The 60721-nt window shown below is 34.4% G+C and overlaps 1 protein-coding gene and 1 long non-coding RNA gene across 2 annotated transcripts; both read left to right on the top strand.

The window, feature by feature from the left end:
- Positions 1-11013: 11013 nt before the first annotated feature.
- On the top strand, positions 11014-12186 carry LOC148939619 (uncharacterized). Its single transcript, XM_089107004.1, has 2 exons — positions 11014-11380; positions 11890-12186. The coding sequence occupies exons 1-2, from the start codon at positions 11251-11253 to the stop codon at positions 12078-12080; spliced, it is 321 nt and encodes a 106-aa protein (XP_088963130.1). The 5' UTR covers positions 11014-11250; the 3' UTR covers positions 12081-12186.
- A 21866-nt stretch (positions 12187-34052) lies between these two features.
- On the top strand, positions 34053-39314 carry LOC148939618 (uncharacterized). The gene is made up of 2 exons (XR_016143554.1): positions 34053-34330; positions 39031-39314. It is a non-coding gene; the product is annotated as an uncharacterized LOC148939618 (long non-coding RNA).
- The last annotated feature ends 21407 nt before the right edge of the window (positions 39315-60721 follow it).

Below are 60721 nucleotides of genomic sequence, written 5' to 3'. Positions count from 1 at the left end.
AAGTTTACACAGATAGCTTGAGATGGCTCAGTAAAGGGATCATATTCATGAGCAGAGGTTTGCATTCGGTATGTGTAACCCTTGTGTAACTAAACTCCTTGCACATCTGACCCCAAGTGCAATTGAACCTCAATGTGATTTAGGTCCAATGCAATTGAGCCTCTTTACAAATGAACGCTCATACAACTGAAACCCCCATTTAATTGAACCCTTGTCAAGCATAATCCCCATTTAACTGAACCTTTACGCAGCTGAACCCCTATAAAACTTAACCCTTGAGCAAATCAATCCTCTTTCAACCTTATTCAGAACTTTTCATGCCCAGGGTCCAAACTCACTTGAAAGTCATGGTTGCAGCAATCTGTACCCTAGTATAGAGAAAGCCCATAGTAGCCAAAATCTTAAGGACACATCTCACAAGAAAACCTACCATTAATGCTGATTCAGGAATAATGACTATTATTCAAACTAGGCCTAATAGTAAAAGTTTATTTCTGAAAAAAATTCTTAGAAGTTTTAAAAAGAGCCAAAAACACTAATAAGTCTCCCTTTTTCCCTTTTATTTCTCCAGTACTGATACAGTACTGGAATATTTGAGAGAGTTGTTTAACGTTAGGCCTATTCGAAATCTGATATTCTCATTTACATGCTTTTAGCAATTTCCTCATGACAGCACCATCATAGAATGCCTTATGGCACCAAAATCCAATTTTAACATCATTTTAGGAGTGTAAAGGCTGGAAACCATAAAAGTTCTACAACTGAAATCTCCATGATCATAAACCCTTATACTAGGCTAGTGTTTAAAATATCCTTCTTGAATACTTCCCTTCCCAATCACTTTTGCAAGTGAAAAGCTTTGAAAAAAGAACTGCCAAGAAAAAAAATTCATCCATATGCAAAGGTGGTTTGTTAATGATAGAAGATATTTATTTTTATTTCAACACTAAAATTAAATACAAATATAAATTCTTAGAAATTACTAAAAAGTGCTTGATCACTGAACATGTCTTTTTCTTTATCTTATCCTCCAGCACTAGCCAGTCACTGGAACATCTTAGGGGCACTAAAATGGATAACCTTCTGTGGTTCTCAGAATTAGCATTTTATTTCCCCCACCCCATAAAGGTGTGCATTTATTAACTGGTGACTGGCTTATGTTATATAGCAAATTTCACCCAAAATTTCCATGGAAAAATTTTGGATGATATGTCCCTTCCCACTAATATTTCTTTATGTTTGTTTGTGATTCTGTCACCTTCATGTTGTCTGATTTACATTATATTCTTGTCGTGTCATTATACTTGTAACCCCCATAATATCAACTGGTTACACATTATAGTTTGTGGTAATACTTTAATAATATGTGCCTTCTAACTGACTTTTCTTTATGTTTGTTTATGATCCTTTCACCATCATGCAGCTTGGCTTCTATAATGTTTTTGTCATGTCAGCACACTTGCAGCTCATATAATTTTCACTGGTCCCATATTGCATTTTGGGCAAATACTATGAATCATACATGTTACCCCACTGTTGTTTATTTATTTTTTTATGTTTGTTTGTGATCCTATCACCTTTATGCAGGCTGATTTCTTTCATATTTTTGTCATTTCAGCATAATTGCAGCTCATATAATCTTGACTGGTTACACATTATACTTGGGGCCAATATTTTGATGAATATGTGCCATGCCACTATTATTTCCTTATCTGGGTTGGTGATCCTATCGCCTTCCTGTAGCCTGAATTCTATCATATTTTTCTCATGTCAGCACATATGCAACTCACATAATTTTGACTGGTCCCATATTATACTTTTGGCCAATATTTTGAATAATATATGCCATCTCATTGATATTTCTTTATCTTATTTTTTGATGCTATCACCTTTGTGTACCCTGAATTCCGTCATCTTTTTGTCATGTCAGCATATATGCAGCTCTTATAATTTGTTACTACCCATATTATACTTCGGGCGATTATTTGGAATAATATGTGTCATTCCGTTGATATTTATTTATATTTGTCTGTGATCCTATGACATTCAGGTAGGATGACTACTATTATATTTTTTTTTTTCATGTCAGCATAGTTGCAGCTTACATAATTTACTGGTCCCACATTATAAATTGGGCCAATACTTCAAATAAAATGAGTCATTCTACTGGTATCTCTTTATACCTTTAGTGATGGTCTTACCTTCATGGAGGCTAATTTCTATTATTTTTTGTCAGTCCAGCACACTTGCAGCTCATGTAATAGCAACTGGTGTCACATTATACTTTTGTTCAATACTTTGGATAATTTGTGCCATCCCACTTATATTTCTATGTATACATTTATTATGTGTGATAATTATGAGTGATTTCTCTTTTCTTTTGAATTCTTCTATTCTTAATTCGGTTATATTTGATCAACCAAGTAGGGCTGGTAAACAAGAGACTCACACGCTTGACCCTCTCCTTGAATCTATGGTTAATTCTAGTTGCAATTATCATACTACTATCGATTACTGTGATAAAATTATACCCTTACTGTCTTTAAATAGTAGCTTCAATGTATTTTGTTTCAATGTGCGTGGGATAAGAGATAAGTGGGATTGCCTGAAATCGTATTTGTGGTCTGATAATTCTTGCCCTTTTGATGTAATAGGTGTAACAGAAACATGATTATCTGATGGTGAAAATTTTACAGCCTATGATATGCATGGTTATGTTGCTATCCATAACCCCAGAATGGTAACAAAGTGCTCAGGGGTTATTTCTTTATTTATAAAGTCTGATATTGAGTTTAGAAGAAGGTCTGACCTTGAATCCTTGTTTACATCAGTAGTGTCCAATAGTTGGACAGTTTAATCTCTAGTTATTGATCTGAAAAGCCAGTTTGCATGTGACACTGTTTGTTTGTTTTATAAGCCCCCTCCTTTTCCAACACTGTGCTCTGTGATTTGCTTGATCAACTTTCTTGTGTGGGGTCTTTCTCTAAAAAATGTATTTGTGTTTTGGGAGATTTTAATTGTAATATGTTAAATATTGGATCAAGTGATGAATGTGACCATCTCTTTGATGTGCTTTCTTCTGCTGGTCTACTTCTTTCAATTTTTTTTCCTTCTCGTGTTGACCCTACTAGAAATTCTGCCACTTTAATAGACAATATTTTCATTTCTCATTCTTCTAATTTGAAGTTAACTTCTGGTCTTGTTTTCACTGATCTTTCTGATCACTTCCCTATTTATGTTTCACTTTTTGTGCCTCAAACTAAGATTGCTGTGGATGAGCGGGATGAGTCTTCTTTTAGAACTTCCACTGATAAAGACATTTCTAATTTAATACATAGTCTTCAGAGTAATGATTGGTCTAGTGTTCTTGAAGCTAATGATGTTGATTGTGCAACGAATTTATTTTTGTGTTGTATGGGAGCTCTGTTGGATAAGCATTTTCCTCTTAGAAAGAGGCCAAGGACTTCCATGCCCAAATGTCCATGGATGTCTAGAGGTCTGATCAATGCTACACATATGAAGGCGTCTCTGTTCAAGGTTGTATTTAAAAGTAAGACACAGGATGATCTTTTGAAGTATAAACTTTATAAAAATGTACTTACTTCTTCAGTACGTGCTGCCAAAAAGCTATATTTTTCGCGTCGAATTGATGAGTGTAAGGGGAATTTGCGAAAGGTTTGAACTGTAGTTAATGAAGCTCTTTCTCACAAGAAACTCATACAGTCTCCCCCTTGTTGCTACAGGAAAGCTGATGGATCTTTCGTGGACAAAAATTCTTCAGCAAGCGCCTTCAATTCATATTTCACCTCACTTCCTTCAGTTCCTAATCCACCCTACAGCAGAGTAAGTATGTTTTCCCTTAGCAGAAAAGTCATTTTTCCTTTTCCCATGCAGTGATACCGACATTTCTAACATTATTTCTCAGCTTTCAAGTAGCCGTTCAGTTGATGGTTTTGGTTTGAGCTGTAATGTTCTTAAAAAAATTGGTCAGTTTGTTTCTAACCCCATCTCACACATAACTAACCTCTCTATTTCTTCTGGTGTTTTTCCTCATTTAAGGTTGCTAATGTTGTACCTTTGTTTAAAAAAGGTGATTCATCTCTAATTTCAAACTATATACCTGTTTCTCTCCTTCCTGTAATCTCTATGGTTGTTGAAAAAGTAGTGTATTGTACACTCTCTTCATTTGTATTTATTACTAATACGACTTCAGGAAATTCTCTCATAACTAACCATCAGTATGGCTTTTGTCCCAGTTTTTCTACCTTGCATGCACTTTCAGATGCAACAGAGTTTGTGCGTGTTAATATTGACAAGGGCTTGTGTGTTTTTGGTCTATTTCTTGACTTTTCAAAGGCATTTGATATGGTCGTTCACTCTGTTCTTTTGTCTAAATTATCTTCATTTGGAGTGCATGGAGTCCCACTTGAATGGTTTAGGTCTTACCTCTCAGGGAGATCTCATTATGTTTCGGTTAATGGTACTTCTTCCTCTTCCTTGCCTTTTGTGAAAGGTGTCCCACAGGGCTCTGTGCTTGGACCACTTTTGTTTTTAATTTATATTAATGATCTTGTTGATGGTCTTCATCCCCTTGTGCACCCTATTCTTTTTGCTGATGACAGTAACTTTTTCATTGCTGCAGTAGACCTGCCATCAGCCACTTCCCTAGCTCAAGGTCTTCTTGATAAAGTAAATTATTGGTGCTTGTCAAATGGTATGACTCTCAACAGCCAAAAAAGTGCCATTGTACACTTTAGAACCCCTTATCGTATGAGAGACGCAAGGGAGCCAACCATCCTGACTTATGGGAATGATATTATACTGCAAGCTACTATAGTGAAATTTCTTGGTGTATATCTTGACTATTTTCTTTCTTTTAAACCCCATATAACTCATACTCGTTCCCTTGTCCTCCGCCAATCTTCAATGTTATACAGGGTTAACTCATTTCTTCCCCCAGCTGTTATGCTTTCTCTTTATTATGCTTTTATTTTTCCTTGCCTTTCTTATTGCTGTTCTGTCTGGGGTAGTACTAATAAATCTCTTCTCTGCTCACTTCAAAGAGCCCAAAATAGGGCAGTGAAGGCTACTTTTCTTCTACCTCGTTTTTACCCTTCCTCTGATCTTTATAATGATACTGCAATAGCTCCGCTGGATTGTATTGTGGGTAAAAGTTACCTTTATTTAGCACATTCTGTTTTTCTAGGTACACTTCCACCATCTCTGCAGCAGTTTTTCTTTCTGTCGGGCTCAGGTAGGTACTCTTCTTTTTTAGGTCGCTCTTATCGCAGGTTCATTCTACCTAAGCGATCATCGACAGCAGGTCAGAGGTCTCCTGTTTATCGATCTATTTTGCCATGGAACTCCATCCCTCCTGATGTCCCTCTATCTCTTTCTGCAAAGGCACTTTCTCACTGGGTATTTCCAGTATAGTATTTCCCCCTTTTTTTTTCTTCTTTTTTTTTGCATTCCATCCAAATTTATATGTCTTTTTTTTCATTCAATATATTATTCTGATGTTTTTTTTTTTTTTTTTTTATATATATATATATTTAATCCTAATTTTAAATCTCTTTTTGGTTTATATATATTTTTTTTCAGTTATTTGTGAAGTTTCCTGTTAATTCTCATATTTTCATAAATGTCTCTTGATCCATTTTTTTTTTTTTTTTAAGTATGTTTTTTTTCTGTTTTTTTTATGTGCTTTATAATAGTGTATTATTTGTTTTGTTGTCCCTTTAAAAGCTGAGCTTCTTGGGCGTGTATAAAATTTAAGTTTGTAATTGTTTTGTTTTTAGTATCAATAAATTGATTGATTGATTGATTGAAAAAGAATTGATTCACTACCAGGTATGATGATTGCTATCATCACAATATTCTTTTACATTTTTCTTATCAATACCTCTCTATTTTTCTTCAAAATGTTCTGACTTTCATGGATTCCTAGACTAGAGACTGCATCTTATTAAAATTTTAGTCCAATCAGAGTAAAAGCTATTCCTAATCTTAGAACTGAGGCCCAAATTCAACAACCCTCCCTCCTCCTCATTCAAGATTAAAATAAATAATTGTAGTTTAGGGTTGATGTATCTGTTCAGATAGAATCTGTTTTTCAAATCCTGTGACCTACTTACAATTTAACATTTTGATTTTTAAATCTTTTTTTGTTTCATTCTATAAAGGCAGTGAGCCAAGCGCATGTCTTCACTTTTAAAAAGCATTAGCCTTAATTCCAAGTTTTTGATTTGGACAGCTTGAGAAGTTTATGCAGAGAATTGAATATATTATGTCCAGCAAGGCTAAGCAAAACACATAAGCCAAGTTAAAGGCCAAGATTGGTGTGCTGCCTGTTCTACAGAATTGGATTACAGGTCCTCTGCCATAGAGTGTGACATTTGTGAGATGTGGCTTTGTGGTGATTGTCTGGACCTGTCCCCTAGAGAATATAAATTATTATGCAAGATGATGCAATCACTTACTTGTTCCTGGTCATGTCCAACCTCCAAAGTTAACCCCCCCCTCCCCTTCCTCCCTTTAGTGAGCAGGTTATGATGGCAAAGCTAGCTTCTGAAATGTTTCAGGGAATATCTTTAACTTACATGATCCTCAGTGTCTTTAAGGAAACATCCCTGTTATGGCACTCTCTAGATGGCTGTCAGTTGGTTTGTCAATTCTTGTTTCTCTGATACTTGACTATCTGAAATTCTGCAATTCAAACTGTGGGTAAGGGTCTCCCCAGAGTGTATGGCCTGCAGAGCCCCCACACAACATCAACTTTGGAGGAGTGTGCAGAGATGGTAGACAGTTTTAAGTCAATAAAGTCAGATATTTAAGAGTTGTGTATGTACACGTTGTCTTTCCAGAATTGGTCAAGTCTATTTTTGAATGCATTTAAGGTGTCTGCTTTCACAAAAGTTTCTGGGAGACTGTTCCAGTCATCTACAGCTCTTACACAGCAGGAATTGGCTCTTGATTTATTTAGGGCATTGAGTTTGAATACTTTTACCAAGTGACCTTGTGTAGTCTGGGTTTTGGGGAGCTGAAAGTAATTTTTGAAGTTGAGTTTTTCCAATTTGTTTTTCATTTTGTGCATCTGGATTTAGTCTCCCCTTTTTCTTCTGTACTCGAGTGTGGGAAGTTACGGTTTCTGTAACCTCTCTTCATAACTCATCTCTTTGAAGCCTAGAAGAAGCTCTGTGGCTTTTCTTTGAACTTTTTCTATCTCGGCTGAGTCTGTTTTATAGTGAGGCCCCCATATGATATTACCATAGTCAATAGTAGGTCTTACTAACCTTTTGTACAGCTTTACAAAGGTCCACCTAATGAGACCAGTGAGTTGAGAAGCTTTTGAAGCTATTTTATTTGTGTGGTTAGGAAATTTAAGCTTAGAGTCAATAATAATTCTGAGGTCTTTTTCTGATTCCACTGTCTCTAATGGTACCCTTGCACCTGTTCTACTTTTTATAGTTAACTGTGGGGCCGTTTCTTTTCTCTTGCCAATCTGTATGACTTTTGTTCTGCTTGTGTTGACGTTTAGCCCAAGGTTTTTAGGATTTCTGTCAGTTTGTCAACGTCTTCTTGAATGATGACTTTGTCTGTGTGTGATGCCATTTTTCTGTAGAGTTTTTGTGTCATCTGCAAAAGTCTTGGTAGAACTTGAGATACTGCTGTTAATCTTGTTGACAAATAGTATGAACAGAAGGGGCCCAAGAACCTTAGCTTAAATGACTCCACTTGTCACTCTGGCTGGTTTGGAAATTGTCTCACCAACCCTGACTCTTTGCGTTTGGTTTTTCAGGAAAGACTCAACCCAATTTAGTAGCTGCGGATGGAGGCCAAAATCTGTGACAAGATGTGGATGGTAGATGCTCTCAAATGCTTTTTCAACATCAAACAATAATGCCAGGATATTGTGGCCTTCTTCAAGAGGTTGGGTCCATTTGTTCAGTGTGTCTAATAGTTGTGGGGTACAACTTTTGTTTGGAAGGAACCTGTACTGATCTGGGTTTATCAGTTTGTTCTCTAGGACATGGTGCAGTATGTAGTCTCTAATACACCCTTCCATTATTTTACAGACCAGTGACGTGAGACGTACTGGTTTGTAATTTTCTGTATTTGCCCTTTCCCCTTTCTTATGAATGGGCACAACAATTGCTTCATGCCAGATTTTTGGCAGCTCCCATTTGTCTATAGATGTCTGGAAAATCTCATAATTTGAGATAACCATTTTGTTCAGCATAGTTGAAAGGTCCAGTAATTAAGTGTTTGTGAATGAATCCCCCCCAGGGTTTTTATGGAAGCAGTGATGGATATTTTCGAAGATCACACTGCCTTTCCATGGCGTACAAATACCAGTTAAAATAAGGATAAATCTATTAATAGACTGTGTAAAAACAATAAAAAAATTCAGATATTTCGGTCACATATACAGTGCCTGTCATCAGTGGAAATACTGAAATACTGCAGAAATACTGTCATCAGTATTTCTGCTGATTATCGTAACTGTATATGTAACCAAAATATCGGAATATTTTTTGTCATGTTTTTTCACTGTCTGTAAAAAAGGATTCATCCATATTTAACTATTATTTGTATGATACCAGTGGTCATATAAACCTCGGAGGGGGCTCATTTGATTGGAAATCAGAAGTTCTAGTGCCTTTTATAAGAGTCAAAAGGTAAGGAAGGGCGAATTGCCCCCCCCCCCCACTCTTCTCGGCTTCTTTTCCTCAAATATCTCTGACATAAATTTGAGATGGCAATTCTGTTCATCATAGTCCAAAGATCATATAAAAAAAGCCCTTGGGGTTGAAATAGCCCCTGAGAGTCTTGTGAAAGGCTTTTAAGTTATGCCGCGGGGGCTTATAAGGTTTATATGGAATCAGTAGTCGTATAAGCTATGGCTGGAGCTCATTTTATTGGAAATTGGAAGTTATAGTGCCCTTTTTAAGAGTCAGAAGTGGTCGGAGGGCAACAAGCTCCCTCCCTGCCCATCATTTCCCAATAGATAATCAAATCAAAATTTTGAGACATCTAGTTTCTTCAGCATTGTTGAAAGGTCCAGTAATTGTGCCTTTGGGAATGTCAGCCCCCCCCCCCCACATACACACATAACCCTGAGGAGAGGACGGTTAGGCAATTCGTTAATTGTTTAGATGTCGTATATGTCCAATCGGAAGAATATCGTGTATGGTGTCACCTCCTGGGTACCTATCTGATCATGACAAAAAAATTGATTCATTAATTTATTGAACATCAGAGTTATAGCAGGGCCTCTCATATAGGGAATAGATTTTGTTCGTTTTTAAGTTCTTACTTTCAGTTGAAAAAAACTTTTTTTTTTTTAATTTGACAACACATTTAGTTTTTTTGCCTAAGCTGGACCAAGATCTTTTTGTAAGGTTTATTGTGATTTTTAAAACCTGTAAATGAAAATAAATTAATCTATGAAACAAAATAAAATATTTTCTGATGAAAGTAAAGAGCGAAGTTGAGACTTAAACCAACAGAAGTTATTGCTTTGCAGTTTATGCAACATATATCTGGAAAACTGCGTCGTAATATTTCATTATATTTATAGTCTTCTAGATAACTAGCGCTTTACTGAAAACACAAAACTATTGCAGCATAGAAGGATAAGGAGCAGAAAAATACTTAAGCAGCCGGCAAAAAATAATAGACTAATTTATGAGGTTTTCAAGAGTCTTTTACCGGCCATAAATTTGCAATTTTTAATTTTTCCAAAAATCACAATCAAGGTAGTAAAGCGCGAGTTAAAAAGGTATACATATTTGGCCTTTACTTTCCACAAAGACGAAGGGCATTCAGGTGAGCCTTTCAGAGAATGTTGAAAGGAGTGTTGAACTAATTCAAAACACATTACGCGTATACAGGTTGTCAAAAGGGTTTAATTTAGGAATCCCTGAATAAATTAATTTGCAACTGTCATAAAATGATAAGGAAGATGATCAATTGATTAAAAAGGCAATATTTGCGAGCTACTGCTACTACTACGAATGCCACCACTACTACCACATAAACTACTGCTTTTGTAGCGAGTACTACCAAAGTTGAGGATATTGAAATGAGCATCTGAAGAAACGTTGAGGGGAAATTGAACTAAGTAAAAATATACTCTGTTTACAAAGATTTGTGATGCAGGCATTGTAGCAATATTTTGCAACGGCTTACCGTATCGAGATGAAACTTCTTGGGCATCATGAGTCGGATGTTCAACTTGCCAAAAGGTAACATGTAAGTCTAGTACCGCTATTAATACTTTTGCGACTAGTGTTACTATTACTAATAGAACACTATTACTACTACCGATACTCCGTAGATACTAATACTATTTAGCGTACGCCGATGAAGGTGAAAGTTTAACAGAATATTGAGGGAGTATCAACTAAATAAAAACACACTTTGTGCTTGCAAAATGTCGAAAGGGTTTATCTCAATAATGAGTTTGGGTGTTAAATCCGAGCTCTCAGAAAATGCTTAATGGGGAAGATCAATTGACCACACATAATATGTGCATGCTACTACTTACACTATTGCAACCATTTGTAAGGCTAAGAGTATTAAGATGAAAAGGGCACCAAAAGTGATATCAAAAGGGCCCATGGGCAATATTTTGGAACTGCTTTTTAAATTTTGGATGGCTTATTCTGGACCGTCAATAATTAATCAATATGATATTAGAAAAACGAATCATGGGCCCTAACAATCATGTCTTGTGGCTGCTGAGCGGTGCATTGCTGATTGGATTTTTATTGTCTAAAATATATTACAATTCATGTACACGTTACTGAAAATTTCTACTCTAATCAAATGACTAATCTAAAATTCATGTGCTCCCTATTGTTTGGCTTTAAACAACAGAAGATAGTCCTTTTAAAAATTGAATCTAAAAGCTCTTGAACCTGTGATTTAAAATTTAATTAATCGCATGTTCAGCTTCTGATATTTTATTTTTTTAAGAGAGGAGCATTTTGAGTTGTTGGAACGATAAAATTTGTAGCGTAAATGGAAAAGCAATTAGTGAATTTTTTTTTTACAGTGCTTATATTATTGCACTTAACTCTTTTTTTGCCTTTATTTGTTTGACCATTATTATTTATTTTTTCCAACCTTTATTATTTTTGGTAAGTAACTGAAGTATGCTATTATTGCTTTTCTATTTCTTTCTGTCACTATATTATTTTTGTTGTAGGAGTTGCAGATACTTCATCAATTCAGACCGAAACACCCATGGAAATGGCAGATTGTGCTCTACTACCTGAACATCGAAGTCTACCTGTAGATCTTTCACCCAGGAACTCCACTTTAGAGTCTGAGTCGGGTCCTGAGGAGGGGGATAATGAGGATGAGGATGGCACAGGTATGATTCAACTTAGAATGTTGTAGAATCAGCTTGAACCTGGAATAGTCATATTTGAAAACGTTTTTCCTTTTCTAACAAAACAGGAAAAATTTTATGAAGCTTTAAAGCATTATTTCAAAAGTCCCCTGTTAATGCTAAATTTCTCTATCAAATCATCAGGAAACACCTAAAAGGAACTAAAACTTTAAGCAGAACAATTGCGAGGTCAACGTTTTAACTTTGGCCTCGTTGTAAATTGTCCTTGGTGATTATAAATCTGTTATCTCCAATTATTTTTATTTATAAAAGTTAATTAGCAATTGTTTGGATACGAAATTTTTGAATAACATTCTGACTTTTGAACTTAGTGTAGTAATATTCAAACTATCAAGGTCAGGGGTTAGTCATATTGTTATGTCTCATTTTCCAACTTCGTTCACTTTTTGTTTTTTCTGTGTATATTATATAAAATACTTATTATACGTTTATTGTTTTTGTATGTTCATTATTTATTTTTATTATTATAGAAGCTCAAGACACTTCACCAAATGATACCGAAACGCTCGCGGAAATTTACAATCCTATTCTGTCGGCTGAACCTCAAAATCTGTCTTTCTGTATTTCACCCGGATCTTCCACTTTACTATCTGAGTCAGGCTCCCCAGAAATAGATGGTGAAGGTATGTCTGAAACTAAAATTGTTTTGAGATTAATTTGAACAAGAAAAGATGTTCATAGTTATTCACTTTTTTAAAGAATTTGAATAGCATTACCAAACGCCTACATTAATGCTTTGTTTGAGTTTAAAATTCTATGAAAATGAATTAAAATAATTTAGATGTAAAGTACAAATAAATGTGAAAAAAAAAATGTTTCTCGTGAGATTCATTTAAGGTCCATTTTACCTTATTAAGCTACTAAAACGCTGCAGTAGCGCGTTGCAGGGAAGGTGTAGTTGTTATTTTTTTCCATTTTTCCAATTTAAAGCTATTTTCCATGATAATCTAGCACTACTGGGTCAATATTTTCTCATTTCTTTTTTAGTGTCTGGTTTTTATCATTTAAAATTTTATCTGATTTTTAAATCATATATTATAAATAGTGATATCCATGTCTGTATCTCAACTTTAATTTTCATAAATCTGTCTGTAATATTTACTTCACTTTTATTAGTAGAAAACTTTCGCGTATTGGCAGAGGTGGGGACAGGGTGCAAGAGTCTCACTTCCAGAATCTATTTCTAAGTCAATACTCAAAACATATTTATTTTTTATTTTAATCGTATCATTTTTTTTATTTTTTTTTCGAATATTCATTATTCTTTTTGTCACTTATTTAAAAATACTTCTGAAAAATAATATATTGATTTTGATGTATGATGTAACAGACAGGGAGAAATATTGTCTTTGGGAGTTTACTGTAAATTTTTAATATTACTTTATAGTTGCTATTAAGCTGTGCTTGGATCCTACTCGTCATCAAATATGTTACTATTACGGTCGTGTTTTAATTTTTAAAAAGAGTTTTATTCTTTAAAAAAATTTCATTTAATTTAAAAAATAAAATGTTTTTCCCAAAATAGCACAAAAAAATATAGGAGTTTTAAAATAAAGATTAATTAAAAATATACATCAAAGAAAAACCGTTTGTAAACAAAAATCTGAAATATTGATTTAGTACAAAATTAAGTTAGTTCAGAAATCAGAATAAAAAGTGGAAATTTGTTTACATGTGTATCTTCCCAGAACTTCAATTTTATTTTCTGCTGCTAAAGAGTGTGGTGCTTCACTGGATATTAGAATTGTTCCGCGAAATTGTTATTATAAGTAAACATACTAAAAACAAATTTTGATTTATTAAATTCGCAATGCTTAGATATATCTATTTTAAAAGCCTAAGTTAAAGAATGTCTGTTAATTTTCAAAAATAAAATAGGGATAGTAAAAATGAACTTAATTTTTTAAACATTTCCAAATCTGTATGCTGATGTGTTTTTTTTCTCACTATAAACACAACACTTGTGTAATGCTTTTTTTCCCCTTATAGTTGCTTTATTTCTGGGTTTTTTTATTTCTGTTTGGGGTAGTCATTTTTTTTTATTGTATGGCTAATCTGGTGTCTCGTGCACTGTTCTGATTAAGCTACTCTACAGCAACTCTCAGGCACAAAACAGATCCTGATTGTGAGAAAGCTGACAAAGACGGTTATAGAAGAATTAAAAGCAGGCATCTGGCGTTGCAGCTCTTGTGGAACAGTAGAGAAATCGTTATTGATGCTAGATCTTAAAATATAAACGGGCTGTGAATAGCTTTTTTCAATATACTTCGATCTCTGTACAGTAGTTGGTCACGATTACAGAGATTTTGTTGTTCACAGTCTTGATCATCGACGGGGGAAGAGAAGAAGATGTCCAATTTGTTTACAAGAATGTATTAGTGATATGAGGAAACATCTTTTTTTAGAAGGGCACTTTTCACCAAGCATCTCCGAACTAGATTTGAAGTTTGATGTACCAGTAGCTGCCTTGCAGAATCCATCTACCCGCTCTATCTTTATTTTTATTGAATCATATACTGAATCAAAATACTTAAATAATCATACAACATGTGTTACTAGTCACTTGATCAGGACAAGTCAGAGAAAATTGAAAAGACTTCAGATAAGACATAAAGGAAAAAATTCTCATAAATGTGGTGTATGCCAGAAGATATTTTCCAAAATGGGTCATATCAATGCACACCAAATACTACAAACAGGTGATAGACAATCTAACTGTAATGTGTGCACGCAAACTTTTTCCCATAATGGAAATATCAATCATCAACCGAAACTACTGAAAATATAGAGAACATATAACTGTGATGTGTGCCATCAGAGCTTTTAAATACATTATCAAATATATGAAAACAGACGAAAAACTTAAGGAGAAGGATACAAGACTGTTGGTTTGTTAATTTCGTTATATTCTACATCATTTGCTGTGACAAAGAAAAGATTAAGTAATTAGGGTTTATCACAATAGTAATTTTATGAGATACATAATTTAAGGTCTAAATCTGTTACTTTGTAGACGAACCGACGAATAAATCAGTGAGTACTAAAAATTAAATGGTAGGAGAACCGGAAGATCTAGTCAATAATGTGTCAACACACAGCTCCAAGGAAAATATATCAACCTTAGAGCCAATAGAAATGTGATGTTATACAAAATTTCATTTGTGAATCATGTGATTAGTAGAAGAGAAGAAGACCCCATTATGCTTTAATTCCCTCGAAATTCAGGGAGTTCCAGACCTGATTTCCTGAATAATTGACTAGGTAGAGCCAACGAATTCCACGTTCGGGTAAACGGCCATATAACAAATAGGTGTGCAAAACGTTCTTTTGCATTGGGTTACCACTCGAAGCTCACCAGAGACTCCATACAGGGAAGACAAACAAAATAATATTTTCCGGAAGAGCTGTTCTCATTTCAGGGTGATTTGAATGAAGCACCAAAGAATACATACCGGTGAAAGACCATATAAATGTGATGCTTGCCAGAAGAGCTTTTCTACATCAGGGAATTAGAATGAGCACCAAAGAGTACATACGGGTGAGACACCATATAAATGTGATATGTGCCAGAAGAGCTTTTCTGATCAGAGCAATTTCGTTAGAGATCAGAGCAAACACATGAACAATTTAGTTTCACCAGGACCATAGAGATATAAAGTATTTAAGAGAGCATTTTCGTGTTCATTTAATTTACGTTTGAATAATTATCAGACCGTTCAAGGAAAAGAATGAGTCTTTATAAAAAAAAATTATGTGTGTAAAGGTTGTTTTTTTTTTTATAAAAAAAAGTTTTTTTTTAAATATTATTTTGTCAATTTGGTTGACATTTTCATTATTCACTTTAATATAATTTTAGTTTTGATCAAAATCTCGGTAAAAATCAATCTACAAAAAAGCAACGAAAACAAAACCCAAATCTCAAGTACATTATATAAGAATAATAGCCTATAATCTACTTTAATAAATATTTGTAGGAATGTATGAAAATAAATATTTTGAAAAGACATTTTAATAATTATATTTGTTTCGGTACTGAATTATTGAGTCAAGACCACGTGTCCGTAAAAGATTTCAAATACTCAAAATCATGTGATTAAATTAAAGTATTCAAATTAAATTCACAGCCATTTAGTACCTTGATTTAAAACTCAAATGCAATCATTTTTAGAGGACAAAATGTAGAAGGTTTGGCTTGCTCTGTTGTGCTTTTAAGTGATCTCTCATAGATATCCCCCTTTATATTTCTTAAAATACCTGTTTCGAGGTATTTTCATTGGAAAATGGTTTGTTATTTTCATTGAAAATATAACGACAAACAAGCTCACAAGCCAAGATCAGATAATGTTTAATAACGATAAAAGTTTCAAAAGGTTCTATAAGAAAAATAAGTAAAAAGTACTTTCTTCTAATTAAAAAGATTTTCAGTTTAAAGTCAATAGTTGAAAGACTAATCTGTTCAGAATTGTTGTTGGTGTGAAAAATTTACTGTGGCTGTTTCAAGGGACCCTTATTGAGGAAATCCTTTGTTTTTAAGTATTAATCAACATATATATTGATTCCCCTGACTGTACAACTGGGTAATTTGATTTTAATTCCATTTAAATTGTACTATTTCGGTTTTCACGCTTGCAATATAATTTTTTCTATATTATTTAGTGTTTTGTATGATTTATGTGTTCAATATTTCAATGATTTGAAATTTAGTGTTTATTTTTTTGTATCTTGTATTCACTTAGTCATATACGACTGAGTTGAGTAATTTCTGGCATTTTCTTATTTAATTAAATTGGTTATTTTCTTTTTTATTAAAATAGTTTTTTGGCTAAAAGATGTTTTTGAATTTTGTTTATGAATTTTCTAACTGCTCCAAAAAAAAATCCAGCTTTGTTGACTAACCATGGTAGAAAGATGGCAAGAGCACTGCAAATTTATCCCTGACAATTCCCTGCCCTTGTCTCTATGTCCCTTGGTTCCTGCCCCTGTACGACCAGGAATTTGGAACTGAACCGTTGAATTCTTTTGAATCCAATAGTTTGCTTCATTTTGACGCGTTGATTCAATATTTTTTGCTTAAGTGAAGCTACGTTGTCTTCATTCATAAAGCGTGTTCTTCCTTGTCTGCTCTTTATTTTTCTCGTTTAAAATTATATTTTTCTTTAAATTGTCGTTTTTTCTTTTCTCCGCTTTTTTGCATGTTATAAGTTTTCAAAAATATGCCTATCTAACCGTATTTTCTTTTTTATTTTCAATTTTGAAATTAAGCATTTTCCTCCAAGCTGTTTACATTGTAGAAAGAACAGGGACGTCAAGTGGTTGCAGTATATCTGTAGTGTTTGATGGAAAGTATACACATCGACTATTGCTTTCTCAGCAGACTATCAAAACCGACAACAAAGTATAAAAGTAAAATGCCACTACCCACAAAAATTTCCCCTCCTGTTATTTATTTCAGGTGTATGCGTGCAATTTAGTAACAACTCTTTAACCACGTTACTCTGAAACCACCTTGATGCACAGCAACCGTACTCCGCTCAGGTAGTTTTTTCGATCTGCATTGAGATCTATGCTATAGACTGTATACAACAGAAATAGTGGAAGTAGTTCGTCTTTTGCATTTCAACTTATCATTAGTGATATTGCTCCCTCTGTTTCATTCATTATTCTGGAGGTGTATTATTCTGGATGAAGATTATATGGTGTATTTTTATACAGATTTTTTAGATTATATATGTGTTTATATTTCATATTTTTTCAAAAAAATAAAATTTATCGAAGTTATTATTTTCCTCTCATAAATGAATTATGTATTTTTTTATAATTACAAAGAATAATAGAAAAAAGGGGTCACCGGTTAAATGCACTAACGAAATGGTACACAAAAAGTTTGCAAAACTGTTCATACAGCATTTGCTCGTCTATAGTTTGTTCTGATGCCTTGGTAAGTGTTGTGCGATGTAGACCATTTTACTATGTCGCTTACATATTAAATTACAATCTGTGACCCAGGAATTTTGATAGTAGCCTCGGTTAAGTTTCTGCAAAATTTTGTATTATGTTCGCATTATGTTCAAATTGATTTTTGATTGTAGATTCGATATTTTAAAGGATCCCCCTATTTTGTCTATTAGAAGCAAACACACTTCGACTGGAGCAATAAAAATACAGATTTTTAGTCAAGACTATTTTTGAAATAGTCAAGCACATATGAAACACAGTAATCTGTCCCAGATCAAACCATGCCTTTAAAGGTTGTTGTTGATCTGTGGTGTTGTTGCAACAAGCCTTATTAGTGCTCCCTCTGTTTCATTTACTATTCTGGAGGTGCTATTTGCACCTCTTTTCATAATGCGTGTCCATTTCTCGGAGTTGTTTGTTAAATTAGTTTTATCGTAATAGTAAATATTCAATAAAGGCACATCCTGAATAGTCACTGCTAAATTATTGCACTACTCATTCTACATTTGAAATGAAACAAAAGTTCATTTTTTAGAATTTCATTACCGTACTCAGTCGAAGCTTTGAACGATGCCGTTCTAGGATGGAATTGATAGTCTTGTCCAGGTATGATTCAAGACAACTTATAACGATCAGTTTCAGCTCGAAGTTATCAATAGGATACCTCAACATCACAGGTAAGTAAACGTCAGACGATGGTTGACGAAAATCTCGAAATCTTCTTCGATACTTTAGAGCGGTACTTTTCATAGGCTTAGATCGTAGGAGTACATTTTTTGTCCGTAATTTTTGTTTGCATTTTGGAAGGACGTAAATAGAATCTTTTGTCCAGTAAAATTGAGATGATAAACTCAGCTTTGTAAAAAAACCTCATTAGTTGCAATAGAAGAAAAAAAGTTACAAGGGACCCAATTGAAAGTGTTAAGGACCTAAATGAAATTATCATTAAATAATTTTCAATACTTTTCTGGGGGTAAATTGTATTTTTCTTTTCCATTTTTTCCCTTGTATCTAACTTTATTATCCTTTGTCTCTCCTATTTCAAGGTTCGAGGTTTTAGTTTTCAAAATAAAGCAAAACTAAATATATAAACTTGCTCGGTATCGAGCACACTCAACAAAATGCTCGAGCATAATAAATTAAAAGACAGTTAAAAAATAAATAAAAGAAAAAGAAAAAAAAACGTAACCCGACTTACCATGCTGATCCAAGACTCAAATAACACACAAATAACACATATTTAGGTGGGGTATCAGATAAATAAAATAACATTTAATAAGGCAATTACGTAAACTAAATTTAGATCGCTCGCATCTGATCAGAGGCTGACGAGGATTAGAACCAAAACGAGTATTACAATGATGGACACGGTTAGTAGGAGTCAGATCGAGAGAATACATCATTGAAGGCAGAATATTTTTGAAGTAACCTCGCTACAAAACTATTTAAAAAAAACTAAAGACATTGAGAGACAGGCAAGATATTCAGAAACTTTAGACACTCTTCGTGGGAGATGGAACAAACTCTTTTAGAACACGGATTCCCTTATTTTGAAGCCTCTGTAGAGGAGCCAGATGACTAGTGAAGGTATTCAAGTAAACGAGGGGGCAATAACTAAGGTATGATTGAATAAGGGAAAAATACACAGAACGCATAGCATGATAAAGTAGGAGAAATTTAAGGAGATATATCATTCCAACATTTCGACTTATCTTTAGTTTAACTTATCTATATGAGATTTAAATGACAGGTTACTATCTAGCTGGAAACCGAGATACCTAATGTTCTCAACTCTAGAAATACTAGTGCGATCGTCAATGACCACAAACCGCAGGCTTGGCAGGCGAACTCTAACTCGAGAGAAAATCACAAAATTTGACTTAGAACAATTCACCACAATCCTGTTTTCTTGGAACCACTGGAGTAGGCACTTTACAGCACTTACGATTTTCGTGTGTAGTTGCGATTCATCATTAGCTTTAACACTGCAAGCAGTGTCATCAGCAAACAACACAGTTAATCCAAGCTCTTTTAAAGCACTAGAAATATCATTCACTTAAATGAGAAATAAAAGAGGACCCAAAATTGAGCCCTGGGGCACCGCAACTACATTTGACTAGGGCACTTCACAGGAAACAAATTGAGTACGGTCTGTTAGGTACGACATAATTAAATCCTTCACTGGGCTTCTAATTCCAGAGTTATCAAGTTTACACTGTAACATAAAATGTGAAATGGTGTCAACTGCCTTCTTTATATCAATAAAATTGTATCATGGATCTTTATTATCAAGAGCATCATGAATAAATTGAGTAACAATTAAAACTGCATGCTTAGTTGAGTAGTTTTTTGAAAATCCTGGGAGAAATATTCCGTTGCCAACAGATAAGATACTATCTTGTTGTATTATACACCGCTCAATAAACTTTGAAAATGTCGACAAGATAGATATTGGGTGGTAATTTGTGATGTCTAGGGGGTCACCTCCTTTATGCAAGGCCTTGGCCAACTTAAAAATTCTGGGGAATGATTAAGTGGTAAAACATAAATTGATCAAGTATGCCAGGGCACCTGCAACCTCGTGAATTATTGTCTTCTACAGCTTAGTGGATGACCCATCCAGTCCTTCGGAAGCTCCATTTTTTAAGCAGCTTTGTTATGCTAATAAGTTCTTGTTCTTTTACCGGGGAAAGAAACATCGAGTCTTGACTGGGGGAAGGTAGGTAAGTTGAAAAATTATGTGATTCTGTATTTGTAGACTTAGAAGAGGGTGAAGGAGGGCTGCATGGACGAGTTCTCTCTCCAATAGTCGTAAAATGTCTGTTAAGCAAGCTAATAACCTCCTGTTTGCCTGAAACTCTGTTAACCCCATCTGGAGACATCATCTCCTGTGGAAGCGAAGTGTCATTATTTTTTTCCAAGGCATGAGTTTATGAGATTCAATGTCTCTTGATTGTCTCCCTGGGCAGTGTCAAAAAATTTATAGTAATAAATCTAAAGTTTAGATCGGAGTAGTTGTGTTACATTATTCTTATGATTTATAAATATACGTTTATTTTCATCAGAAGGATACTGGAGAAAACGCTCATATAACTTATTTTTTGTCTTTACTGACTTTAAAACTAAATTCGTAATCTACGGTTTAAACGAGATTTTATGATTCAGTTCCGTTAACGGTTTAAGCGAGCACATTTCATCCAGAACTGCCTTAAATTTTAGGACAAAAACCTGCCCTGCCTCATTAGCATTTGAACAAGAATATGCCACAGAAAAATAACGTTCTTCCAGTGTAACTTTCAGCTACTGAATAGAAGATTCATTCAGCTTCTCCTAAATTGTTTCTTTTTTGTTTGATTTTTTGGAAAATTCTACTTTAGTTACTTTTCTCTATCTTGGAAAGGGGTTGGGTTAGGAAAATGAAACTTTCAGTGATGGGTCTACATGCTAAGGTATGCCCCGGTAAGTTCCTTTGGAGTACCTACCTCCACTCCTCCCCCTCTATATAATGCAAATTATTGCACATTACTAGTTGTTTTAGCTCACATTTCATCCTATATTACTATCATAATTATAAATCACTTCAGCTTTTAACCTTTTTCATTAAAATATATTCCAAAATTCTGTGTCCATTTAATAGTCATCACTTTAACTTATTTACTATCTAGCTGATATTGCTTATGGAACACTGTTTGTGATGTCACAACTCTGCGTATCAAAACCTCTTTAAAGAGCGTATGCAGGTGCCAGGGGGGTAGGAGACGACAGTGTTGTTGATAAGCCCTTTAAACTTTATTAATTAGGGAAAGGAGTTGACAAAAGATAGACCACTAAAATGATCCGAATCGTTTTTAGAGGACAAATTATGTCATGGGAAGATTTTTTATTTTTATAGGTCCATGCGCTGATGAAGTTTCTGTTGAGTTTATTGAAACACTAGCACGGACTTGTAGTTACGGACTCTCCATAAAACGTTTAAATGTGCTAATCTGCACCTTAGCAAGGGGGGAAGTATAGATTGGGGTGGAGTTCTTAGGGGAGAATTTTCCTGTGGGAGGGAAATTTTTTATTAGTGAATATTCCGGGGGAAATGTTACACTGTGGTTTTGACTGAAATACTATATAAAAGTCTTTTTAATTGTTTTAAGTTCTCTTTGCCAAATTTTTTATATGAAGACGTTCTGAGGGAAATATCAGGTGGCTTTTGTCCGTGCGTTTTGTTTTCTGGGACATAATTTTAATAAACGGAGTCATTTCTGGAGTGACTGAGAAATCGTTATATATATTAAAGTCTTATTCAAATGAAAAAATGTTAAGGAGAATTTTTCAGGGTGAATTGTCCACAAGCAATTTTAGAGAGAAGAGGAGTTCTCAGTGAAGAGAGAATTGTCTGGAGCGAATTGGACGGGGGAGGTGCACTTTACGTTGGATGAAATTTCCAAGGAGGAGTTCCGTGAGAAGGGGGGGGGCAGGGGCGGATCCAGGATTGTGTTAGGGGGGGGCAAAATAATTTAAACCGATAAACTTTCATTAGGAGCCAGTTTAATTAACGCAAACGTGAGTTAATTAAGTAAATTTCAATGCTTTAGACGACGGTAGGGGGGAGCACCCCCCACGCCCTCCCCCGGGATCCGCTACTGAGGAGGGGTATATTTCATAGAGGGTGAGCCAGATTTACTGGCATTATTTGAAAAACGAATAGAAATTATGCCATATATGAAGGGCCGCCCACTCCTTAATACCGTAGTCTTTACGCTGAAGTTGGACTGTTTAACAAACTTTAAAAACAGGGGCTGTGTAATATCAATAGGAAGCTTCTTTAAAAGCGATAATACTTTAGCGTAAAGAGCAAGGTATTGAGGAGGGGCGACCCTTCATATCCGGAATAAATCTGCCACAACTAATACGCCATTTGTGTTTTAATTTTGCATGCACTGTGAACTGAAATCAAACTAGCATTATTTGAGAAAAGTTCATAAATTAAACAAAAAAAACGTTTTTTTTAACTTAAAGTAAGAAGTGACGTAAACAATAGAAACAAACAAAAAATATTATGTGTTTTAAAGGGGCTGTTACCATCTCAACCCATCCCTCTTTCCTTGCGTGTAGCGGACAGTGCAAGGCGGTGTGGAGGGGCAAGTCACTTTCATATACGGACTAATTGCTGGTCGGGGTAAGTTTTAATGTCGCTCCTTAATTTCATTTTAAAAAAAATTGTTTTTATTTCTTAATATCATAAATACTATAAGTTTGTCAACATATGAAGAAACGTGTATATTGCAATTATATCTGTCTGGTTTATATGCAAAGTAACACAAGAGACGAAAATTAACGAACAAGAGACTAATGAAGAATTATGGTATACAAAGTAATATTTGGCAGGGGTAGTCACCAGCAATAAATAACTAGGGATGGCAACATGATAGGATGATTTTTGGGGATTCGGGGAACCAAATTTTATGGCACATAGATTTTTGGGGAAATCCCCGAAAATTTGGGAACCGAGCCTCTCGTTGGTGGCGTTCAGTTGATGCGCCGGCGAGGTGCTGGTGTCAAACTAAGACATAAAGCACTACAAACACCAGAATCAGCTTTAGAGGTGCTATTATTGATAAAAAGATGTTTTTGAAACCCCCCGCTCACCTCCACTAACAATTTTCTAAAAGTCTTCTATCGATTGCTATATAATATTAATAAATAACACATATACAGAACAGTATAGCAATAAAAATTTATTTTAATGGCGACCGTCTCTAAGGGGAAGAAATTTTCAAAAGCCCCCTCCCCCCAAATTCAAAAAAATTCTAATTTAGAAGGTTTTTGAGTATTTCTAAAGCACTCACAGATAGAACGCTACGAATATCATAATTTATTTTATATGAAAAATTTTGTTATAGTACTATATTTTTGAAGCCTCCTTTCCTCCCATACTCAAACTTTTATAAAATTCTACTTTAAAATCTTTTAAAATATCTCTAAAGCACTAATATATATAGCGCGACAAACATCAGAATCTGCTTAAGAGGATATCTTATTTTTAAGATGATGTTTTTGAAACCCCCCTTCACCCCACACTCAAAATTTTCTAAAATTCTACTTTAGAAGCTTTTTAAATATTTCTAAAGCACTAATTGATAGAGCTATATAGAAATCATAATTTATTTTAAATGACAAGTTATATCATGGGAAGATTTTTTTAAAAGCTCCCTACACCTAAAGTCAAAAAAATTCTACGGGATAAGGTTTTAAAATATTTACAAATAAATCATATATATAGATATACAACGCTAAGACTTGGCTTAATGGGACAACTTATTTTATGGGACAATGTTCTTAAAATCCCCCTTCCTCACAAACTCAAAATTTTCCAAAATTCTACTATAGAAGCTTTTTTAAATATTTCTAAAGCGATAAGAAAGAGTGGGAAAGTTGTCACATTTCTCATTAGTCAGAACTTTGGTAGCAGGGTCTTTCAACCCTTTGTCATTGGAGATGTAGTAAGTTAAAGCGCAATAGGTCTGTTGTTCTTTGGTGGGTCTGCTATTTTGAGAGTTCTAGGAGTCCTTGGGTTTTCAGTTGATGTCTGGTTACCGTTGTCAGAGACTCTCAGTTGTCTAGGTACGTCATTTCAGAAGAAGGTCTGAAGGCGTTGCCTTTTATCATATGATTTTTGGACTATGTCACTCTTCAGTTGTAGTTTTGATTCAGGGAGCTGAATTAGTAATGGTTGTCCTCTAGTCGTAGCGTTTGCTTCACTTCTGTTCTTGTTTTTGAGCCTGGTGACTTTCACAATATTAGGCCCCGGTAATTCACGCTCAGGTTCTATTATTTTCTTAACCTTGGACAGGTCATCAACATTTTTTTTCTCTGGCAAGTTTTTCACAATGATGTATGTTTTCAATCGCTATGTGTCCTGTAGGCAGAAAGCCTCTTCTTTCACAATTTTTCTAACGTCTTCTGTGTTGATAACAGTCTGTGAGTCATTGTCTTGGATGTTTCCAAACCTTGAATTGAGGTATAGAAATTAACGCTGTACGGAGTTGTGCACCTTGTCAAAACTTTATTTCTGGGCAAGCTTCGATCTTAAGAATGCTATTTTAGAAGTTATGTTCTTCAAAGAACTGTCAACTTCTTCTCTTCAGTTATACAGTACCTGAATATCTGGAGACAGAATTGGGGTGGGAGTGTCTGATAATCGCATTGTTTGTATTTAACCTTGCCGAGATCACCAACTGGAGAGAGTTGGGTTTGTTGCACCAAGCCAAGATTCTATCTTGGAAAGACTGTAGTAGTTAAGTGGGTATCTGTTCCTGGTTTGTCTGTTGTTCTTGATTTGTTATTTATCTGAGGGGAACTCAAGCTATACAAAAGTGCAGTTATATATAATTGGTAAAAATATATACACAAAACAGGGTAATATGTACAATTTACTTACTTACAAATCTTCCTGGATGGTCTCCAATATATACAATTAGTTTGAAAGCCAATATGCCAATATTTTTCTAAATATGTTCTCAGCCAATATGTTTTCTATTATGGCCTTGAAAATTCTCAAGGTGGACAGAAAATGTGGGAAGTGCAATACTCAAATCACCTATTCCCCGAAGTTTAACGATTAAAATCCAGCTGGTACCAACTCGGCCTCTTGTTAGTTTGATATTGCTCCCATCTGCATAAACTATCACCAAAAATGCGCAAAAATAGATGAGCCAACGTAATCTGTGGCGTTGTTAATATTTAATGTTCGACAACTGCGCAGTATTGATGACTGGCTGCAAATTTGGAAAAAGGAGAATGATTTTGAATTTAGCCTGGCTTTGTTTAACAACAGCTGTGTTTTATTTGTTTAAATTACTTTAAATTATAATTTAAACTTGAAGCAGACAAAGGACAAGTGCCCTGGGAATAGAAAATAAAATTCCTCAGCTTCAAAATCCAAGTAAGTAAAGTGATACAACAGGGAAAACCACTTAAAATGACACTTAGGTACAAATATAAGCAGAAAATGACAAATATGGGTAGAAATAAATGTTCTTTCACACAAATTTGGCCAACAATCCTGTATTCAATTTCACACCACCAAGTTGTAGTTGCTGTTGATTTAAGATGGAGTTTGCCACCACTAGGCCTAGTCAGTTGACCCAGATACTTACCCAACTGAGAACTGACATTAAATGTGATGTTTCTGCTCAGGTTAGTGATATTGCCAATAGAGTATCACTCATTGAAAATTCACTACAATCAGTGTGCTGTGTTTCAACTGTTCAGGACCTAGTGGCTTCTACAGTGTCTTCTTAATTGTCTCAACTTCCTTTAGCCCAATTAACTGAAACTGATTTTGTCAGATAGCACATTCAGAGCACCAGTGTTTTGAAAGATGTTTGAATATTGTTGCATATGGAAATCCCACCCAGACCTGATGCATGCAGCTTTTCCTGTATAATTACCTGTTACACACTTTATGGAGTTGACATTGGTGCCCCCTCCCCCAGCCAAAGTAAAAAGACCTTCAAATAGCCACAAAACCTCTGGGTTGATGCACCCCCTGCTCTCTTTTTCTCTGTGCCATCAACTAAATTTAAAAGCAAATAGGCCTAAGACAGAAATTGTTCGAAACAAAAGCATCAATCAGTTTTTGTGGTGATAGTCCAAAGAAAGATCAAATAAATCAAAGAGCTCTAGTTGAGGAGTTGAAACACAGAAAAACTAATGGAGAAGCAGATTTGATAATTTGTAAGGGTGCCATCATTAAAAAAAAATTTGCTAATTGCAGCAATCCCCCCCAACATTCAAATGTCCAATTAATGTCTGTGCCTCCTTCTACAGGGTTTGTCTGAAAAGTAAAAGGACTCATTTTCTTTCACTGCAACTGTATTTTGGAGCATGTGCATGCTGACTGAATTTGGCTGAGGTTGTTCCTAGCTAACAAGCAAGCTGGTCAGTTGTCTCAGAGCACCTGGAGAGTCAGGACAGGCATTTTTGCATGACCTGTTTCTGTGAGTGGTGCAAGCCAAAAATATAGCATCCCTTAGAGCAGAGGTATGCAATTAAATTCTGTGTGAAACTTTGTAAGTCTATGACAGAGACGTTTTATATTATCAAACAGGCTTACCCAGATGTTGCTTTAGCAAGAAGTAGTATATTTCAGTGGGACCAGCTCTGTTTGGAGGGCTGGGAAGTGGTTGTTGATGAATGCCATTCTGGAAGACATTCAACAAACACCAACAATGAGACTTGTGTTTGCAAAGTTGTGAATTCAGACTGTCACCTAAGTATTCATTTAGTTGCTCAAATGTTAAATTTACCAAAATTTGGTGTTCATTACATAGTGACAGTGCATTTGAATATACACAAGGTGTGTGCAAAGATGGTCCAAAAAGTGCTCACTAACAACCAGAAATTGTAGCAATTGGAAGTGTGCAAAGAAAATTTGAACATTTGTTAAAGTGATCCCCAATTTTTGAATAATATAATCACAGGTGATGAGTCGTGGATCTTTGAGTATGATCCCAAGACAAAGAGGCAATCTTCCAAGTGCTGCATGTCAGCATCTGCTTGCCCAAAAAGGCAAGAATGAGCAAATCCAAAGTGAAAACAATGCTCATTTTCTTTGTTGACATCAAAGGCATTGTCCATCATGAATTTTTTCCCTTGAGTGATTACAGGCCATAACATTCCAAGTTGAAATTTTAATATCCTTTATATTATTGAAGTTAAAAAAAACTTCTCTGAGGCACTGGTTTGTAATTTTCTGCATTTGCCCTTTCCCCTTTCTTATCAATGGGCACAGCAATTGCTTCATGCCAGATTTTCGGCAGCTCCCCTTTGTCTATAGATGTCTGGAAAATCTCTCAATAAAATAACAAATAAATAGACATCTTATTGGCACAAAAATGATTATATGAAACTAGCCAGAAACATTCCAAATTCTTCAACATATATACAAAAACAAGGAAAATAGATGACTGTTGACTGCTTGTCTATCTCTTATCTTGACTATAGCAAACAAGATCAGGGTGAAAGATCCAAATCACTCAATAAAAATTATCAACAGCTGAAATTCAAAAATAGTTTTGGAGACCACACTGCCTTTCCATGATGATAAATAAAAGTTCAAATAGGGATAAAATCCTTTTAATAGACAGTGATGATAATAACAGTGATAGAAATTCACAAAAATACCAGATATTTTGGTCACATAAACAGTGACCATCATCAGTAGTAAAACTACTGATAATGGTCACTGTATATGTGACCAAAATATCTGGTATTTTTGTGAATTTCTATCACTGTTATCATCATCACTGTCTATTAAATGGATTTTATCCCTATTTGAACTTTTATTTAAAATTCAAAAAGTTCTAATTAGTAGAAAATTTTGTCTTTTTAAGTTGTCGTTTTTTAGTATCTGAATTGTGTGTGCATGGGGGAGGAGGGGGTCATCAGGTTAATTTTTCCTCCAGAAGGATGGCCCTTCCTTTCTTCTCAGTTCAGGTAAGAATATTGATGAGATATTTTATTCCACATAGGAAATATTTTTTAATTGAAGGGAAGCTCTGCATCTCTCTTTTAAGAGGCTTAAAAGAGGGACTAACTTCCTTTGCAAAAGGGACTTTGGGACTTTGAAAAACTAAATTTGGGAATAGAAATCATTTTCTTCTTTTGAAGAAACTCTGCATATGTACCTAACCAGATAAAAGTTAAAACACCTGTAAGGAAATGGCAGACTTTCCAGGGATTATAAGAAATTATAAGGTATTAAATAAAAAATTGAAACAAAAAAAAAACTGAATTATGAGGAATTTTTGGAGTAAAATACTGGGAGACCTGAAAAGGGAACCATACAAGTCTACAGGGCCAAAACACATTGCTAGAAATTTATAGCCCCTCCTTATTACTATTTACAATACTAAGACCTTCTATATATATTTCTGTTTATTTTATGATTCAATTTTGTAAAATACTCATGTATTTCATAAACAATAGAATTTTTCATTGTCAACTTCTCAAAGAAAAGTTGACAATGGACTCTTTTTATGGGAAAATCTCTGATAATTTAAGAAAGAGTTTAAGATGAGGTAAGGAGTTTGAAGAGTTGGTACCAATGGAAGGAAATAATGATGGGAGAGTCTTAGCCCTCAATAACTTGTAGGCTAAAATGGCATCTCCTCTATCATGTAAACAAGTATAGGGAGATTCAGTTTTGATAATCTTACAGGGTAGGAAAGCTCTCGCATGCCAGGTATCACTTTAGTGGCATGTCTCTGCACATCTTCAAGAACTTATATGTCTTTTTAAAAATATGGGGAGGCAAAAGACATTCCAACTTCAAGCTTAGGATGCACAAGTCCCTTATATAAAAGACTGATGACTTTAGGGAAACAATTGGAAATAGATTCAGTTTGACAAAGTGAATGATATGGCACTTGGCAACATTGAATTCAAGAAGCCAGGCCTCAGCCCATTGACCCAGCAGTTGAAGATGATTTTGTAGCAGGGCATGATCTTCAAAATGCTACCCATACTGTCAATACGCCAGTTATTCCCATAACTGTCAATACAATAGTTATTATTCAAGGCCATAAAATTCCAAGTTTCAATTTTAATATCCTTATATTATTGAAGTATAGAAAAAAAAAAACTTATCTGAAAAACTCAGAACATGTGTAGGCTAGAGGAAGAAAGAACACAATTACCAGAGTCATCAAATTACTGAAAACACTGATATTGCAGATAAGTAAAATCAAGGGCCTAGAGCAGGAATTTCTCTTCAACCTTGACTGCATATAATTTAATTGCAAGCTGCTTGTGACACACTTTGTGAAAAACTTTAGAAATGTCAAACAGAATCATGTAACCAGGCACCCCAATATCAGCAACTTCGTCATGTGGTCATACAATTCAAGGAGATTGATGTCAACAGATCTTCCTGAACAAAAGCCATGTTGTGAACAGTGTAAAAACATTATTTACTTCAAGATGTTTAGTCACTGCAGAATTGATTATTCTTTCAAGAACCTTGAGAATTGCTTATGTCATGCTAATGGGTTGATAATTTTCAGCAAGGTCCTTTCTACCTTTTTTAAATACAGGAATGATATGTGCAGTTTTCCAATCCAGAGGTAATCTAGAAAGATTTTATAATAAACTTAACAGCAGGGAAAGAGGTTGACACAAAACTGTACAACATTCATGTAGGATACATAGGTGAATGCTGTCTGGACCAACACATTTATTCAGTTTGAGGGATTTAAGTTCCTTTAGAACTCATACATCAATAATCAGAAATGGTTCCATCTTATGTGATACATTACATAAAAGAGGTGTGGGGTGAACAAGAATGGAATTGTAGGAAAAAACAGATGAGAAATATTGGTTGAAAATTTCAACTTTCAGATGAGGATCAGCAACTGATTGAATATTGTGCAGGATATCTGGGACTGTGCATCTGCTGCTACATTTTTGAGTGGCACAGCGCCTTTCAAACATGCAGAATTTATGTTTTTACATTTCATCAATATCATCAGTAATAAGCTTTTTCCAGTTGACATTGGCAAGTTTTTCAGAGACTAGTTTGTAGTTTCTATATTTTTATTGCTTAGAAGAAGGTTGTTTGGTAGACAGATATAACTCCAAAATAATTACTACATGGTGGCTCTTACCAACAGCTGTGTTTATTACATTCTTAATAAGACAGTCAGGGTTACAGAGAATAACCAAATCAAGAGTGTAGGCATCACCAAATTTTGTCCCTCAACTGTCTAGTAGTGATCATAATAATGTTTCCTTGTCTGATGCTGACATTTCTCTTGTTTCTTCTGTGACAACTTGATCACCTGCTGTTTCTTCTTTGTTGTTTCATAGTGCGGTATCCAACAACTTTACCAGTCCTTTGGTTCCTGCTTACTCTAGTCCTGCATCCTTTCAAATTCCAACCTCACCAGGAATGAGGTTCCTTAGGTCCAATGTTGATAGCCTCCCTGATAAGCATACTGAACTTTCTTTTTGTGTGATATAAGAAGAAGTGGATGCTTTAGCAATTACAGAGGTTTCACCAAGAAACACCTTGTCAGTCTTATCTCCTGATGAAATCAATATAAATGGTTACCAACTGTTTTTAATCTGATTTCCCCACTTTGCCACAGAGGAGTGTGCTTTTATATAAGAGATGAACTACAGGTTAGTCTCATTGAATTTAATTCTCTGACTACTGATGGAATCAAGTCTGTGTGGATAAAAACACACAATCAAACAATCTCAGTTGTAATGGGTGTTGTCTATAGAAGCCCCAGTGCTCCCTGTGTTTTGGACTCTGAATCTAATTTAGCTGCCATGTTGTGTCATGTGATGTCCAATTTTGCCAGCTATGATCTTTTCCTTTTGGGGGACTTTAACCATCCTGAAAGCTCAATATATCAAAGCTTAAAGAAACAGCCAAATGGATTGGACTTGCTTGCAGATGGGAGAGACCTGTGACCAGAAATTTGAACTATTCCAAGACATCTTGATTTGTATTTCTGAAAGCTCAGCCAAAGCAAAGAAAAGCTGTCAGCCGCAAACACTACCACATATTAACCCTAAGCTGAAGCGGGTGATGAACATTAAGAGTAAAAAAATTTAAGAAAGTCAGAAAACTGGAATCTCTAAACTTGGACACACAAAGCGCTAAGGTGCAGTACAACAGAGCCAGAAACAAACTCCGCAATGCAACAAGATACACTGAAAGAGAACATGAGAAAAAGATTACAAGTGAAGCAAAAACAGCTCCTAAAAAGTTCTGGAAACACATCAACTCAAGACTCACATCAAGGAGACAAATACCAACCCTGGTCAACAAAGACGGATCAATGGCCACAACACAGTCAGAAAAGGCAAATGCCTTCAACTCCTTCTTCAGCTCAGTTTTTAAACCAAAACAATACAACCCAGATGTCACAAAGGAGAGACTAACCTCTGAAGTTACACTCACAAAAGAGGAAGTAATATGCCAACTTAAGAAACTTCAGACAGACAAGTCAAAAGGCCCAGATGGAATTGAGGCAGTATGGGTTAAGGAATGTAATGAGTACATTGTTGAGCCACTGCTGGAGATTTTTCAGACATCTATAGACAAAGGGGAGCTGCCAAAAATCTGGCATGAAGCAATCGTTGTGCCCATTGATAAGAAAGGGGAAAGGGCAAATGCAGAAAATTACAAACCAGTTTCTCAGAAAAGTTTTTTTTTTTTTTTAACTTCAATAATATAAAGGATGTTGAAATTGCAACTTGGAATTTTATGGCCTGTAAGAATAACTATTGTATTGACAGTTATGGGAATAACTGGCGTATTGACAGTATGGGTAGTGTTTTGGGTCCTACACTATTTAATATCTTCATCTATGATGCTCCCTGCCTTATTAGCAGTAAATCAACTCTTTATGCTGACAAACCTGTAGCTTGTTGGACAAGCATTGTCCTATGAAGATCATGTCCTGCTACAAAATCATCTTCAACTGCTGGGTCAATGGACTGAGGTCTGGTTTCTTGAATTCCATGTTGTCAAGTGCCATATCATTCACTTTGGCAAACTAAATCCTTGCCACTCTTATTTTTTCTTAGGCTACCCACTCTCCTCTGTAAATGATCTTGATGTTACTATTGCCAGAGAACTAAGATTCAGCACTGATTCTAAGAGGTCTGCTGCTGGGGTTAGTTCAGCCATGTGACTATATAAGTCTATATATATCAGTCTTCTATATAAGAGACTTGTGCATCCTAAGCTTGAAGTTGGAATGTCTCTTGCCTCCCCATATTTTTAAAAAGACATGTAAGTTCTTGAAGATGTGCTGGGACATGCCACTAAGGTGGTACCTCGCATGCAAGAGAATTCCTACCCTGTAAGATTATCAAAGCTGAATCTCCCTACACGTGTTTACATGATAAATAGAGGTGATGCGATTTTAGACTACAAGCTGTTGAGAGCTAAGACTCTCCCATCATTATTTCCTACTGTTGGTACCAACTCTTCAAACTCCTTAACTCTTCTTAAACTCTTGCTTAAATTATCAGAGATTTTCCCATAAAAAGAGTCCAAGGGGTATCTTTGAGAAGTTGACAATGAAAAATTCTAATGTTTAATAAATACATGAGTATTTTACAAAATTGAAGCATAAAATAAACAGAAGTATATATAGAGGGTCTTATTATTATAAATAGTAATAAGGAGGGGTTATAAATTCCTAGCAATGTGTTTTGGCCCTGTAAACTTGTATGGCACCCTTTTCAGGTCTCCCAGCATTTTACTCCAAAAATTCCTTATAATTCAGTTTTTTTTTTTTCAATATTTCATTTAATTCCTTATAATTTCTTATAATCCCTGCAAAATCTGCCATTTTCTTACAGGTGTCTTAACTTGTATCTGTATATGGTTAGGTACATATGCAGAGTTTCTTCAAAAGAAGAAAATGCTTTCTATTCCCAAATTTAGTTTTTCAAAGTCCCATAGTCCCTTTTCCAAAGGAAGTTAGTCTCTCTTTTAAGCCTCTTAAAAGAGAGGTGCAGAGCTTCCCTTCAATTAAAAAATGTTTCCTATATGGAATAAAATATCTCATTAATATGCTTACCTGAACTGAGAAGGAAGGCAAGACTATCGTTCTGGAGGAAATATTAACCTGATGCCCCCACTTCCCCCACACCCACACAATTCAGATACGAAAAAACAACAACATGAAAAGACAAAATTTTTCACTGATTAGAACTTTTTTAATTTAGCTGTTGATAATTTTTTGCCAAAATTTATACCAATGTTTTTTTACCCTTTAGATTCGTATGGTACTCTTTTCAAGCCTCCCAGCCTTCTACTTCGAAATTTGCAAAAAAAAAAATCTGTTTTGTTGGCATATTATGCTTTATGATATTTTTATTAAAACTAACTTATAAAAAGCACATAGATCTAAAAAAAGCTTTCAAATATGATCTTAAAAAGCTCTATAATGTTTCAGTGCCCTGCTAGCAGCAGTGAAATAAAAAAAAGGAAGCTACATTAGTGCTACCATTGTAAAAAGTGATTTCCCTATATGTTCAATGTTGGTGGCTCTAGTTTATCTGTATGAGTTTTTCAAGCATGATGATTTTATTGCTGTACTTTTAATTTCAATCAGTTGCCATATTTTTTGCAGGCCATTGTTTGAAATTCCCCATATATAAATAAATATTTTTTTTTTTTTTTAGTTTTCAATCAATTCCTAGTGATTCTTAAAAGTCATACAAGCAGAAACAGCTAGAGATGGACTTATGAAAATTTATGATATGTGTTGACAAAAGCACAACAGCTGTTGAAAATGACTAAAATTACAGTTATAGTGGGAAGAGTAAATGAAGTACCTACATTCAGGAAAAAACCTACATTACATATTTAAAGTGTCTACAGAATAGTCAGTTTTATAAGCATAGCTCTGTAGTTTGATTTGAAACGAGTAGTAAATTAATTTTGATCCATTCTTTTGTACTAAACACTAGTGCTTTGAGTAAAAAAAAAAGCATCAATGGCCTGTCTTTCCAGTATTAAAACAGCTTTTATTCTGTAATTATACTGTGAAAATGTGTTTTATTTAAGATCTAAGACTACACTTTTAAATGTAGTTAGGTTATAAGCACAGTTTTTTTTAACCACCTTATATTTGAAAATGAATCCTATTTCTATTATTTTTACTGCTGAAGCAGTTGAGCCCTTCATTTCAAATCCGTTGTAATAAAATTGGCTTTACTTGACTTGATTAATTGTAGTTTTGATATGTTTAGGGACTTGTTGCTTCCACTCTCTTGTGTAAGACGGATGTACTCTTTCCTACTGTTGGTGATGTCATTGTATATTTCATAAGTGACATCAATGCTGCTAAAAAAGTAAGTTTGACTTACTACCTCAAATTCCTAATATGGCCAGTCTCATGACCCCTTCTGAGGCTTTTATAATCAAAAGTGGTAAGTAATCCAATGCAATTTCTATTTGCAGAATAAAAGGAATGCTGCTTTGCTTTGATAAATAATTCTTCTGGCTTTTCTCCTGCCGTTTGCTAATAAACTGGACATCAATAAAAAAATTAAAACTCTGTATATATTTGGATTAAACCATGAAGGGTTGAAAGGGATGAAAATGGCTGTTTTTTAACTCAAATCAAATAGAAGCTTAATGTATAATCCATGGTTTTTAAGTTAAGGGAAACAACCATTTATTGGTCAGAGGAATTTTCTCTCATCTTTCCTAGTGTTGAAGCATGATAAAAATAGTACGACCGATGTAAAGATTCTTGTTTGTGGGGGGGGGAGGGTCCGACTTTCTATCTGATGGAGCTGTTTCTGGTTCATTTCTAAATTGCATTATTATGTTTTTCAATAATTTTTTATTTATATTTTCTCTATCTGACTACAACAAGAGGAAAAACTAAAACTACAATAAAACCATATTAGATACAAATAGAAAATAAAAAAAAACTTGTCATATTGTGTTAATGAATACTCCACTATAGTATATAAAAGATGTTTTACTGCAAGTTTTCTAAGGTCTTTTAGTTTCTATTTTCATGAACATCTAATGTTATTTGCAGAAAGAAGTGACCACTACAAATATTTAATGGGATAAAAACTTCTTTTTCTGTTTCTCCTTGTGATTCATAAACATCAAAAAGAAAATTTTTAAATCCACATTAAATTCAACCGAAGTAACCTACATGCAAAACTAAACCAGTAAAATTTGACCCCGAAAAATCAAATCTACACAAAATTCTAACCATAAGAAACAACCATGCTAAACTCAACATTTGAAAAGTTGATTTGCATAAACTTGACATATAATCCATTTTGTCTAAAATCAGACCCATTGATATTCAACTTGAGGGAGGAAAAAATCTAGAGGAAGGGGAGATTGTTAAGAAGGAGGAAGACGAGAAGTTGTTAGTTGGCAAATAAAATTGAAATTGAGCATTATTGCAAATTAAATTGGAAAGAAGATGAAAGAGTTGCAATAAGGAAGAAGAGAAGTTGTTAGCTAAAGAAGTTAAAATACAAGAGTTTGAAGGAACTATCTTTTGTAAAATAAAGGATGATCATAATGAATGGAAAATTTTTGTGTAACTGGTTTGGGAGTCTAATGGAAGAATCCATAGAACCATTAAAAATAAAGATTTCTTTCTTTATTTAGGGTTTTGAAACTATACACATGTATTTTTTTTTCTAAGTTCAATTTGTTTATTCATCTTTCAGATCTTTTCTTATCCGTTTTCTTATTCTTTATCTTCTCTCTTTATGGTAGCGACTGTGTATCGTTGTGCTTATTTATATATTTTTTTCCTCAGAACAACTCTGTTTATATTTTTTTTTTATTGGCACACTAAAATTTTACTCCCTGAACAATCTAGATAATAAGGTAATCATTTTCAGAAAGATTGTATAGAGCCGTAATTTTGGAAAATATTTTTCATGTAAATGACCTCACATTTGTTTATCCTCATGTTGCAATTTCCCTAGGGATGAATTGTTTATGGTATCAATGACGCATGCAAAATTATTCAAGGTCATGAATGACCCTAAAAAGCTATATTAAAAGGCACGGAACCTGCAACAGCAAGAATCACATAATATTGCAAACGAAAATGTTGCATTAGAAATTTTGGGTTAGAAGACAATCCTAATAGCTAAAGCAAAGGGCATGGAAAAATGCTTTTAGGTAGCAATGAACAAAATAAAGCACGAGATTGGTGGTTACGAAGTATGTAACAGCAAGCCTCACAAATATAAATGGTATTTAACGAAATCTGGAGTCAGTAGTTTTTTAATTCAGCAGAAATTGCTGATTTGTCACCACTATGACTTAAGACTAAAGAAAAACATGATAAATGCACAATTCAATACACTCCAGAATTTCTCAATACAATTGAAATTGCTAAATTGCCACCCTTTGACTACAAAGTAAAACAATAATTATGCTAATGCATACTCTAAACCTCGATTATTAAGAGGGTATATGCAATAGAATATGCCTGGCTGTTACTGGATTATGTAACCACCTAATTAAAGCAAAAACATAATTACTGGGGAAAAGCTGAAAAGAAGATTTTTTTTTTGCATCTCTGATGTCATGAAAAATTATTCAAAAGGATGAATGAATCTGAAAAGCTATAGTAAAATCCATGGTTCAAGCAGCAGCGAGTTTCACATTGAATAGCAAACAAAAATGTTGCAAAACAAAATATGCAGTTAGAAGAATATCTGAACAGCCAAAGCAAAAGACATTGAAAAAAATATCTAAGGCAATGATGAACGAAAATGAAGCACAACAAGATATGTGGTTAGAAGACATGCAACAGCAAACATCACAAATAATATGGCGGACAACGAAACTTGATATAGAAATTGTGATGTTTTTGAATGCTAGACACTGATGCCAATTGCCAAACCACCAGTTTGGTTTTACAGTAGGGCTCGATTGCGCTGATGCTCTATTTGCCCTTGCTGCTATTTTGTGCGACTGAGGCATTAGGGGACCCTCTAGTTATTGGCTCATTTGATTTGAGGCGGACTTACGAATCGACAATACACGCACAGATTCTTCTAGAAGTGCATAAAGAAGGGCTAAATCTAAGCCTTGTCAGAATACTATATTACGTGTACAATATCCTTAGAGGGTAAATCATAACACCCTCAAATCCAGTCGAATTTGCTGTTGTGCATGTCCGTAAAGGGGTCAGGCAAGGCTCAGTTGTGTCTCTGAGCATCTACAACATTTGTGTTGTATTGGCACCATCCCAAGTAGCTACATCTTGTGTTTCAAACCGGATTGATGTTTTGATGAGGACATATGATGACGACCTGCTTAATTTGAACAAGGCCGCCAATCCACTATCAAAGAATTTGGATGTGCTGATAGCATCTTTTTAGAAATACTTGTGGTCTGCTCAGTGTGCAAAAGTAAAAGTTGTGTTTTTTTCGATTTGTGAAGCTACTTCTGAAACTTCCACACAGGATGATGAACTCTAATGTTATGCGTAATTCTGGTATATCTGATCCATTAGTCCTTATTAAGCATCTTGCTGAGAAGCTTTTAAAAAACTCTCAAAGAAGAGCAAACCCTTGGCCAGCCATCCTGAGCGAATAGTTTTACTAATCTACAGACGCTTGGAGGAGGTCCGTAGTGTAACTTTTCTTTCATTTTCCTTTGTTATATTCCGTTCTAATTCCATGTGATGGCATTTTCAGGGGTACACCATGGGAATTTTCAGGGGTGCACGTAGCAAAGACTGTGTTATATATCATAGGCAGCACAATAACGCAGCCTAAGTAAAGAACGATGTTGACACAACGTATTATTTACTTATTTGTTTGTTGTTTTTGCTGATTTTTGCTCAACGTGAAGGAATAAAACCCAAAAATATAAGTTTGAAAGGCCAATTGACTGTTGAACAAATGGAGAATTAATATCAGATGTGTTGAAGTAGTTTTCGAAAAATGGAACTTTATTATTCGGACTATCCATTGTTCTTTTCTTAGCCATAGCCTATTTACTGTTTGCTTGTAATGTATTTGAGTAGGTATGCTGGAACAAAGTCATCAAAGCAAAGGAACACTTTCAATCTAGCAAAACTATTACCTTGTTTTTATCATATTTATGAAACTAAAAAAATTTAAGTACAGGAATGTTGCTTAGGATCTCAGAGTTGCAGTGGTTTTGTTTAGATGTGGAATTGGTTTGCTTGATTGAAACTGTTTGCAACTGCCTAGTATCTTTTCTCCTAAGACGCTGTACCTGAGGGTCAGCAGTATATTGGTGAAACAATAGAGGCTGTGCTATATTCTAGTATGTTTCAGAGATTGAAACATTACCCATTTCTTTGGAAGATGGACAGTGTTGGGTAAACGATGATAGCCATCGCTGGTTGTTTTCTGTTATTTATGTAGAAAGTTTGTTTCTTCTGAAACCGAAAGTCACAAAAATGGGAGTATTTGAATCAAGTATATAAGAACTTAACCTAATTAAAATAAAATGGACATCCAGTCTCTTAGTTACTAGGCTATCTGGCTAAGTGGACGCGCGCTGGGCTGAGAATCCGTGAATTCGGGTTCGATCCCTGGTGTGGACAGTTTCTTAGTTTGGGACGCGGGTCAGTGGTGTGACCCTGTAAGCTTAGCCAGAGTCAACCCAGCTCTAAATGGGTACCTGGAGAAATCTGGGGAAGGTAAAACAGGAAGGATTTGCGAAAGCATAGGTTGGCTGGCCCCCAGCCCCCCATTGCACTTCCTGGCTGAAGGGCCACGAAACGGAGATCAGCACCGCCGGTTTGGACCTTAAGGGTCTAGTGCCGCATCCGTTACCTTTACCTTTACCCTTAGTTACTAGTCAATATGCTAGTAAAATGTTTGTAGCCTACGTTTTTTAGCCGTTTTTTTTTTAATCACAGCCATTAGAATAATTTTCAAGATTTCCCCTTTGTTCAACGATGACCCCTAATATTTTATTCTGACTATTTGTCATGCCAAATCCTGCTTGGTCAATTTTCTCTTCTTTTATTTCTGTCCTTTTGAGGGTCCATTCTCGTTGCTAATTTATTTTAAAATAGAAATAGTTGGGTTGGCTTAATAAGCTTTACTATTCAATTTGTTTTTTGTATCTTAATTATATTTTGTTATAGAAATTGAAGATGTTTTACCAAGTGACAGTGATCTCTTTGATGATCGAAACCTTGTTTTGTCTGTTAAACGTGAAGATATTGCTTTGGGTAGTTGTCCTGGCCTTTCAGAGCCGTGTAAACTTGAGCTTGACACCCAGGAAGTGGGCTCCACATTTTTTGACAATAAAGGTACTTCTCATATATTTTGTAGACAAAATACATTAGATAACACTTTATTCTATAAAAAGAAAAAACTTAGACAACTGGACTAAGTAATACGAATTTAAACTAATCTCAAGATTGAACTTTTCTCTTTTCCTATTTTTTTTGTGTAGGGGTTTGCTAAACAGGTTTTTCAGCCTGACAGCGACATATAGCCGGTCTCCTCTACTAAAAACACTACTCAAACTAAAATACGAAATCTATTTTTTATTTTATTTGCCCAAAGACCGATTTTATTTGCAATACAAATCTAGAGGGATATGACGAGTCATATTGGAATTTATTGATAAAGAAAAAGTCAGGTTTTTGTTAGGTATGAAATTGTGAAGAGTTCAATTGAAAAATAAAACTTTATAAACAAGGATGACAACATGAAAAATAAAAAAAGGATGATGTAAAACTGATGAATCAGAGGGAGAGTAATAGTGCTGCCTAAGTAAATAGCACAATGTATTAATTTCTGGAGGGTTGTTCTTTTTTTCTGACTAGAGCATTGCGTATTGAAGGAACTGTCATAGAAACTTCGAAAGGGGCTCATTAGATTCAAATTTGAATGATCTAGTGCCCCTTTTGAAAGGCAAAAGTGATTGGAGGGCAATCAGCCCCCCCCCTTGCCCTTCACGCCCGTTATTTCCCCAAACATACAATCATAATTTGAGATAACCCCTTTGTTCAGCATAGTTGAAAGGTCCATTAATTATGTCTTTGTGGATGAACCCCCCCCCCAGGGTTTTTATGGAAGCTGTGATTGATATTTTCGATGATCACACTGCCTTTCCATGGCGCACAAATAGCAGTTAAAATAAGGATAAATCTGTTAATAAATTGTGTAAAAACAATAACAAAAATCCAGATATTTCGGTCACATATACAGTGACTGTCATCAGTGGAAATACTGCAGAAATACCGTCATCAGTATTTCTGCTGATTATTGTAACTGTATATGTAACCAAAATATCGGATTGTTTTTTGTTATTTTTTTTCACTATCTGTAAAAAGGATTTATCCCTATTTAACTGTTATTTGTACAATACCACTGGTCATATAAACTTTGGAGTGGAGTCATTCGATTCGAAATCAGAAGTTCTAGTGCCGTTTTTAGGAGTCAAAAGGGAACAGAGGGCGCCCAGCCCCCCCCCCCCACTTTCCACGTTCTCTTTTCCTCAAATGCATCTGAAATAAATTTGAGATTGCCATTCTGTTCATTATAGTCCAGAGATCATATAAAAAAAGCCCTCGGGGTTGAAATAGCCCCCAAGAGTCTTGGGAAAGGCTTTTAAGTTATGCCCCGGGGGCTTATAAGGTTTATATGGAATCAGTGGTCGTATAAGCTATGGGTTGAGCTCATTATATTGGAAATCGGAAGTTATAGTGCCCTTTTTAAGAGTCAGAAGTGATTGGAGGACAACAAGCTCCCCTTCCCTGCCCATCATTTCCCAACAGATCATCAAATCAAAATTTTGAGACATCTAGTTTCTTCAGCATTGTTGAAAGGTCTAGTAATTGTGCCTTTGGGGATGTCAGCCCCCCCCCCCCCCTCCCCACCACACAGCCCTAAGAGAGGACGGTTAGGCAATTCGTTAATTGTTTACATGTCGTGTATGTCCAATCTCAAGAATATCGGGTTTGTTTTGTTCGGGTATGGTGTCACCTCCTGGGTACCCATCTGATTTTAGTATAAAAATAATTCATTAATTTATTGAACATCAGATTTATAGCAGGCCCTCTCATATAGGGAATAATTTTGGTTCGTTTTTAAGTTCTTACTTTCAGTTAAAAAAACTTTTTTTTATGTTTAATTTGACAAAACACTTGTTGACTTCTTTGGTTTCTTTGCCTATGGCGGGCCAAGATGTTTTTGTAAGGTTTATTGGTATTTTAAAACCTGAAAATGAAAATAAATTAATCCAAGAAACCTAATAAATATTTTATGATCAAAGTAAAGAAAGAATTTGATACTTAAACCAGTAAAAGCTATTGTATTGCAGTTTGTGCAACATATACCTGGAAAATTGCGTTGTAATATTTCAAAATATTTATAGTCTTCTAAATAATTAGCGCTTTACTGAAAACACAAAACTATTGCAGCACAGAAGGATAAGGAGCAGAAAAATACTTAAGCAGCCGGCAAAAAATAATAGACTAATTTATGAGGTTTTCAAGAGTCTTTTACCGGCCATAAATCTGCAATTTTTAATTTCTCCAAAAATCACAATCAAGGTAGTAAAGCGCGAGTTAAAAAGGTATACATATTTGGCCTTTACTTTCCTCAAAGACGAAGGGCATTCAGGTGAGCCTTTCAGAGAATGTTGAAAGGAGTATTGAACTAATTCAATACACATTACGCGAATACAGGTTGTCAAAAGGGTTTAGTTTAGGAATCCCTGAATAAATTAATTTGCAACTGTCATAAAATGATAAGGAAGATGATCAATTGACTAAAAAGGCAATATTTGCGAGCTACTGCTACTACTACGAATGCCACCACTACTACCACATAAACTACTGCTTTTGTAGCGAGTACTACCAAAGTTGAGGATATTGAAATGAACATCTGAGGAAACGTTGAGGGGAAATTGAACTAAGTAAAAATATACTCTGTTTACAAAGATTTGTGATGCAGGCATTGTAGCAATATTTTGCAACGGCTTACCGTATCGAGATGAAACTTCTTGGGCATCATGAGTCGGATGTTCAACTTGCCAAAAGGTAACATGTAAGTCTAGTACCGCTATTAATACTTTTGCGACTAGTGTTACTATTACTAATAGAACACTATTACTACTACCGATACTCCGTAGAAACTAATACTAATTAGCCTACGCCGATGAAGGTGAAAATTGGACAGAATATTGAGGAAGTCTCAACTAAATAAAAGCACACTCTGTGCTTGCAAATTGTCGAAAGGGTTTATCTCAATAATCGGAAAGTTAAATCGGAGCTCTCAGAGAATGCTTAATGGGGAAGATCAATTGACCACACATAATATGTGCATGCTACTACTTACACTACTGCCACTGCTACTTTTACCGCTAACACTACTGCTACTAAACTACTCCATCTACTACTTCAATTGCAACTACTTGTAAGGCTAAGAGTATTAAGATGAAAAGGGCACCAAAAGTGGGATCAAAAGGGCCCAAGGGTAATATTTTAGAACAGCTTATTTTGATTTTGGATTATTCTGGAACGGCAATATTTAATCAATATCATATTAGAACAACGACTCATGGGCCCTAACAATCATGTCTTGTGCTGCTGCTGATCGGTGCATTGCTGATTGGATTTTTATTATCTAAAATATAATACAATTCATGTACACGTTACAGAAAATTTCTACTCTAATCAAATAAATAATATATAATTCATGTGCTTCCTATTGTTTGGCTTTAAAAATCAGAAGAGAGTCTCTTAAACATTGAATCTAAAATCTATTGAACCTTTGATATAAAATTCGATTACTTGAATGTTCATGTCTAGATATGTTCTTTGTTTCAGAGAGATGCGGTTTGAGTTTTTGGAACAATAAAATTTGTAGCGTAAATTGAAAACCACTTAGTGAATTTTTTTTTTACAGTACTTATATTATTGAACTTAACTCTATTTTTGACTTTATTTTTGCCTTTATTTGTTTGACCATTATTATTTATTTTTTCCAACCTTTGTTATTGTGGGTAAGTCTCTGAAGTATGCAATTATACTTTTTATATTTCTTTATGTCACTATAGTATTTTTGTTGTAGAAGTTTTAGATACTTAACAAATTCATACATAAAAACCCATAGAAATGGCCTATTATACTCTTCTGCCTGAACATCGAAGTCATCCAGTAGATCTTTCACCCAGGAACTCCACTTTGTAGGGTGGGTCGGGTCCTGAGGATGGGGATAATGAGGATGAGGATGGCGAAGGTAGGATTCAACTTACAATGTTGTAGAATCAGCTTGAACCTGGAATAGTCATATTTGAAAATGTTTTTCCTTTTCTAACGAAACATGAAAAGTTTTATGAAGCTTTCAAGTATTATTTCAAAATTCCCATGTGAAGGCTAAATGTCTCTTTCAAATCATCAGGAAACCCCTAAAAGGAACTAAAACTTTAAGCAGAACAATTACGAGGTCAAAGTTTCTTCTGAGACTTTTTTTCATTTTTGGAGTTACACCAAGTCTATAAAGCATTGATACTTTATGATTATAGTTTCTAGAAAATTGTCCTGGGTGGTTATAAATCTGTTATCACCAATTATTTTTATTTATAAAAGTTAAATAGCAATTATTTGGATACGAAATTTTTGAATAAAATTCTGACTTTTGAACTTCGTGTCGTGATAATCAAACTATCAAGGTCCGTGTTTAGGCTTCATGTTATGTCTCATTTTCCAAATTTGTTCACTTTTTTTGTGATTTTTGTTTTTTCTGGGTAAATTATAGAAAATACTTATTATACTTTTATTGTTTTCGTACGTTCATTATTTATTTTTATTCTTATAGAAGCTCAAGACGCTTCACCAAATGATATCGGAACGCTCGTGGAAATTTACAATCCTATTATGTCGGCTGAACCTCAAAATCTGTCTTTCTGTATTTCACCCGGATCTTCCACTTTACTATCTGAGTCCCAGAAGTCCCCAGAAATAGATGGCGAAGGTATATCTGAAACTAAAATTGTTTTGAGATTAATTTGAACAACAAAAGATGTTAATAGTTATTCACTTTTTTAAAGCATTTGAATAGCATTACCAAACGCCTACATTAAGGCTATGTTTGCGTTTCAAATTCTAGGAAAATGCATTAAAATAATTTTGATGTAAAGTACAAATAAATGTGAAAAATTTTTTTTCTCATGAGATTCATTTAAGGTTCATTTGCCCTTATTAAGCTACTAATACGCTGCACTAGCGCGTTGCAGGGAAGGTGTAGTTGTTATTTTTTTCCATTTTGCCAAGTTAAATGTCGTTGCCATGATAATCTAGCACTACTGGGTCAATAATTTCTCATTCCTTTTTTAGTCTCTTGTTTTTATCATTTCAACTTTAATTTGATTTTTTACTCATACGTTATAAATATAGATATCAATGTATGTATCTCAACTTTATTTTTCATCAAGCTTTCTTTAATATTTCGTCCAATTTTACAAGTTTAAAAATTTAGATTATTGACAGATTGGGGGACAGGGTGCTGGAGTCTCCCTGCCCGGTTTTTTTTTAAGTCAAAATTGAAAACATATTTATTTTTTATTTTAATAGGTTAAATTTTTTGATTTTTTTAATGGAATTTTCAGGATTATTTTGGAAAATTAGAAAAAAAGAGCGTGATTTTGATGTAGGATGTAACAGAATGGGAGAAATATTGACTTTGGGAGGCTACTGTAAATTTTTAATATTACTTTATAGTTGTTATTAAGCTGTGCTTGGACCCTACTCGTCATCAAATATGTCACTATTACGGTCGTTTTGTAATTTATAACAATAGTTTTATTCTGAAACAAATTTTATCGAATTTTACTCTCTTAAAGGAATTTACCAAAAAAGCAAAAAAAATTATTGGATATTAAAAGAAAGATGAAGTAAATATATCCTGCAAAGAAAAACCATTTGTCCACAAAATGCTGAAATTTCTATTTAGAACAAATTTACGTTAATTAAGAAATCAGAACAAAAAGGGGACATTTGTTTATATGTGTATATCCTCAGAACTTCACTATTATTTTCTTCCACTCACGAGTTTTTTTGCTTCACTAGCTCTTAGAATTTTGCCGAGAAATTGTTCTTCTAAGTAAACTTTCTAAATTGTTTCTTCTAAGTAAACATTCTAAAACCAAATTTTGCTTTATTAAATTCACAAAGCTTCTATATATCGAATTTAAAAGTCTAAAGTAAAAAAATTTCGGTTAATTTTCAAAAATAAAATAAGGAGAGGAAAAATGAAATTATTTTTAAAACTTTTCCAATTATGTAGGCTAATGTTTTTTTTTTTTCTCACTATAAATGCAACACTTGTGCAATGCTTTTTTTCCCCTTATTTCTGATCTATTACGTGGGTATTTTATGACTGTTGTAGGGATTCAGTTTTTTTTATTATAGTGATACTAGGCCCTCTCTTTAGTTGTTCCGATTATTTTTCTATAAAATAGCTCTCAGGACCAAAATAAATCCGTATTTTTAGAAAATTGACAAAGAAGGTTATAGAAGAATTGAAAGCAGGCATCTGGCGTTGCAGCTCTTGTGGAAAAGTAGAAAAATAATTATTGATGCTAGATCTTCACATAGACACTGGCTGTGAAGAACTTTCACCAATAGAATGCGATCTCTGTCCAGCTGTTGTTCACGATTACAGAGATTTTGTCGTTCACATTATTGAGCATCGAATGGGGAAGAGAAGAAGATGTCTAATTTGTTTACAAGAATGTATTGGTGATATGAGGAAACATCTTTTTTTCGAAGGGTACTTTTCACCAAGCATCTCCGAGCTAGATTTGCAGTTTGATTTACTGGTAGTTGTATTGCAGAATCCATGTCCCCGCGCTATATTAAATTTGATTGAATCCGATACTGAAGAACAATACTTAAGTAAGCAGACAACATGTTGGAGTATTCACTTGATCAAGAAAAGACAGAGAAAATTGAAAAGACATCAGATAATACATAAAGGAAAAAAACGTCATAAATGTGGTGTGTGCCAGAAGAGCTTTTCTACATCATGAAATTTGAATGAGCACCATAGAGTACATACGGGTGAGAGACCATATAAATTTGATGTTTGTCAGAAGAGATTTTACATACATTGTTATCTGAATGCTCACCAACGAATCACGTAATGAGAGAGACCATAGAAATGCGGTGTTATACAAAATAGATTTTGTTAATAAATTGATTAGAAGAAACAACAGAGAACACAAACAGCTGTGACAACCACTGTATGTAAGAATTTAAAAAAGAGCTTTTGCGCCGATTTTGATTTGAATAACCACCAAAGAATACATACAAGTTATAGACCATATAAACGATATGTGCCAGACTAGTTTTTCCCAACTGGGTTCTCTCAGTGCACACCAACGACTACATACAGGTGAGAGACCATATAAATGTGTTGTGTGCCAGAAGAGCTTTTCTACATCAGGGGATTTGAATAAGCACCAAAGAGTACATACAGGTGATAGACCATATAAATATGATGTGTGCCAGAAGAGCTTTTCTGTCTAAGGTAATGTGAAGAGCCACCATATAGTCCAGACAATTGAGAGACAATATAAATGAGGTGTTCCAGAAGTTTATAACAATACTTTGCTCTCTCACTGATCATAGGAGACTACATCATGCTGTGAGTCCCTATCCATATAGTATGTTAAAAACGAGATATATTCCATAATTTGCGTTCACGAAGTACCAGAGAATAAATACCGGTAAACGTCACTCGAAATGTGATGTGTGTGTAACGTTTTTGTCCAATACGTGTTATCTGACTGCTAACCTAAGAAGCAATCCAGGCGAGTGACATTTGTAATATGAGAAGACCCGGAAGAGCATAACCATTATGTGTATTTCACAATTATAAACGGAGAAACCGACAAACGGACAGATCATATAAATGTGATGTGTGAACAAAGAGTTATTCTACATCAGGGGATTTGAATAAGCACCAAAGAGCACATACCGGTGAAAGACCATATAAATTTGATGTGTGCTAGAAGAGTTTTTCTGATGAGAGCAATTTCGTTAGACATCAAAGAAAACACACATGAACAATTTAGTTTCGCCTGGACCATAGAGATATGAATTATTTAAGAGAGCATTTTCGTGTTCATTTAATTTACGTTTGAATAATCATCAGACCATTCAAGGCAAAGAATGAGTCTTTATAAAAAAAAATTATGTGTATAAAGGTTGTTTTTTTTATAAAAAAAGGTTTTTTTAAATATTTGTTTGTCAATTTGGTTGACATTTTAGTCATGCACTTTAATGACATTTTAGTTATGAGCAAAAACTCGGTAAAAATCAATCTACAAAAAAGCAACGAAAACAAAACCCAAATCGCAAGTACGGTATATAAGAATAGTAGCCTATAACCTACTTTAATAAATATTTGTAGGAATGTATTAAAGTAAACATTTTGAAAAGACATTTTAATAATCATATTTGATTCAGTACTGAATTATTGAGTCAATACCAGATATCTGTAAAGGATTTAAATATGCAAAATCATGTGAATAAATTAAAGTATTCAAATTAAAGGCAAAGCCATTTAGTAGCTGGATTTAAAAGGTTTTTTTTAAAGAGGTTTTTAAAAAAAAAAAGGTTTTTTTTTAAGGTTTGGCTTGCTCTGTTGTGCTTTTAAGTGATCTCTCCTAGATATCCCCCCTTTATATTTCTTAAAATACCTGTTTTGGGGTATTTCCATTGAAAAATGGCTTGGTATTTTCATTGAAAATAGAACAACAAACAAGCTCACAAGCCAAGATCAAATGAGGTTTAATTTATGTTAAAAGTTGCAAAAGGTTCTGTAAGAAAAATAAGCAAACATGACTTACTTCTAATTAACAAGTCTTTCAGTTTAAAGTCAATATTTGGGATACCAATCTGTTCAGAATTGCTGTTGGTGTTAAAAATTTACTGTTGATGTTTCAAGGTACCATAAGAGAGGAAATCTTTTATTTTGAAGTACTAAAAAACATATCTAGTGATTCACCTGATGCCTCTAACTGTACCACTGGGTAATTTCCATTTAATTCCATTTAAATTGTAATAATTTAGTTTTCGCGCTTGCAAGATAATTTTTTCTAGATTATTTATTGTATTGTATGATTTATGTGTTCAATATTTCCATGATTTGAAATTTCGTGTTTCTTTTTTGTATCTTGTATTCACTTAGTCATATGCCAATCAGTTTAGTAATTTCTGGCATTTTCTTATTTAATTAAATTGGTTAATTTTTTTTTATTAAAATAGTTTTTTGGCTAAAAGATCATTTTGAATTTTGGTTAAGAATTTTCTAGCTGCTCCAAAAAAATCCAGCTTTGTTTCCTAACCATGGCAGAATGATGGCAAGAGCACTGCAACTCTATCTCTGACAATTCCCGGCCCTGGTCTCTACGTCCCTTGGGGCCTGCCCATTTACGACAATGACGGATGAAATGACCTATTCAAGTATGCTTAATCAACGCGTTTGCTTCATTTTGAAGCGTCGCTTCAAAATTTTTTGATTCAGTTAATAGAAGTTGTCTTCAGTCATATAGCTTTTTCTTCATGTTCTGTTCTTTAATTTTCTTGTTTAAAAGTGGATTTTTCTTTACATTGTTGTTTTTCTTTTCTCCGCTTTTTTGCATATTATAAGTTGGCAAAAATAAGCCTATCTAACCATATATTCTTGTGTATTTTCGATTTTTTAATTAAGCATTATACTTTAAGCTGTTTAAATTTTATAAAGAACATGGACGTCAAGTGGTTGCAGCATAGCTGTAGTGTTTGATGGAAAGTATACAAAGCGAATATTGCTTTCTCAGCAGACTTTCAACACCGACAATAAAGTGGGAAAGCAAATTGTCCCTACCCTACAAAATTTTCCCTCCTGTTCTTTATTTCAGGTGTAGGTGTGCCAGTGAGATAACCACTCTTTAAATACTTCCCTTTGAAACCATCCTGATGCACAGTCACCACACTCTGCTCATTTAGGGTTTTCTATATGCCTTGAGCTATATGCTATTGACTTTATAACACAAAAATAGTGGAAGTAGTTCGTCTTTTGCATTTAGCCTTATAATGAGTGATATTGCTCCCTCTGTTTCATTCATGATTCTGGAGGAAGAGGATATGGTGGCTATGGATACAGAGGTTTTGGATAATCAATTTTTTTACATTTTGTCTTTTTTCAACAAATAAAATTTATTTCAGTTATGATGTTCCTACCATTAATGAATTACATATTTTTTTATAATTACAAATAATCACAGAAAAAAGGGTCACCTGTTAAATGAACCAACGGAATGGTACACAAAAAGTTTAAAATACTGTTCATAAAATGTTTGTTTGTCTCTATTTTGTTATGTTGCCCTGGTAAGAGTTGTGTGATGTAGACTATTGTACTTTGTTGCTTACATATTAAATTAAGATATGTGACCCAGGACTTGTGATAGTATCCTCGTGTAAGTCTCTGTAAAAATTTCGTATTAGGTTTGCAGTATTTTCAAATTGATTTTTGATTGAAGATTCGATACTCTAAAGGATCACCCTATCTTGTCTATTAGAAACAAACACACTTCGACTGGAGCAATAAAAATACAGATTTTTAGTCAAGATAATTTTTGAATTAGTCAAGCACATATGAAACACAGTCATTTGTCCCAGATCAAACCATGCCTTTAAAGGTTTGAGTCCCGCCGATTGTGAAGTACGGGCGGTTATACGATTTCTTAGTGCTAAAGGCATGAAACCGATCGATATTCATCGTGAGATCTGTGAAGTTTACGGACAAAACATTATGAGTGATGGAATGGTAAGGAAATGGGTGAGAATCAAAACAACAATCCATGGAATGGCGACATTCATCATCACCCAAAAAAGTGAAATTTCGCGGGCAGAAATTGTTTGCTTAAATTTCTCTTTTTTGGGTGATGATGAATGTCGCCATTCCATGGATTGTTGTTTTGAGTCTCACCCATTTCCTTACCATTCCATCACTCATAATGTTTTGTCCGTAAACTTCACAGATCTCACGATGAATATCGATCGGTTGTATGCCTTTAGCACTAAGAAATCGTATAACCGCCCGTACTTCACAATCGGCGGGACTCGCGATTGCCGGAGGCATCTTAAAACACTCAGTAAACAACGTATACAATTAAAAATCAGACTGTAATGGCGTCAGTGCGTAGACAAGAGATGTAGGTAACCAGCGTGCATGCGCAGAACGGCGACCGTAGCACTGTGGCGGCGTAATCGTAAAACGGTACTTACTTAAAAAACATGCCTCGTATATTCCAAAATTCTATTTCCATTTAATAGTCATCCCTTTAAATTATTTACTATCTAGCTGACATTGCTTATGGAACCCTGTTTGTGATGTCACAACTTTGCGTATCATAACCCCTTTAAAGATAGCATGCAGGTGCCAGGGGGTAGAAGACGACAGTGGTGTTGATAAGCCCTTTGATCTTAATTAGTTAGGGAAAGGAGTTGACAAAAAAGAGACCACTAAAATGACCCGAGTCGTGTTTAGAGGACAAATTACGTAATGGAAAGATTTTTTATTATTATAGGTACCTTTACTGATGAATGGTTTGTTGAGTTTACTTAAATACTATCACGGACTTGTAGTTAAAAGTTCTTAATAAAACGTTTAAAAGTGCAAATATGCACCTTAGCCAGGGGGGGAGTTGAGCTTGGGTGGATTCCTTAGGGGAGAATATTCCTTTAGGAGGGAAGTTTCTAATGAGTGAAGATTCTAGGGGAATGTTATACTGGGGTTTTGACAGAATTATTCTATGAAATTCTTTTTAATGGTTTTACGTTCTCTCTGCCCAATTTTTTATTTAGGTACGTTCTGGAGGAATGATCTAGGAGCTTTTTTCCGCATAGTTGGTTGTCTATTAAATAGTCTCCATGAAAGGAGGCAGGTCGGGAGTGACCGAGAAACCATTTATGTATTAAAGTCTCATTAAAATAAAAAAATGCTAAGGAGAATTTTTAAGGCTGAATTGTCCACAAGCAATTTTACAGAGAGGGGGAATTCTCAGCGAGGAAAGAATTGTCTGGAAGGAATTTGATGGGGGAGGTGCACTTTACGCAACCCCCTTGCTCTCCCCCTGGATCCGCTACTGAGGAGGATTATTTTTCATAGAGGGTGAGCCAGATTTACTGGAATTATTTTAAAAATGAATGAAAATTATGCCTTATATGAAGGGTCTCCCCTCCTTAATACCTTATTCTATACGCTAAGTATTGAATATTTACCAAAATTTAAAAACCGTGGCGGTGTATTTTGACTATAAAGTTTTTTTAAACGGGAAAATACTTCGGCGTAAAGAGCAAGTTTTGTAGGAGGGGTGACCCTTCATAGCTGAAATAAATCCGCACAAAATAATACGCAAATTGTGTTTTAATTTTTCATGCACTATGAACTGAAATTGAACTAGTATTAGTTGAGAAATGTTCAGAAATTAAACAAAAAAGAATTTTTTTTTTACTGAAAGTAAGGAGCAACGTTAAAACTTAAAACGAACAATAATTATTCCGTATATGAAAGGGGCTGTTCCCTCCTCAACCCCATCGCTCTTTACGCTAGAGTGGCGTACAGAGCAAAGCGTTGAGGAGGGGACAGTCCCTTTCATATGCGGAATAATTGCTGTTCGTTTTAAGTTTTAATGTCGCTCCTTACTTTCAGTTTAAAAAAACTTGTTTTTATTACTTAATCTCATAAAGACGATGCGTTTGTCAACATATGAAGAACCGTGTATATTGCAATCATATCTGTCTGGTTTTTATTCAAAGTAACCATGAGACGAAAATTAAAGAACAAAAGACTAATGAAGAATTATGGTATACAAAGTGATATTTAGCCGGGATCGTCACCAGCAATAAATTACTATGGATGGTAACATGATAGGATGATTTTTTTGGATTTGGGGACCCAAATTTATGGCACATAGATTTTTGTAGAAATCCCCAAAAATTTGGGAATTTGGGAACCAAGCCTCTCGTTGGTGGCGTTCAGTTGATGCGCCGCGTGGGGCTGGTGTCAAGCTAAGACATAAAGCGCTACAAACACCATAATCAACTTTAGAGGAGATATTATTTTTAAGAAGATTTTTTTGAAACACCCCTCTAACCTAGACTCAAAATTTTCTAAAATTCTACTTTAGATGCCTTTTAAATATTTCTAAAGCACTAATTGATGGAACACTATAAACATCAAAATTGATTTTAGAGGACAAGTTATATCATGGGAAGATATTTTTAAAAGCCCCTTCCCCCAAATTCAAAAAACTCTACTTTAGAAGCTTTTAAAATATTTCTAAAGCACTAATAGATAGAGCGCTACAAATATCAGAATCTATTTTAGGGGACAAGTTATATTATGGGAAGATGTTTTTGAAAGCTCCCTACCACCCAAATTTAAAATTTTCTAAAATTCTACTTTAAAAGGTTTTAAAATATTTCTAAAGCACTAATAGATAGAGCGCTACAAATATCAGAATCGGCTTTAGGGGACAAATTATGTTATGGGACAATGTTTTTGAAATCCCCCTTCCTCCCAAACTCAAAATTTTTCAAAATTCTACTTTAGAAGTTTTTTTAAATATTCCTAAAGCGATAAGACATAGTGGGAAAGTTGTCACATTTCTCATTGGTCAGGACTTTAGTAGCAAGGTCTTTAGACCCTTTGTCATTGGAGATGTAGAAAGTTAAAGCGCAATAGGTCTGTTGTTCTTTGGTGGGTCTGCTATTTTGAGAGTTCTGGAATTCCTTGGGTTTTTAATTGATGTCTGGTTACCGTTGTCAGAGACTTTCAGTTGTCTAGGTACGTCATTTCAAAAGAAGGTCTGAAGGTGTTGCCTTTTCTCATATGATTTTTTGACTTCGTCTCTCTTCAGATGCAGTTTTGAGTCAGGGAGCTGAATTAGTAATGGTTGTCCTCTAGACGTAGTGTTTGCTTCACTTCTGTTCTTGTTTTTGAGCCTGGTGACTTTCACAATAGTAGGCACCGGTAATTCAAGCTCATTTTCTATTATTTTCTTAACCTTTGACAGGTCATCAACATTTTTGTTCCCTGACAAGTTTTTCACAATGATGTTTGTTTTCCGTCACTCTGTTTCCAGTAGGCAGAAAGCTTCTTCTCTCACAATTTTTCTCACTTCGTCTGTGTTGACAACTGTCTGTGAGTAATTTTGTTGGATGTTTTCAAGTCTTGAATTGAGGTCTAAAAATGCACTGTGTACATAGTGGTGCATCTTGTCAAAACTTGATTTCTGGGCAAGCTTTGATCTTAAGAGTGCTATTTTAGAGGATATTTGCTTCAAAGAACTGTCAACCCCTGCTATAAAGTTGTACAGTACCTGAATTTCTGGAGACAGAGTTGGAGTGGTAGTGTTTGGTAGTCTAGTTCGTTTTTTTGAACCTTGACGAGATCCCCGACTGGATAGAGTTGGTTTTTTTGCACCTAGCCAAGATTCTCCATTGGAAAGACTGTAGTAGTTAAGTGGGTATCTGTTCTTGGTTTGTTTGTTGTTTTTGATTTGTTATTGATCTGAGTTGAAATCAAGCTATGCAATAGTGCATTCAAATATAAATGTTAAAAATAGATAAACAAAACAGGGTAATTTGTATATTTTACTTAATTAAAAATCTTTATGGATGGTATCCAATATAGACACTTTGTTTGAAAGACAATATGCCAATATTTGTCGAAATATGTTCTCAGCCAATATGTTTTCTATTATGGCCTTGGAAATTCTCAAGGTGGTCAGAAAATGTGGGAAGTGCAATGTTAAAATCACCTATTCCCAGAAGTTTAACGATTACAATCCAGCTGGTACCAACTCGGCCTCTTGTTTGTTTGATATTGCTCCAATCTGCATAAACTATCACCAAAAATGCGCAAAAACAGATGAGCCAACGTAATCTGGGGCGTTGTTAATATTCAATGTTCGACAACTGCGCAGTGTTGATGACTGCAAATTTGGAAAAAGAAGAATAGGGTTGCCACCGGTGACACTTTAGTGTCACTTTTGACACTTTTTTTTTAATGGCACTTTTCGAAACCCCTGACTTTTCGGGACACCCTTAGGACACTTTTTAGCAAAAGTAGCACTTTTTTTTGCTAAGTGGCACTATTTTATAAAAAAAAAGAATTTTTTCAGACAAAAAACCGGAAGGAAAACCGTCAATGTAGATAGCCTATACATCAATATCCTTTTTCTGTCAGTTAAGATTCTTATCTTGGTTTTTATCGGCATTGAGCATGCCTTGTTTGACGCATCTAAAGATATTAGCGGTCTTTTTTTTTATCTTTCCTTGTCCTTTTCGGTGACAATTGTTAAGGGAATAGAATACTCTTGGTTTTCGGAATTTTGTTCAGAGCAGAGTGTTCAAGTCTGGTAGAGTTATTTTCATCAAAAGGATAGTTGGATTATATTAAAAGCGCTAGGAGGATATATTGATGACAATAAAAGATCAAAGGTATTTATGCCGTTTCTTCGTCTCAGTCAATGGAAAGCTATACTTAAAAAATAACTTCGTATTGCGAGTAGACGTTTTGATTCAGGCTAGCCTAGCATCAAGTCCAGTTTAGGCTGCTGAAAGAAAATAGCAAATCAGATTTGTTTCCTGTATAACTGAATTCTCTGCCCAACCTCAATGCCTGGATATAGGCTAGCTCTATTCAGTAAATTTCTTGCAGTTCATATTATTGACTTACGAATAAAGTAAACATACCACTCGATACCCTTTTTTATGCTCTTTCCATTATATGCTCTTTCCATATTATACTTTTCTTATGCACATTAGGGGGGGGGAAAAGTTTAAAATTACCTCTCATTTACATTAGAAATAAAATTTACCCCCCTAATATGCAAATATATACCCTGAATCGGTATATATAGGGTGGGGGTAAAATTCATTTCTGACAAATATGACTATTATATTTGGAATATATATATATATATATATATATATATATATATATATATATATATATATATATATATATATATATATATATATATATATATATATATATATATATATATATATATATATGTGTATATATATATATATATATATATATATATATATATATATATATATATATATATATATATATATATATATATATATATATATATATATATATATATATATATATATATATATATATATATATATATATATATATATATATATATATATATATGATAGTTAATGAAAACAATCATTAAATTGATTAGACAGTCGTAACTGTCTTTCACAACAATATTCATTTTTCTTCTGATCAGTTTCAAAGTATATAGCTTTATGTGTGTTTGCTTTGACATTTAAGTTTTAGTTTTCATAAATGTGTAATAATTTTAATGAAGTCAACTTATGCCAGAATTTGGATCTAAAATCTAATTAATTTCTAATATTTATAACTTTTGACAGTATTATATGTTTATAGGGAGGTTTTATGTAGCGTGATAGTTTAAAATGAATATCTGTATAACCAAAGATCTATTATAAGGTTTCGATGATAATTAAGTACTATGTAAAGGATAGACCCAAAGGCCTTAAGTTCAGCAAGTTGTATGACTATGAAAGCCAATTGGAGGAGCGCCATAGGAGCTATCCCCCTTCTCCCTAACAGGTTAAACGGTGTGTTAACAAGGGAAAATTTATGATGTTGCCTAATTACGACTTTTCTGTAATGTTGGATTGCCACAGGGAATTTCTCGGTTCTAAGCCCAATAAGCACTAGCGTGGCAAGGGGATCTTACCTGGCTTAACTTGAGCAGCAATTTCTGTAGACGGTTATATTTGAACTCCTCTTTCTCTAAAATAATCGAATCGGTTATAAAAAAAAAATTAGCCCTGAAATATGTCGTTTTGGCTCAAAAATGCGCCTTTTTTAAGCAGAGACCCTAGTGTCTGAAGAGATCCTAGTGTCCATGATGAATTTTATGACACAGTATGAGCTAACGCAAATCTGAATACAGACACGGTGTTACTTTTACAAAATTAGTCTACGTGTATATGATATTGAGCAAAAGGGCATGTAAGTCAGGATACAAAGATAAAAAGAAAGGAACGAGTGAATAAAGAAACTACTTGTAAAAATTGAGAAAAAAAAAGTGAAAACCTACCCAGTGTGTCACTGATACTACTACAAACAACTCACTGCAGCACTAAGCCACCTGAGGCCAGCACAGTTAAGCACGCTCCTCCTTCAGCCAAAAAAAGCTCCACTCTTTCAATCTTACCAAGAAGGTCCAATTTCTTTTTAATCCTTCCATATGGACTCCCCCTGTCCCATTCGGGCACGAGCTGTTTTTCGTTTGACCCCAAATAGATGGTCAAAAATCACAATAAATTGCCAAAAAATCTTTGACAATCTGTCATCATTCATCCGTAAGATGTGTCCTAGCCATCTCAACTTTTCTATCATTAGCCCTTCAAAGCGGGAACCACATTTTTCGTTTAATTTGTTGTTTGACCTACGGTCAGTCAAACGGTACCTAGAACACGTTCATGTTTTAACGATTATCTAGACAATTCCTCTGAAAAACATTTATTAAATCTTCCTGTGCCTTTCGTAGCGCCCACATTTCAGAACCCTACCCTATCGCCGTAAATACTCTAGCTTCCAATGTTCTAATATTAGTTTTCAACTTTATCTTCCTATCCTTCCAAACTTTTTTACAACATAATATTTTCGGGGTGGGGGGGGGGTACGAAAAAACTTCAAAAAACGAATCAAAACTTAGTTTATATTCTTTTTTGTTACGTTTTTATGAGGCAGACAAAAATTTCAGGAGAGGGATTCACCCCCCCCCCCTGGATACGGCCTTGTATCTACATAACCTAAGTCTAGGAGAGTTTTACCTTCCCGTTTGATTCCATGCTCTCCCATAGCATTCGCTGTCTTTAGGGCAAGCCCATCATAATATTCCATATAAACGAGAGTAGAAAGGGGGGTCCGACTCCGAACATGACCACGTGGTTTATGGTTTTTTCACTGAGAATGAAAAAACAGGAAGTTTCTCACTTAAAAAAACATTAATTTTCTCACTTTGAAGGATGTTTCTTGGACGATTATGTGTGTTGGTCAGTTTATTTGATGTTTTTCATGGATGTCAGCATCAATTTATGTATGTTTTATTGTTTTTGTCAGTGAGAATGAAAAAACAGGAAATTTCTCACAGTTATGTATGTCAACAGCAATTCATGTCTGTTTTTATGTTTTGTGTAAGTGAAAATTAAAAAAAAGTAACTTTATCACATTTATGGATGTTAACAGAAATTTATGTATGTTTTATGGTTTTCTCAGTGAGAATGAAAAAACAGGAATTTTCTCACTTGAAAAAACATGAATTTTCTCACTTTTATGGATGTTTTCTTGGATGGTTATGGGTGTTGGTCAATTTATTTGATGTTTTTCATGGATGTCAACAGCAATTTATGTTTGTTTTATGGTTTTTGTCAGTGAGAATGAAAAAACAGGAACTTTCTCACATTTATGGATGTTATACAACTTTTTTACATAATTTATTCAAGGATTATCGATCTGTTGTTGTTTGGCCACGTGTAATGACATGAGGGGTGATTTACATAATCACTAGGGGCAATGTATTGATCTAGTACTCGAGGGGGAAGTGAATTTCCGAGAACTTGATTTACATAATCAGTGGGGGAGAATGTATTGATTTACGAAAGGGGAATTAAGAAACAAACATGGCTTCTTAGTTGTTTGGCTAACCTAACCTGAGAAATTGATTGCGTAATCGGCGGGGAATTATTGATTCACGAAAGGGGAATTAAGAAACAAACATGGCTTCTTTGTTGTTTGGCTAACCTAACCTGGGAAATTGATTTACATAATCTGTGGGGGAATTATTGATTCACGAAAGGGGAATTAAGAAATAAACATGGCTTCTTTGATCTTTAGGCTAACCTAACCTGAGAACTTGATTTACATAATCTGCGGGGAATTATTGATTCACGAAAGGGGAATTAAGAAACATTATGGTTTCTTTGATCGTTAGGCTAACCTAACCTGAGAAATTGACTTACATAATCGGCGGGGAATTATTGATTCACGAAAGGGGAATTAAGAAACATTATGGCTTCTTTAATCTTAGGTCTGAGGGATAAACGTTCTTTAGGTCAGAGAGAAAAATTAATATTCTATTTTTAAATAGGGCTTCATTGATCTTTAGTGTCAGGAATTAGAAAAGACATCACTTGTTATCTTGGAATTATGTGGGAGTCTAAAGAGCTAGAAATTCTATTTTTAAATACGGCTTCACTGAGCTTTAAGTCGGAGAGATAAATTGATATTCTAACGAAACCTTAATAGTGTAGCTAGGAACATTTATAAGATGAAGAGATTAACGTAGGAAAGGTTTTCCTAGAAATTTCAAATGTGAAAGCAGAGAGATGCCAAAAACAAAAGGAACACGCTGAGATTACGTTTAGGGATTATTTGGGTGAAACGGTTTTAGAAATTATAGGGAATTATTTCGGCGAAACAGTTAGAGACATTTTAAAAGATGATTTTAGAAAAGGTTTTAGAAGAGGTTTTGAGTGTGGTCGTTATAGTAAACAAGCTCTATTTGAACAGTGTCGTGAGGTCCTCTAACCCAAACCCAAAGGGCCCCCATAGCCCAACCCCAACCCCAAAGGGCTTCGATCCCCCCACCCCAACCCCGAAGGAAGCCCCCAGCCCCCAAAGGTCCCCGGGCTCCCAAAGGACTCTCGGTACCCCTTCCCCCCATTTTTTTAAATAATTTTGAATTTTTTAACATGATATTTTTTTAACTTTTTTACGTATCTTAAAATGACATGAAATATGCTTACGGCTCTACCAATCGTACTCTGTGCTTGTTCATAGGCACGACGCGGCTTTCCCATTGGTACTCTATGGCAAGTTATCGACACTACCTAGTTTAATGCGTGCATTAAATCAATATTTTTTACGCAGTGGAAGGGTAAACACACAATTCATATCTGTAAAAAGTGAAGATGAATTATTCGACGAAAGTATGTGCACATGATAAAATCATCGTCGTGTTAAATGCTGACAAGGAGAAGGAGAAATACCTAAACTATGAAACGAGTGCGAGTGGTAACACTTTTGGAAATGTATGCATGCATTGTCATGAAAGCGAGAAGTTAGATTCCTTTGGAGTATCCCAAGAATTTCCATCATGCAAACGGTGGATATGCGAGAATAACATTACCAGAAAAAGTAGTACTCAAAGAGAATGCCAACGTAAAAATAATAGTTGATAAAGAGGGACAACTTCTAGCTAATGGTTCTGGTAGCATGTCAGCCGTTGATAGATCTTATTGATATCTTTCCGGTGTTAGCATTCGAATGAAAGCAAAGGGAAAAAGAAGGCATGCATACAGCTACACCAACATCATAAATCATATCTTGTCAATGTGTCAAAACTGCTATCTATGTAAAAATAATGTGACAGTAGACAGTAAAATCGTAGGCAGAATAAAAAGGACATTAGCAGAAAATATCATCAATTAATATAAAGACGAATTGAAGGAAAGTGAAATGCAAGTGTACTAATAATGTATAATAATGTATTTATATAATTTTTATATTAATATTCTACATGTCGTTATTTCATTAAAAATATCTTATGAATTATTTTGTTAAGTGTTCATTATTTTTAGGGTATACTAGAACGTCAAACGTTCAGAATATCTATTAAAAAGGTCAGAGATGTGAGAAAAAGAATTTTTAGAGATAAAGATACTACTAGCAGGCTCAATTTTTCATAGAAGATAGAAAAGTTCATGATCTCTTCTGAATGTTACCAAAGAACAGAATTCAGTTCTAATTTCTCCAGAGAAAACAAAAATCTTCCACTTCAGTTCTTTATTTCAAAAAGACATAAGGAAATTTAAAGTTCAATTCTAAATTTTACGGTGGAAGATAGAAAAAGTAATATCATACTTATGAATGTTTTCACGGAAGATAAAAAGTTCTAGTCCAATTTAAAATGTTCTCAATGAAGTGAAGAAAAAGTTCAAGTGCTCTACTGAATTTTTCCAAAGAACAGAATTCAATTCCAATTTCTCCAGAGAAAACAAAAATCTTACACTTAAGTTATTTATTTCACAAATACATAAAGAAGTTAAAAGTTCAATTCTAAATTTGTCTGTGGAAGATAGAAAAAGTAATACCATACTTGTGAATATTTTCCCGGAAGATAAAAAGTTCTATTTCAATTTAAAATTTTCTCAACGAAGTGAAGAAAAGTTCAAGTTCCCTTCTGAATTTTACCATACAACATAATTCAATTATAATTTCTACAGATAAAATAAATATAATAAACAACATTTAATTATTTCAAATAGTCATATTTAAATTTTAATTTAATTAATAAATTTTAAGGATTAATATATAAAAATTAATAAAACAACAGTTAATATTAACCTCGAAAGTAATAATTTCTATATCAAAATACAATTTTCTCAATGAAGTGAAGAATATTTCAATTTCTCTTCTTAATTTTAAAAAAGAACACAATTCAATTCTAATTTCTCCAGAGAAAATAAAAATCTTCCACTTAAGTTCTTTATTTCACAAAGACATAAAGAAATTTAAAGTTCAATTCTAATTTTTCGGTGGAAGATAGAAAAAGTAATACTATACTTGTGAATATTTTCACGGAAGATACTTGTGAATATTTTCACGGAAAATAAAAAGTACTAGTTCAATTTAAAATTTTCTCAACGAAGTGAAGAAAAGTTCAAGTTCTCTACTGAATTTTACCAAAGAACACAT

This window comes from Artemia sp. Qi Xiang Cuo, chromosome 21, assembly GCF_049724085.1.
Source record: "Artemia sp. Qi Xiang Cuo chromosome 21, ASM4972408v1, whole genome shotgun sequence".
Classification (NCBI taxonomy): Eukaryota; Metazoa; Arthropoda; class Branchiopoda; order Anostraca; family Artemiidae; genus Artemia; species Artemia sp. Qi Xiang Cuo.
This window is presented reverse-complemented; position numbering and strand designations above follow the sequence as displayed.

What these genes read in the sequence shown, in the direction of transcription:
- LOC148939619 (XM_089107004.1), top strand. Translation starts at nt 11,251, where the DNA reads ATGGAAATGGCAGATTGTGCTCTACTACCTGAACATCGAAGTCTACCT. An exon ending in TGAGGATGAGGATGGCACAG is followed by an intron (nt 11,381 to 11,889) that starts GTATGATTCAAC and finishes TTATTATTATAG; the next exon opens with AAGCTCAAGACACTTCACCA.